This window comes from Tiliqua scincoides, chromosome 13, assembly GCF_035046505.1.
Source record: "Tiliqua scincoides isolate rTilSci1 chromosome 13, rTilSci1.hap2, whole genome shotgun sequence".
In the NCBI taxonomy this organism is placed as follows: Eukaryota; Metazoa; Chordata; class Lepidosauria; order Squamata; family Scincidae; genus Tiliqua; species Tiliqua scincoides.
The window spans coordinates 2,472,531-2,544,619 of record NC_089833.1 but is presented as its reverse complement, the minus strand read 5'-3'; the positions used below and the strand labels follow the sequence as shown (position 1 = coordinate 2,544,619).

Here is a 72,089-nt window from a genome sequence, read left to right as displayed (position 1 = left end):
AGTTTTCTATCAATTGGACTTGACTGAGAGTCAGGAGGGCTGATAAACATCAGTTCTCACATCAATTAAACAGACATACAACGATTAATTAAAGTGTCACCGTTTAATTAAAGTGACATACAACAGGCAAAATGGGGTGTTATCTTCTATAATATAATTTCATGCAGAATGTAATGAAACAAACCATATTGAATTATCTGTATTTATCAAACATTTAACCCAACTGCCTTGTTAAACAAAAAGTGATTTCCAAACTCAAAACTGACCAATGACTTTTCAAATAGCCAATAAGGTGTTGCTATGACACAGCAGAGAACCAAATAAGATGTTAGTATGTCAGCTTTCATTTTCATGTATCAGAGCTAATACTAGAATTCCTATTCAGTTGTGTGTGTGTGTGTCATCAAATTGGCCACTGGTTATTGATTTGTTGGGTGACCTGTACTGTACTATAGACAAATAAATAAATAATGTTAATGGGGAGTGAAACCAACCCTTATGATGCCACTGCATTTAGGCTGTGCTTAGGATATTGTCATTTCTTCTGTATGGTCTGGTACAGAAAGAGTTCCACAATGGGTGTGAAACTGAGCACTGGCACCAGGTGTCGCAAACCCTAGTGACTCCTCTGGATGGGACTCTACATACATAAAGGTTTCAAACTGTAGAGGGAATACGCAGTTCATTCCTTAAGGGCACAATCCTGTCCTGCACTGGAACTGTATTCAGCGCAGGATATGGGCCAGAATCTGCTCATTCTGGCTCACGGGGAAATTCTTCCCCTTACCCAATGGGCCTCCTTGGACATGCCCCACCTCCAGAGGTGGCTCAAGTTCGAGGAGAATGGAGCAGCTTCAATGAATGCTGGATCCCAGCCCCACCTCCTGCTCCCTGCCCACGTCTAGGACTGCCCACCGACTGCCCAGGAATGCCTCCCTCCCACCTCCTCCCCACCCTAGAGCCTTGTGCTGGGCTGACCCAAGGCTCCTTCCAGCTGTCCGCAGGCTGTGCTGGCCTTGCCAACTCTGGCACGTCTGCAATCCTCCTGCAATCCTGCTCAGGATTGCGCTGCACGACTTAGATAATCTTAGGAAGAACTGCATTTACTCTGAAAAGGGTGAGAAAGGTGACAAAGCCATCAAATCGTTCTTTCTTCAGGGGGTGTTTCAGGTGAGAATCTGAGAACCCTTGGCAAAGATTATCTCAACAGGGATACCAAGACCTTCGTGGGTCTGAACTACAATACTGTGATGGTAAGTAGGAACACTGCTCAGGGCCACAGTTGAGTTTTAGAGTGAGCATGCAAATGAGAGTGTTATGACTTCAACTCTCTCAGGGTTGGTTCACCACTAGTCACCCCCCCCCCCATGCAACACCCCAGTTGGTGGGCATGGTGATGGACCATCACTCCACCCACACTGGCTTTTTGGCTGTAAAGTCTATGCAGTCTGGTTACAGTCTGCAGACCAGCTTCCAGGGCACTGGGGGACTCGTGTACACTGTGCTAAGCACTCAAATGGCACTCTCCCATCCTTTACTTGTGATGCCTTTGCCTAAAAATTTGGCCATTACACTTTGGAGCTTCTGTGAAGAATTCTAGGTCCTTTTCTACTTGGCCTAGGCTGACCTTTATTCAGAGGTGAACTGTGAACTCCTGTCCCAACCCTCCTTGCCCTCTCCAAATGTAGCTGTCATTCTTTACTTCATCCCTTGAAACATTTTACCAGACTGCCCATCAACCAGAAACATCAACCAGACTGCCCAGTTGGGTTGTGCCAATGTGTGCCAGCGACTCGGTCACACGCAGATTGATTGATTGCTCCCAACAACACCCAGTTGTAACTGTGGTAACGTTCTTAAACTTGAGAAACATTTATGTTTCGCAACAATGAAAATTCAAAGTAACACCTCTTTGTTGTTTGTGTGAACTGACCTTTTAAGACTCAGCCCAAGCCCTGTGACACTGAAGGAAATTCAGGAAGGATGTCATGGTGGCCCATTTCAGATATCTAAAGGTTGCATAATGCAGGTCATCATCATTTCACTTTGGCTCTCAAAGTTAAATCCAAAAAAAGGGCAATGTTCCAATGCAATGCTAACCAATTTGAAATTTGGATCCAACCTTTTGAAGTGGGAGGACAACTTGATGCGTGGGTTTTTTTTACAGTCTAATCCTTCAAACACCACCATTTGAAATGCTGTAAAAACAATTCTTTCCAAACTGTTATAAAGGAGGATATAAATTAGAACATTTGGAAGATGATACAAGGTAGAACCATTTGTTTGAGAATTTATTGAAGCTCCTCTAGAATAATTTTAGCTGACTTTGGCAAATGAGATGGTTTCCCCAGAAATAAAACGTAGGGACAACTCTTGGCTCTACTCAGTCCTGATTTAACAAATGAAAGGACTCACATCCAAAACCTGTAGGTCCTCCTAACTGTTTGTGCAATTGTGAGGATGCAGCTGGGGATATTACTGGAAATTTCTGTAGGTGACATTTGACGGTGCAGAAGAAAGAAAAAGAGCCATTTGGGGGGAGGGGGGAATTATTGTAAATCTTCTGGTAACATTTCCAGAAGGGATAGCTTACCACGAGCCTTGGCTCTCCAGGGAGCCGTGGAAACCATTCAGGGAGCCAGAGAATCCTGCCAAAATAACTGCTACCCTATACAGTGTGCAATGGAGAGCCACAGCCCAGTAGATCAAGGGAGCCACCAGTCAAAAAAGTTTTGAAGCACTTCTTTATGCCATGCTTCTGTATGCTGGAAATCATAGTGTCCTACTGGACACTATGAATGCCGGGGAAAAAGGTGGCCCTTGCCAACAGGCTGGGAGATTTCTCAAATCTGCCAGAGAAACTGCTGAAATTGGTCCCTCAGAACCTCAGTGAACCCTCAAGAACCCTCAAGTGAAGCAGAGAACTCCAAATCCTTCACCTCCTCTTGCAGAGCAAGAGCAAGAGGAGGTGAAGGATTTGGAGTTCTCTGCTTCACATGATCTCACAACTACTGGTCCAATCCAGTTCCTTCGCTGCATAAAGTGCTTTGCACTATAGCACTATTCCCACACCTGTCAGGGAGAATGAGTGGTGAACAATACATTCCACATGCCACGTACAGATGCTTGTGATGGAGATGAAAATGTGCTTGGGTTCATGGTGGTAATAGGAGAACCAAGGTGGGGTGGGGTGGGGAAGCAGGAAGTGGCCTGCTTGTTCTCATGCTCTGTACAGATTGATGAAACGTGCAAACACAAATAAATAAGATTTGTTAGTAGAAACTCAGTCTCTGTTGGCCTGTGCTGGTGTTCTCAACCATACCTGGGATGGGATGAAACTTGTCAGAGCAAAGATCTTTAGCCAACGCCTGCCAGTGTACTCTAGGTCATTACTGGTGACGCTGGCAAGTGGCAGGTTGGTTTGTCTTGAGCATGTTTCAAAAGAATCACCTGCACATGAGAAGCAATGCCTCCAAAAGGTCATATTGCAACTTCTTGGCAGGAAAGAAGGAACAAATAACAAGTGCTCATTGTGTCCTGTGTAGGAAGCTCTGATAATATTCAAAGGCAATTTTTAAAAACACAGTTGTGATAAAAGATCTGAATTGAAGGTTCAGTTCACTGCCCTGAATTTCACCCAGCCTGCATTTCAGAACCCACAGGTCTATGTTGAACTTGTAGGATATTTAAGTTCTTCAGGGCTACCTACAATCAAAAGCACAGAACGTCTTGGCTTTTAAATGCATGGATGGCAGGGGACATGAATTCAGTACAAAGCAGAGAGAGTAGAGCATTCAGCTATGCCTAATGGTGGGGCTCTGCAATGGGGGTTTTTACTACTCTGCTTTGATAACCTCTGTATATTACCTAGGATTTACTTGTGAGTTTGCTTACTTGTGGTCACCTAAGCAACTTGACTTTCACAGTGGTGGGAGGCATGTAGGTATGACCCCCATTGTCATATCAAAGCTTGCAGAGCCCCACCATTAGGCACAGCTGAATGCTCTGCTCTCTCTGCTTAAATATCCTACAAGTTTTTTAAAACTAGGTGTATATTACCTAGGATTTACTTGTGAGTTTGCTTACTTGTGGTCACCTATGCAACTTGACTTTCACAGTGGTGGGAGGCATGTAGGTATGACCCCCATTGTCATATCAAAGCTTGCAGAGCCCCACCTTGTGAGGCTCTGACCACAAGTAAGCAAACTCACAAGTAAATCCTAGGTAATATACACCTAGTTTTAAAAAACTTGTAGGATATTTAAGCAGAGAGAGCAGAGCATTCAGCTGTGCCTAATGGTGGGGCTCTGCAAGCTTTGATATGACAATGGGGGTCATACCTACATGCCTCCCACCACTGTGAAAGTCAAGTTGCTTAGGTGACCACAAGTAAGCAAACTCACAAGTAAATCCTAGGTAATATACAGAGGTTATCAAAGCAGAGTAGTAAAAACCCCCATTGCAGAGCCCCACCATTAGGCATAGCTGAATGCTCTACTCTCTCTGCTTTGTACTGAATTCATGTCCCCTGCCATCCATGCATTTAAAAGCCAAGACGTTCTGTGCTTTTGATTGTAGGTAGCCCTGAAGAACTTAAATATCCTACAAGTTCAACATAGACCTGTGGGTTCTGAAATGCAGGCTGGGTGAAATTCAGGGCAGTGAACTGAACCTTCAATTCAGATCTTTTATCACAACTGTGTTTTTAAAAATTGCCTTTGAATATTATCAGAGCTTCCTACACAGGACACAATGAGCACTTGTTATTTGTTCCTTCTTTCCTGCCAAGAAGTTGCAATATGACCTTTTGGAGGCATTGCTTCTCATGTGCAGGTGATTCTTTTGAAACATGCTCAAGACAAACCAACCTGCCACTTGCCAGCGTCACCAGTAATGACCTAGAGTACACTGGCAGGCGTTGGCTAAAGATCTTTGCTCTGACAAGTTTCATCCCATCCCAGGTATGGTTGAGAACACCAGCACAGGCCAACAGAGACTGAGTTTCTACTAACAAATCTTATTTATTTGTGTTTGCACGTTTCATCAATCTGTACAGAGCATGAGAACAAGCAGGCCACTTCCTGCTTCCCCACCCCACCCCACCTTGGTTCTCCTATTACCACCATGAACCCAAGCACATTTTCATCTCCATCACAAGCATCTGTACGTGGCATGTGGAATGTATTGTTCACCACTCATTCTCCCTGACAGGTGTGGGAATAGTGCTATAGTGCAAAGCACTTTATGCAGCGAAGGAACTGGATTGGACCAGTAGTTGTGAGATCATGTGAAGCAGAGAACTCCAAATCCTTCACCTCCTCTTGCTCTTGCTCTGCAAGAGGAGGTGAAGGATTTGGAGTTCTCTGCTTCACTTGAGGGTTCTTGAGGGTTCACTGAGGTTCTGAGGGACCAATTTCAGCAGTTTCTCTGGCAGATTTGAGAAATCTCCCAGCCTGTTGGCAAGGGCCACCTTTTTCCCCGGCATTCATAGTGTCCAGTAGGACACTATGATTTCCAGCATACAGAAGCATGGCATAAAGAAGTGCTTCAAAACTTTTTTGACTGGTGGCTCCCTTGATCTACTGGGCTGTGGCTCTCCATTGCACACTGTATAGGGTAGCAGTTATTTTGGCAGGATTCTCTGGCTCCCTGAATGGTTTCCACGGCTCCCTGGAGAGCCAAGGCTCGTGGTAAGCTATCCCTTCTGGAAATGTTACCAGAAGATTTACAATAATTCCCCCCTCCCCCCAAATGGCTCTTTTTCTTTCTTCTGCACCGTCAAATGTCACCTACAGAAATTTCCAGTAATATCCCCAGCTGCATCCTCACAATTGCACAAACAGTTAGGAGGACCTACAGGTTTTGGATGTGAGTCCTTTCATTTGTTAAATCAGGACTGAGTAGAGCCAAGAGTTGTCCCTACGTTTTATTTCTGGGGAAACCATCTCATTTGCCAAAGTCAGCTAAAATTATTCTAGAGGAGCTTCAATAAATTCTCAAACAAATGGTTCTACCTTGTATCATCTTCCAAATGTTCTAATTTATATCCTCCTTTATAACAGTTTGGAAAGAATTGTTTTTACAGCATTTCAAATGGTGGTGTTTGAAGGATTAGACTGTAAAAAAAACCCACGCATCAAGTTGTCCTCCCACTTCAAAAGGTTGGATCCAAATTTCAAATTGGTTAGCATTGCATTGGAACATTGCCCTTTTTTTGGATTTAACTTTGAGAGCCAAAGTGAAATGATGATGACCTGCATTATGCAACCTTTAGATATCTGAAATGGGCCACCATGACATCCTTCCTGAATTTCCTTCAGTGTCACAGGGCTTGGGCTGAGTCTTAAAAGGTCAGTTCACACAAACAACAAAGAGGTGTTACTTTGAATTTTCATTGTTGCGAAACATAAATGTTTCTCAAGTTTAAGAACGTTACCACAGTTACAACTGGGTGTTGTTGGGAGCAATCAATCAATCTGCGTGTGACCGAGTCGCTGGCACACATTGGCACAACCCAACTGGGCAGTCTGGTTGATGTTTCTGGTTGATGGGCAGTCTGGTAAAATGTTTCAAGGGATGAAGTAAAGAATGACAGCTACATTTGGAGAGGGCAAGGAGGGTTGGGACAGGAGTTCACAGTTCACCTCTGAATAAAGGTCAGCCTAGGCCAAGTAGAAAAGGACCTAGAATTCTTCACAGAAGCTCCAAAGTGTAATGGCCAAATTTTTAGGCAAAGGCATCACAAGTAAAGGATGGGAGAGTGCCATTTGAGTGCTTAGCACAGTGTACACGAGTCCCCCAGTGCCCTGGAAGCTGGTCTGCAGACTGTAACCAGACTGCATAGACTTTACAGCCAAAAAGCCAGTGTGGGTGGAGTGATGGTCCATCACCATGCCCACCAACTGGGGTGTTGCATGGGGGGGGGGTGACTAGTGGTGAACCAACCCTGAGAGAGTTGAAGTCATAACACTCTCATTTGCATGCTCACTCTAAAACTCAACTGTGGCCCTGAGCAGTGTTCCTACTTACCATCACAGTATTGTAGTTCAGACCCACGAAGGTCTTGGTATCCCTGTTGAGATAATCTTTGCCAAGGGTTCTCAGATTCTCACCTGAAACACCCCCTGAAGAAAGAACGATTTGATGGCTTTGTCACCTTTCTCACCCTTTTCAGAGTAAATGCAGTTCTTCCTAAGATTATCTAAGTCGTGCAGCGCAATCCTGAGCAGGATTGCAGGAGGATTGCAGACGTGCCAGAGTTGGCAAGGCCAGCACAGCCTGCGGACAGCTGGAAGGAGCCTTGGGTCAGCCCAGCACAAGGCTCTAGGGTGGGGAGGAGGTGGGAGGGAGGCATTCCTGGGCAGTCGGTGGGCAGTCCTAGACGTGGGCAGGGAGCAGGAGGTGGGGCTGGGATCCAGCATTCATTGAAGCTGCTCCATTCTCCTCGAACTTGAGCCACCTCTGGAGGTGGGGCATGTCCAAGGAGGCCCATTGGGTAAGGGGAAGAATTTCCCCGTGAGCCAGAATGAGCAGATTCTGGCCCATATCCTGCGCTGAATACAGTTCCAGTGCAGGACAGGATTGTGCCCTTAAGGAATGAACTGCGTATTCCCTCTACAGTTTGAAACCTTTATGTATGTAGAGTCCCATCCAGAGGAGTCACTAGGGTTTGCGACACCTGGTGCCAGTGCTCAGTTTCACACCCATTGTGGAACTCTTTCTGTACCAGACCATACAGAAGAAATGACAATATCCTAAGCACAGCCTAAATGCAGTGGCATCATAAGGGTTGGTTTCACTCCCCATTAACATTATTTATTTATTTGTCTATAGTACAGTACAGGTCACCCAACAAATCAATAACCAGTGGCCAATTTGATGACACACACACACACAACTGAATAGGAATTCTAGTATTAGCTCTGATACATGAAAATGAAAGCTGACATACTAACATCTTATTTGGTTCTCTGCTGTGTCATAGCAACACCTTATTGGCTATTTGAAAAGTCATTGGTCAGTTTTGAGTTTGGAAATCACTTTTTGTTTAACAAGGCAGTTGGGTTAAATGTTTGATAAATACAGATAATTCAATATGGTTTGTTTCATTACATTCTGCATGAAATTATATTATAGAAGATAACACCCCATTTTGCCTGTTGTATGTCACTTTAATTAAACGGTGACACTTTAATTAATCGTTGTATGTCTGTTTAATTGATGTGAGAACTGATGTTTATCAGCCCTCCTGACTCTCAGTCAAGTCCAATTGATAGAAAACTAACAATTGGTGTCACAAAGGGGTGGTTCCAAAGTTAAGAGATTGTTTGCTGAGGGACTGTAGCCTTTGAAAGTGTCCCACAAATGATATATAAGTAGCTCTTTTCCTTTTTGGTTTAATCTGGAAATTTGACCATTTTGAAGTACAATCTCCAGTTTGGTTAGTTGTGCTCTGTGGTCAATCATTTCTTGTTGAAGAGCTTTAGATTTATTAATTGATTTTTCCCTCTATTACTGGTGGATTCCTAGGACTAAGGTGAAGTTTAATACTTCTGGCTTGTAATATAATTTTTCATGTGCGTGCCAGGGGATGCAGCAAGTGAGAATTATTGTCTATAATAAGACTCAAGTCTATACTATGCCTCAAGTCTATAATAAGTTGTGTTGCATTTGCATTCCTGCACTGGGGGGCACTCACAGCACCATCCTCCCATTCAACAGCTTGGAAGGAGAATACGCATAAACAATCAACTCCTGTTCCCATATACATGTACTGCTGGATAAATTTAAGTCACAGGGCTCAGCAGGAGGTGTGAGAGTGGACAGAGCCACTGTGTGGGACTCCATTCAGCACAATGGTTTGATTCTATTAACGATTCTATGCAATCGTTTCTTGCAAACTTGCTGTGTAATCACTGTAATCCATAGGGAGTTTTCTATAATTGAGGAAACTTGGATCTCATAAGCAATGAGTTCCCTAGGGGTTGGGTGAACTACTGATTTTACAATCATACAACCAATTAACGTGCTGCAGTGGACGAGTTTTATCCCCTGCGAAATTTGCTGTCAGCCATGTTGCTGTCAGTTGGGCCATGTTTGTTCTATAAAGCGAATTTCTCAATTTAAAACATCTGTCTTTGAGCAGTTTGAATGGCCAAGCTTTGCAGTGTAAAGCTGCATTGGCCCATTCAGTTGTGAGCTGCAAGGATTTAATGTTTTCAACGGTCAATTGGTCAATAATGACACATTATTATTACATCAAGTTGATATGGTTCTTGGTGATAGATTCCACTTGGCTTGATAGATTCCAGTTGGCTCTGTTCCCCATTAATAATTCTGTGATTGATTTCACCATATATACTCAGTTTGTTTCATAAGACATAAACACATCATATGTGTTTAACATTCCTACTCCTGTACCTATCCCTCCTAGTAGTCCATCACGCTTGAATCTATATTTGACTCTTGAATCTGCATCATGCTCGAATCTGCTCCAGTTTTGCCAAAATGACTCAGTATATGGGTGACATTCTGGATATGTTTTTGCAATTTTTAGATTGGGCCAATGTACTATAATGGTTATTTCTACAACGTATGGTGATTCAAGGTATGTGATAGGTTTGTAATAAAATGGCGAAACATTCGCCTGTGTGTGGTGAAACACAGGAGTACGACGCCCAAATCTGCATCCCATATTCCACAACCATAATCCTTGGATAAACATCCACTTGCCACTATCTAGGTATTTACGTATTTGAATATAATAATTTGAACCAACTGGTTGTAGGAATTGAAGGTTTTGGGTGTGTGTCCGGTATCTCAACTGCTAATGTTTAGCCCAAATCTCTATGGGTGGCACTCCCATCTTTGTTGCATTAGAGACTAGAATGTGGAGAGACACATTGTGGGAATGTGAATATTACCAGCTAAACCGGCATCTGTGCGTCTAAAACTGGGTTCAATACGGAGAGCAGCAGCTTTTGGACATGCTACATCCGCTGTTACCCAGATGGTGACTGTGTAGTTCCCAGAACATCCCAGAACAACTAGTTTCTCTTCTTATGGCTTTCCAATCATACACATCCAAAAAAAAGTTTGAAATCATGAGAATAATTTTGGGTGCGGTATGCAGGGGTATTCCCTAAAATTGATGAAATATTGCTAGAGCAACAGAATATGGAACATTCTTACCAAATCGCAGAAGCGTATGGATGTTGGATCCATGCAACATTAGAGGGTGTCCCCTCCTGGGTCAAAAACAACAGTTAGTGGGTCAAAAACAACAGATTTATAAGAGGTATAAATCTCCTGGGTCAAAAACAACAGATTTATAATAGTTAACTGGCCAACATCCTTCTTGCAGAATGAAGGGTTTGGATGGGACCTTTTCTTTTACTATGAATGATGCTAATGGGGCAGTAGTTACTGGAGTACCTTTCCACTCCTTCAGCTGAGATACATGGAGGCATTTATAATATGATCTCCCTGCACGGGTGAGCTGAAAATGGTATACGGCTGGGCTAACTTTCTTTGTGATGGGTACTGGTCCCTCCCATTTGTGAGTGAGGGAATGGTCCGATTCAGAAAATTTTCTATGCTTGACTTGTTGTCCCACCTCCCATTTGGCAGGGTTTCGTACCCAGCCTAATTGTCCCGTGCTAATCCAAGTTGAACAGCTACATGTATTTGTAGTTCATCGAGAGATTCTAAAAGGCTCTTCACCCTGAGACTGAGACTACATTTGCTTCCCGCTAGTTAGGAATTTCTGTAATTAACTGTCGTATACTTCGTCACACTCCCAGGGTTTTGGGTGCTCAGAGTTGTTGGTTCTGAACCCTAGTGCCCTCAAAGATCCCTGTTCGGTAGTACTGCCACCAGTAAGAGCCAGTGCCTCAGTCCAGGGACACCGAGACCCTCTAGGCATAACTATATCCCTTGTAGGCACTGAGCACTTTCTTAAAGTCTCAGTCCTCAAGTTACTAGTCCACAATGAGGATTTGGTAGCTTGCTGAACGGCTAGGCAGGATTCTGAACCTTTGTCCCCAACAGACAATGAACCAACATGGTAAAAAGATTTTTACTTTATTAAGTACGTAGGGTTACAAAAAGTTACAAAAGGCAGCAAATGCTATAGGCATAGAAACATATCAGCATAAAACAACAAAGCTAACAGGCTAACTCTATTATTCTCTAACTCTCACCTGGGTCAGCTTCTTTTGTAGATCCTCAGGTCTACATGAGGTCTACATGAGAACCTAAGAGGCCACATGGTCCTGGCGGGGCAGGATGTGCACCCACCTCCTATCTCACCAAGAAACAAAAACCAAAGACCAAAAGACCCTGTCCTCCAGAAGTGGGGATGGATGCTCGCCCTCTCAGCTCTTCCCTCCCCCCTGGAGATCTACAGCTGCATTCCATCCTTGATGGGTGTCTTTCTGGCCGCCTAGATGCTACATTATCACCTTCCATTGAGTTGTAAATTCTTAGCAGCTAGGACTGCAAGCCACTTCTGTGTTACTGTTTTAGCTTGGTTCAGGCTTTACATGTTACTAGGCCTAAACTGTACATATTCATGACACTAACCACCAAGATTCAGGCATTCGCATTTTACGCCTTCATGACTTCAAAACTTCTCTTCTCTTCAGACTTCTCTTGAGTCTGGAGCAACATGCTCATGCTCTTGCTCTTGCAAGAGCTCATGCTCTTGATTGGCAACTGCTACAGAAAAATGGAGTAACACTCTCCCTCCCCCCCCATCTTTTGAATAAGATAATAATCTTTTGAATCTTTTTCTGCCTCAGGGTTTTGGGGATCTCCTAGAATATAGAGACCTGAATTTTTCCTGTTTTGAATAGGAGAGAAGGAACTGCGCCTTGATCTCACCGATTTTGATAATAGCCACATGTTTGTTGTCTTTCAAGATTTTGGGGGATAAATGCAGGCTGGTGCTAGGAAGCTTCCTTGAGGAAGTAGTGTTTCAACATGCTTTTCTGTTGGACTTTTTCATCAGAGGAGTCGTGTGAGGAGGTGCACGTGTCCCCTCAGGGATGAAAACACCTGTGGCTCCTTGGCCTCCTTGGCCAAAAGCATCCATGGGGAGGAGGGGGGGGTTCTTTTCTGCCCCATGGTGGCCCCTTTCCAGGATAGAGCAGTGACAGAAGCACAGAAGGGAGAATCAGGTTGTGTTTCCTGATGTTCTTCAACTGCAACAATGTTGTTGGTTCAATGCCTTTAGCTGCATTGCTGGGAATGGTGGGTCAAAAGCCCTTGTTATGAACAAGGAGCAACTAACTAATATTGACCCAGCCTGAGTAATGGCACCCCTGAGTTGCAGCTTCATCTCTTCCTTGCAGGTGATTCACTTTCCGGTCACAACAACACAAATTTCACCATTGAAGACCAAGATAATGGGCAACTGTGCGGTGCTCTATAAAGGAGGCTGTTGGTACACCAACTGCCATTACTGCAACCTCAATGGGATCTACTGGCTGGGCACGCACAAGTTCTTATGCTGACTGTGAACTGGAGAAGTGGCAGAGGTTACAACTATTCCTACAAGCACTCAGGGAATGGAATTCAGGCCGCGAGCTTAGTGGAACTCAGGCAGGGGCAAGAATTTCAAGAGCTGCTTTTAGCAGTAGTCCTCTGCAAATGGTGACCTGGCTACTGTCAGTTTTGCTTTGGTGCCCTCTGGAGTAGTCTACTACTGCCACGCTCCCTACTTGGAGGGAACTGTCTCCCCCTTGGAAAGGAACTTCAGCTGACATAAACTATAGTAGTTCAGCTGCGGAGGGGTACAAGCCCATTTTTGTCCTGCAATAACTACTTTAAAACATCCACACTGGCTGCTGGTCTGTTTCTGGCTTCTGTTTATGTAGCTGCCCTCAACCTCCAATGCTTTGAAGGCCTAGGTCCTCAGACCATGCTTTGAATCATTTCTGCTGCCCCATCTTCTCCCAGCCAAACAATCAGAGGGAGGTTTTAAACCAGGAAACATCATGAAGAGCAGACAACATAATATGCAGATTTTTGTGGGCTGCTGGAGGCATTACAAGAAGAGCAAGCAACACTAAACACCCCCCCCCCATTTCCCTGGTCTGGGACAATGTACTGCCAGGCAAAGAACTAGGCAGATGAAGGCCGGGAATCCCTGACTTCCTGAATGGAAGATGCAAGGAAGTGGCACCAGGATGCACCAGGTGGGCCACTGTGAGATTCAGGACACTAGACAAGGTGGGCCCTTATATTGAAAATAAGAACCCCCCCCCCACTCCCCACTATGGGGAAGATTTCAGGAGTGGCAGATGAAAAGCAAACTTCTTCCTTCCGCCCCCCCCCACCCCCTAAAAGAGTGCTGAGGGACGGAGCTGTTACACAGCCCAAACCTTGACCCTCCCATGCTTTACAGCACAACAGGGGGGATAGGAAAGCAAGCTTTTGCTTTTCATAGAACCATAGTTGGAAAAGATCCACAAACAGTCCTCCTGTTTGAAGATCTTTCTCTTTTCCTCATCCCCCCCTAACCTCCCTTCATTCTCTGTAATCCTGGGACAGATGCTGCAAGGCTGCTGTTTTGGAGTGTTGTAAGTCCCAACCTGGAGCATCCGCTTAAGGAGGGGGATCGCAGGCAACGATCCTGCTTGTTTTTGGGGCCTGCTTGGATCCTACTTGTTAATAGTCATTGAAAGACATGGCACAGTGACAGGTATGGGAGGGTGTCTGTTTCTTGTATTGCTTGGCATACCAAATGAAAACACACAGATATTTGATTTATTTATAGCCTTTCCCCTGCTGATGCAAATGCCCAGGGTATATGTATAAAAAAAGATAAAAAGTAAACCACTTGTTCTTTTCTTGAGTACAGGCCTATGATATATGATACATAACTGGATAACAGCCCAATCCTATGCAGAGCCAACACCAGTGGTAGAGCTGCACCACCAGTGGGAGGAAGCCAGCGTCGGATGAGCACTGGAGTAAGCAGGCGCTGGTGAGCTGTGGTGTCATTCAGTCACCGGTACAGTGCCAGGAGAAATGTCTTGCTGTATGCCCAAACTAGTCATTTTAAAGAACAGCCTCCTAGGTAGAATGGTGTTAAAAGCAGATCTAAAATTCACAAATAACAGCCGTACCCTGTTGTTCCAAATGATGCAGGACTGTATGTAAAACAATAGAGATTGCATCATCAGTTGACCTGTATGCAAATTGACAAGGATCCAAGGCGGGTGGAAGACCATGTTAATGAATGCTGGCCGCATGGTGTCTCTTCTGATAAACTTTAATGTGCACTGGCCCATCCAGTTTGGACAACCTTTTGCAGACTGTCATTCTTACATGTGTAAGTCATTCTTACATGCAGTAAAGAAGCCAGGCAACAGAAAAAATGTAATTAAGCAAAGCAAATAAATTAGCAGTGTTAAAGTATCTCAAATAAGGAACACTGAACACAGGCAGCAGATGAATCAACCCCTGAATGGTCCCTCCTTCCTCTTTTCAGTCTTTCAAGGTCTCCTGTTAATTTATTTTCCTCTTCCCAACCAACTGCCATTTCTAGTTTAGAGGTATTTGTTTCCAGCGATTAAAATTAGATTATGGCCTGACTGAATTCAATGCAACTGCATGGATACTGCATCCATCAAATTTGGATTTGGCCCTAGTGTTGAAAACTAGTGAAGGTACCCAAGATGTTGCAAGGTACCCAAGATGTTGCAAGGTGATCCCAGATGTGGCAAGAGATCCCAGATGTTCCAAAGTAATCCCAAGATTCCAAAGCAAACTCAGAAGGCAGTGGTGATCAAATCCAGGCCTTTATTGTAAATCCAAAGTGAGAGAAAATCACCGAAGCCCACATGTGAGAGGTGGGATAAAGAAAAAACTGTATCCCATCACACAGTGTGTGTGAGTGTGAGTTTCAGAAGTGGGAGTGGATAAATCACCAAGAGCGCCCTCCTGGACTTGCTTTTATTACAATCTGGGGTTCCCTCCTTGAAACACATCATTGGTGGGTTACAAATCACCCATTTGCAATCTTATACATTATATATTGGCAACCTTCAGTCTTGAAAGAACCTATCGCGCTCTGAAAGGTGGTTCTGGCACAGCGTCTAGTGTGGCTGAAAAGGCCAATCCGGGAGTGACAATCCCTTCCACACCAGGAGCAAGTGCAGTCTGTCCCTGGTCTGTCTCCCTGGCTATGGGCCTTCCTTCTTTGCCTCAGACTGTTGGCCAAGTGTCTCTTCAAACTGGGAAAGGCCATGCTGCACAGGCTGCCTCCAAGTGGGCCGCTCAGAGGCCAGGGTTTCCCACTTGTTGAGGTCCACTCCTAAGGCCTTCAGATCCCTCTTGCAGATGTCCTTGTATTGCAGCTGTGGTCTAACTGTAGGGCGCTTTCCTTGTACGAGTTCTCCATAGAGGAGATCCTTTGGGATCCGGCCATCATCCATTCTCACGACATGACCGAGCCAACGCAGGCATCTCTGTTTCAGCAGTGCATACATGCTAGGAATTCCAGCACGTTCCAGGACTGTGTTGTTTGGAACTTTGTCCTGCCAGGTGATGCCGAGAATGCGTCGGAGGCAGCGCATGTGGAAAGCGTTCAGTTTCCTCTCCTGTTGTGAGCGGAGAGTCCATGACTCGCTGCAGTACAGAAGTGTACTCAGGACACAAGCTCTGTAGACCTGGATCTTGGTATGTTCCGTCAGCTTCTTGTTGGACCAGACTCTCTTTGTGAGTCTGGAAAACGTGGTAGCTGCTTTACCGATGCGTTTGTTTATCGAGAGAAAGAGTGTCGGAGATCGTTGAGCCAAGGTACACAAAGTCATGGACAACCTCCAGTTCATGCGCAGAGATTGTAATGCTGGGAGGTGAGTCCACATCCTGAACCATGACCTGTGTTTTCTTCAGGCTGATCGTCAGTCCAAAATCTTGGCAGGCCTTGCTAAAACGATCCATGAGCTGCTGGAGATCTTTGGCAGAGTGGGCAGTGACAGCTGCATCGTCAGCAAAGAGGAAGTCACGCAGACATTTCAGCTGGACTTTGGACTTTGCTCTCCGTCTGGAGAGGTTGAAGAGCTTTCCGTCAGATCTGGTCCAGAGATAGATGCCTTCTGTTGCAGTTCCAAAGGCCTGCTTCAGCATGACAGCGAAGAAAATCCCAAACAAGGTTGGTGCAAGAACACAGCCCTGCTTCACGCCACTTCGGATGTCAAAGGGGTCTGATGTGGAGCCATCGAAGACAACATGTCTTCGTGTCCTTCATGTCCCTTGTGGAAGGATCTGATGATGCTGAGGAGCCTGGGTGGACATCCGATCTTGGGGAGAATCTTGAAGAGACCGTCCCTGCTGACCAGGTCGAAAGCCTTCGTGAGATCTATGAAGGCTATAAAGAGTGGCTGTCGTTGTTCCCTGCATTTTTCCTGCAGTTGTCTAAGGGAGAATACCATATCAGTGGTAGACCTGTTGGCTCGGAATCTGCACTGCGATTCTGGATAGACGCTCTCTGCAAGTACCTGGAGCCTCTTTAGTGCAACTAGCTTTCCTACAACGCTAAGGAGAGAGATGCCACGGTAGTTGTTGCAGTCACCCCTGTCACCTTTGTTCTTGTACAGCGTGATGATGTTTGCATCCCTCATGTCTTGAGGTACTCCACCTTCTCTCCAGCAGAGACAGAGGATTTCATGCAGCTCAGTGACGATGATCTCTTTGCAGCACTTTAGGACTTCAGCAGGGATGCTGTCTTTTCCTGGTGCCTTGCCAAAGGCAAGGGAGTCCAGGGCCACGTGAAGTTCTTCTAGGGTTGGTTCACTGTCAAGCTCCTCCAACACAGGCAGACACTCAATGTTGTTCAGCGCTTCTTCGGTGACTGGAATATAGCTCAGAGTAGTGCTGCACCCAGCGTTCCATCTGCTGCGCCCGAACCTGGATGACCTCGCCTGTTGCAGACTTCAGAGGGGCAATTTTCTTCTGTGTTGGACCTAGGGCCTGCTTGATACCATCATACATCCCCTTGATGTTGCCCGTGTCAGCTGCTATCTGTATCTCGGAACAGAGCTGGAGCCAGTAGTCATTAGCACATCTCCTGGCAGCCTGCTGGACTTTGCTGCGAGCAGCTCGGAGGACCTGCAGGTTGCACTCACTGGGACAGGCCTTGTATGCTGCTTGAGCTCTCCTCTTTTCCTCAATGACTGGTGTCAACTCCTCAGAGTGGGCTTCATACCAGTCTGCCGTCTTGTTGGTCCTCTTGCCAAATATGGACAAGGCGGTGTTGTAAACGGTATTCTTGAAATGTTCCCATCTGTTGGATGCGTTTGCATCGGCCGGGCCTGGAAGAGATTCCTCAAGTGCTTGTGCAAATTCCTCCACTTTTCTCTGATCCCGGATCTTGCTGGTATCAATGCGAGGTCTTCCTTCCTTTTTCGTGTGGTACAGTTGCTTTGCTTGCAGTTTCACTCTGCTGCACACCAGGGAGTGGTCAGTGTTGCAGGCAGCACCGTGATAACTGCGTGTGATCTTGATGCTGGGAAGGCTGGAGCGTCTGGTGAGAATCAGGTCAAGCTGGTGCCAGTGCTTTGATCTTGGGTGTCTCCAAGAGACTCTATGTTAGGGCTTCGTATTGAAGAATGTGTTGCTGACACAGAGACCGTGATGACAGCAAAACTCTAGCAGGCGTTGGCCATTTTCGTTCATCTTCCCAGTGCCGAACTGACCTAAGCAAGTGGGCCACGAACTGTTATCAGCACCAACTCTAGCATTGAAATCGCCGAGGATGAACAATAGCTCTTTTACAGGGATCTTCTTGATAGTGGTGGCCAGGTCATCGTAGAATTTGTCTTTGGCTTCTGCTGGAGACGACAGAGTCTCCACACTCCATAAGCATAAGTGCATAAGCACTGATGAGTGTGACAGGTCCTGCTGATGACTGGAGCTGCAGGGACAAAATTCTTTCAGTTCCCACAGTAGGTGGGATGATGGATTCCAGCAGAGGATTTCTGACCGCAAAGCCAACACCATGTTCCCTGGTTTCGTTTGGTGGTTTTCCCTGCCAGAAAAATGAGAAATTTCTCTCCTTGACAGATCCAGAATCTGGCAGCCTTGTCTCTTGAAGGGTGACAATGCCCATCTGCAGTCTGCTCAGCTCCATGTCGATGACAGCTGTTTTGCGTGCATCGTCTATTTCTTGCAGGTCATCAGAGAAGCCAGTTGTCATTGTCCTTACGTTCCAGGTGCCCAGTTTTAGGGCAGGAGTTTTCTGTTGCATGGTGCAGAGTTGTCGATCCGCTTGTCGGTTTTCACCCTAAACCCCATGCACCCCATGAGGTTAACGGACCGTGGCGAGGCAACACCTTACTGGCTGGGGACTGCCCAGCTTAAGGCGGGCGGTAGCTGCCCAATGAGATGCAATGATCTCTCCCATTGTCGGAAGCAGCCCCTGGCGTCACGCTCTACGCCAGTCGAGCGAAGACTTATAACCGGTAAACTGCTGCTTCCCATGTTGTGCCGATGCCGTATGGCGAAGTTGGAGTGTCCTCTCCAGTGCGCGAAGCCTGGGTAAAGAAGGTATGGAGGATATGCTGTTACCCATGCAGCAAATCCCCCCTCCCCACGTCGCTGGAAAGGTCCAATGGAAAGGCAGAAGCCAATACGGTTGGTTCCAGCGGCGTCGCAGGAGTTGCCAGAACATGACTGTGTTCAGCCATGAACTGCCTCAGGGACTCTAGCTCCTGATTTTGCCTCGAGGTTGAATCCTGAAGCCTTTTCCATAATTGGATGCAATTGCAATCTTCCATCTGCATCCATCCAACTGCAATCCTCCATCAGCCCCACCCCTGCTCCCTCTCTCTGCAATCCTCCATTAGGCCCACCCCTGCTTCCTCTCTCTGCAATCCTCCATCAGCCCCACCTCTGCTTCCTCTCTCTCTGCAATCCTCCATTAGGCCCTCCCCTGCTTCCTCTCTCTCTGCAATCCTCCATTAGGCCCTCCCCTGCTTCCTCTCTCTCTGCAATCCTCCATTAGGCCCTCCCCTGCTTCCTCTCTCTCTGCAATCCTCCATCAGCCCCACCCCTGCTTCCTCTCTCTGCAATCGTCCATTAGGCCCACCCCTGCTTCCTCTCTCTCTGCAATCCTCCATTAGGCCCTCCCCTGCTTCCTCTCTCTCTGCAATCCTCCATCAGCCCCACCTCTGCTTCCTCTCTCTCTGCAATCCTCCATTAGGCCCTCCCCTGCTTCCTCTCTCTCTGCAATCCTCCATCAGCCCCCACCTCTGCTTCCTCTCTCTCTGCAATCCTCCATTAGGCCCTCCCCTGCTTCCTCTCTCTCTGCAATCCTCCATCAGCCCCACCTCTGCTTCCTCTCTCTGCAATCCTCCATTAGGCCCTCCCCTGCTTCCTCTCTCTCTGCAATCCTCCATCAGCCCCACCCCTGCTTCCTCTCTCTGCAATCGTCCATTAGGCCCACCCCTGCTTCCTCTCTCTCTGCAATCCTCCATCAGCCCCACCCCTGCTTCTTCTCTCTCTGCAATCCTCCATCAGCCCCACCTCTGCTTCCTCTCTCTCTGCAATCCTCCATTAGCCCCACCTCTGAGGCCCAATCTTATACATACATCATATGCAATTCACAGACCCCCAGCAGTCAGCAAATGACACTGCACTTTCAATTTCACTCAAAAGTGACCTCACCTCATAACCATCGTATGACTTACTATTGGCCTTGGCAATACCAAATGAAAACACACAGATATTTGATTTATTTATATCCTGCCTTTCCCCTGCTGATGCAGGTGCCCAGGGTATATGTATAAAAAAAGATAAAAAGTAAACCACTTGTTCTTTTCTTGAGTACAGGCCTATGATATATGATACATAACTGGATAACAGCCCAATCCTTTGCAGAGCCAACACCAGTGGTAGAGCTGCACCACCAGCGGGAGGAAGCCAGCGTAGGATGAGCACTGGTGTAAGCAGGCGCTGGTGAGCTGTGGTGTCATTCAGTCACCGGTACAGTGCCAGGAGGCAGTGAGGCACTGCGGGGGCATGCCATGAGTGTTCCAGAGGGTGTGCCCAGCGTGGGCGTAGGAGAGGCGCCGCCAACACACCACCGCCAAATCCAAAGTCCCAAAACAGTATTGACACTCTGCCTTTTACCCCCAGCTCGCAGCGCCAGCAAAATACTCGCCGCAAGGTTCAAAACAGCAACTCAGTAGTCTTTATTACATTTCCAGTAACAGGTGTCTTAGGACCTTTCTGGGCATCTGTTTGACTTTTCCCAAGGATTCTATTCTTAGCCATCCCTTTCCATATGGGATGTGGTCTCCCATCCATCATTTCAAAAGGAGTCAGTTTAGACTGTGGGGTTTTAACACAGTTTTAACTGTGGGGGGGTTATGCATGTTGAAGAGGGCTATAGGCAACAGAGTGATCCAGGACAACCCGGTTTCCTGCTCCATCTTACTAAGACTTGCTTTCAATGTTTGATTCATCCTCTTCACTTTCCCTGAACTCTGCAGATGAAAGGCTGCATGTAATTTCCACTGCACCCAGTGTTTTAGCCACTGCTTTCACGATTGGTTTACAAATGCAGGTCCATTATCTGAATTAATTTCACTTGGGAGGCCCTAGCATGGTATAATCTCTCTCAGGAGCATCTTTACAACCTCTGTAGCCTTTTCAGTCCTAGTAGACCAGGCTTCAGGCCATCCTTTTAAGGTGTCTACACAAACAAGCATGTACTTATAACCTTGGAGTAGTTCAGTAAAGTCTACTTGCACAATGCCCATTGGATGAAAGCCTACCTTCTATTTCCCAGGGATTTCTGCTCTTACACATCTTGGGTTTGCTTTTGCACAGGTTACACATTTCTCTGTTCATTGGCTAGGGGAGTCAAATTCTTGACATATGTCTTCTGACTAGAGTTTCCAATACTCCTCCCATGTGAGTTCCTTCGTGTATTCTCTCCAATAAGGACTATGCCATTTGTTGGGGAATCAGGAGCCTCTTATCATGCAAAGTGTACCAGTTACCTCGTAACTGAGGATGAGGAAGGAGTGAGAAGCACTATAGTAGAACTGCCATCTGTAAAGAGGATGAGGTCAGCATTTTGGAGGGGTTCATCTGGTCTGAATGCATAGACTCTTCCATCACCTGCAGACAATCATGTTCAATGGGATTTGTGGATGCTGGGTTTAAGGTGGTTGTGGTGCCAATTTCTACCTCAGGATTTTCACACAGAAGGGTTTCGTACCTTCCCAGCTGGGCATTACTCATCCATTGATGGCCTTTAGTGTTTAACCCTCTGGCACCCCTCTTGCTCCCCACAGGCTGCAGGGCCCCTGGGTGAGCATGGACTAGGACACACCTGCTGGACAAGACCCAGACATGCCAAGGATGTCCTGGAGCCAGATCAACTGGCCTGGAAGAAGCAGAGGGGAGGCCAGGTCCACCTGCCATGTTCACCTGGGCTCCAGGCACATCCACCAGCCCAGACCTACCTGCCTGGCTCACCCAGGCCTGAACAGAGTGCAATGCACATACCCCCCCCCCAAGAGTGGAGGAGCCCCTGTCCCAGGGCACAAGCCTAACCAGGGCTAATCAGAAGTAAGTCCTATTTAGTTCAATAGCTCTTACCCCCAGGAAAGTGTGATTAGTTAATTAGTTAGTTACCCCCAGGAAAGTGTGATTAGAAAGTGCAGGTCCAGTTAACAAGAGCATACCCCCCCCCGTTTGCACAAGCTCAACACATGCCCTTTATTTGCACAAGCACAACGCTTGCCCCCATTTGCACACACCCCGTCGTATACTTCACATGCACTCCCAGGGTCTTGGGGTGCCCAGAGTTCTTGGTTCTGAACCCTAAGCCCTCAAAGATCCCTGTGTAAGTTCATGCAGAATGCCACCCACAACAGGTGAAGCAAACCCTAGTGATTTTGTGATTGGTCTTTGTGATTGGGGGTGGCCAACCTGAACACATTCTATGTTCCTGTTGATTTTCTTCTGTATTATTTTAATCTAGCAGTCCCTGAAAATTGCTGCAGCCAGTCAGTTGTATCCAAAGGCAGTACATCCTAAGCACTAGTGAAATTGAGGACACCAGCGACTCATACTTAACCCTGTTGTGGCATTAGATCTAACTGGTATAACTGGTGTTATGACAAACTCCTTTAATAATCGAGTTAATTTCCTCACTGAAAGCGGGTAAGTCTCTAGGTCCTGATGGGATCTCAAATTATCTTTTAATCAACAATGCTTATTAGTGGGAAGATCCATTGGCAAATCTGTTCACCCTTATTGACAAGCATGGGATCATTCCAGACGACCGGCTCACCTACATCCTAGTACCTCTTTTTAAGAAGGGCGACCTGTCATTACCTGGAATTTAGACCAATTTGTTTACTTTCGGCCCTTGGGAAGCTTTATGCTAAGCACCTTTTAATACAGCTTGTCAACTGGGCCTCCTTAAAGAATCTGCCACTGCGCAAACAAATTGGCTTTCGAACTGGTTCCACTACTTACTTACTGGACTACTTACCCTCTCTTTCTTAGCTGGGAAATACTCCATTCATTTCAAGGGAAATTTATATGTGGCATTTATAGACCTAAGAGCCACATTCAATTCAGTTTGCAGAAACGTCTTGTGGGAAAAACTAGCTTCGTGGGATATTCCTCCCCGTCTACTTTTCCTTTTTTTTTTTTTTAGGTCATTTATTTATTTAACTATAATAAACATAAAATAGAAAAAAATACATACATAAACAAAATTCTAATATAGCAGCATGAGAGAAGCCAAAACATTCCCATACTTATAGTCCAAATATTAATCTATACCACTAATACTTCAAAATCAATCTTCAAATCCAAAATACCTCAAATTCCCATCCTCTCTCTGATTCAAAAAATCAATAACTGCACTCCAATTCTTCAAAAAGTTTTCTGTTGAATTCTCCCTAAACAAAATTGTTAATTTATCCATCTCCACATAATCCATGTCTTAAACACCATTCCTCCACCGAAGGTATTTTCATAGTCTTCCAATTTTGAGCATAAAGTATTCTGGCAGCACTTATCATATACAAAAATAAAACTTCATTTTTTCTTTCCACATACTCATCTGTCATACCTAATAAAAATACTTCTGGCTTCAATTGTATATTTGTTTTTAAGATCAACTGTATCTGTGCATGAATTTGTGACCAATATTTTTTAACTTTTGAACACGTCCATCACATGTGGTAAAATGTTCCCTCTTGTTTCTTACAACTATTGGACATAGATTCATACATTTTGGCTAATTTACTTGGTGTCACATACCAACGATAGATCATCTTATATATATATTTTCCTTAATGTTTACATTCAAAGTAAATTTTGTCTGTTTTATCCATAATTTCTCCCATCTGTCCATTGAAAGTTCATAGCCCACATTTTTTGCCCACTGGATCATGCATTCTTTAACCTGATCATCTTCTGTTTCAAACTTCAAAATTTATATATTTATATATAAATTTATATATTTTAGATATTACCTGCTCATCTGATCTTAATTGTTTCTCCAGTATTGTCTCTCCCTCTTCAAAACCATATAATTTTTTATCAATATTAAATCTTTCTAATAATTGTAAATACATAAACCATTGGCAGTCAAAACCCTCTACAATCAATTCATCACTAGACTTCATAATACATTGACCTTGATTACATTTCAATAAGTTCTTATACAATAACCATTTATCTCTTGGTACAGTTCCCAAACCAAAATGTGCTTCTTGTGGTGAAGTTAAGAGTGGAATTTTGTTGTAAAACCTTTTCTTATGGAATCGTTATAAGGAAAGGTTTTACAACAAAATTCCACTCTTAACTTCACCACAAGAAGCACATTTTGGTTTGGGAACTGTGGCTTGGTTTGGGAAGAATCATCTTCCACAGTGCATGTCTAACATAATGATTCTTGAACTTTCAACTTATCATACCAAAGATATCCATGCCAACCAAATCTTAAATCATACCCTTCTAACCAACAATTTTTTGTTTTGCAACAATATCCATTCTTTAAGCCACAGAAAACAACATGATGCATAATAAGTCTTCAGGTCAGGCAATCCTAAACCTCCTCTTTTTTTTGCATCTTGCAAAATTTCACTCTTGGTTTTTTCCCTTGCCATATAAAACCTGTCACATCTCTCTGCCACTCTTTAAAAGGTTTATTAGAAAGTAATATTGGTATATTCTGGAAGAGAAAAAGCATTTTTGGTAGTACATTCATTTTAATTACAGATATTCTTCCCAAAAAGGATAATTTCAACCTTTCCCATCTTGCAAAATCTTTTTTGATTTCATCCCAAACTTTAACATAATTATTTGAAATAACATACAATTCATGTTTGTCAAAATAATACCTAAATACTTAATCTTCTTCTCCACTTTGAACCCAGTCTTATTCATCAACTTCGATTGGTCTTGTTCATTCATATTTTTAGATAAAATTTTATTTTTCTGTTTATTTATCTTAAATCCTGCTAATGATTCAAACTTCTTCAACTTAACCATCAACAACTCTGTCTTTTAAAGATTTTTCTAAGATCAAAACCATATCATTTGCAAATGCTCTTAATTTAAAGCATTCATTTTTAATCTTTGCACCATGTAGTCTTTCATCTTGTCTAATATCTCTACACAACACTTCTAGGGCAAGTATAAATAAAAGTGGTGATAATGGACATCCTTGTCGTGTTCCCTTTTGAATCTCAAACACTGTTGATAGTTCTCCATTTACCACTACCTGCACAGTTTGTGATGTATAAATTGACTTTATCCATTGAATAAAGTTCCCTCCAAAGTTTGTCACAGTTTGGACATGATGGAGCATTGTTGTTCACCGAATTAAATTCTGGAGCATCTTGGATCTTGGGCTTAGGGCTTTGGAAATTGGGACTTGGGACTTGGGCTTTGGGACGAGACTTGGGCTTTGGGACTTCGGCTTTGCAAATTGGGACTTGGGACTTTGGCTTCTGGGACTTTTGACTTGGGACTTGGGCTTTGGAAATTGGGACTTGGGACCTGGGACGTGTTTTGGGACCTGGGGAAAAAGAATCTCTGCATCATCATCAAAGTTGATTGGGAGAGGATGAGGGCAATCGTGGAGAAATGGGGTTCAGACTAGAAAAACAATGACTCCAGGGTCTACCCCAAAATGGGTCAAAAACCCATTTTGGCTAGGCACAGGGTCAAAAACCTTTTTTGGCTAGGCACAGTTTGAATGAGCAGTGCTAGTCACCCTTGGAAACTCTGCAGTATCAACAGTGTTGACTGGGAGAGTATGAGGGCGATAGTGGAGAAATGCGGTTCAGGCCAGAAAAATGATGCCGGTCATCAACAATTTTTGTGGAAAAATAAAATTTTCCCTAAATACAATTTGAACATGCAGGAGCAGTACTGGCCACCCAAGGAACCTCTGTAGCAACAACAGTTAGGGAGAGTATGAGTGAGTGGAAAAATGGGGTTCAGGCCAGAAAAACGATTAGGTTCAGGACAGAAAATAAATGTTTCCCTATGCACAGTTTTGACATGAAGGAGCAGTGCTTGTTACTAAGGGAAACTGGAGCATCAGCAGAGATGATTGGGAGAGGATGGGGGCAATATTAGAAAAATGTTCTGGCCAGAAAAACGATGACTCCGGGGGTCATCGAAAATTTAGGTGAAAATCACTCTCTTCTCTCTCTGCTTCCTCAATTTGTAGGCCAACCATTTCCCTGGTTTATTGGCATGCACAAAATATCTTTGTTTCACAAACTTTAATTTAATTTCCATTTGATTCACCATCATCAAGGATAATTGATGCTGTAAATCTTTTATTTGTTGTACTATTTTTTTTATCTCCTGGGACTTCTATTAACTCATATTCCTTCTTTTTATTTTCCTCCTCAATTTTCTGAAACTTTTTGTCTCTCTTTTTTCCATTCTATACTTTTCTGAATAAAGTATCCTCTCATATAAAGGCTTTACTAGCATCCCAAACTATCCTCATTTCTGTTCCCTTATTTAAATTCAAATTAAAAAATTCCCTTAATTTCTGCTTTGTATCCTTTATTATAACCCTTCTACTTTTCCTAATCCACATACTGCTCTTGCCAGGTCCGTTATGATAGTAACGGCTCGCTACCAGTCACTAAAGGAGTCAGACAAGGTTGCATTCTAGCCCCTTTTTTGTTTAATCTTTTTTTAGCTGATCTGTCAGCAGCTGAGAAGTCCGCCCCTTTTTTAAATAAAATGCCTGTTCCCATTCTTTTATATGCGGATGCTGCTGCTCTCCTTTCGATTACTAGTTCAGGTCTTAGACATCTTATCTCATTTCAATCTTACTGCTTGTGTAACAATGCATCAATGAGGAAAAAACTTAAATCCATCAATGAGGAAAAAACTAAAATCTCGGTATTTTCCAAATCTTGGAGGCCCCTCCAATGGGCAATTAATAACAGGCCTATTGAACAAGTAAAAACCTTTAAATATCTAGGTATTTTCTTACATTACCAGCTTTCCATAGGAACTCCGTGATAGCCTCTTCCTCCCATCTAATTGGCGCGATTTCTAAATTCCGTCATACAGCCAGCAGACAACCAGTATGTTCCAGCTGTGCTTCGTATTTTTAATACTAAAATGGTCATTCACCTGCTTTATGGGGTTCCAATTTGGATTCAGGCCATGTCTAACAAAATCGACCAGTTGGCTGCCTCTTTTTATTGGCGGATCCTTGGGGTCCCCAACAATATTACTGTCCACTCGTCTTTTGAGCTTCGTTCACATCTTCCTTCTACAATGGCCTGGAAATCCACCTTTAAATTTTGGTTACACCTTTTTTTTAAGATTCCGATTCCCTTCTTGTTCATTCTCTTAAAGACCCTTTTCAAGCTTCTTGGTCTGCGTATTGTATTGTATTTCCCTTTAGATTCTCTTTTCAATAGTAATTTTGATCAGGCGTTATCCCTTATGACTTTGATAGACTTTGGGAGTTTGAACATATACGGCTTTCCTCCAACTTAAATCGGGTAGCTCCCCTACTTGTTATGGAATTTTTCCTTCCTTTGCTAATGGCCATTCTTATTTTCAGCTTCCTGTGAACCCCCTCAGGAGGAGGGCTTTCATGTTAGCCTGGCTTAACATCTTCCCCTTCAATGGCCGTTATTCTCAGGTTCCCTTTGATTCCGTCTGATTCCGTCACCCATTTTCTTTGTGTTTGCCTAGCGTTCAGTAAACTCCATTGTTTTATCTTGGGCCCTGTTCTCTCTAGTTATTCCGGTCCCCCCCCCCACCTTCTTGTTGCGTTCCTCCTACATGACTTTTCGCACAAAATTACAACTTTGGTTGCTGAGTTTCTTGCGAAAGTCAATTTACAATAGTTTTACAATAGTTTTAATAGTTTTAGGAATACAATAGTTTTAGGAAGCCTTGATTGCTGTATTTGGGTGAGCATTTTCCTGTGGTTTTTGTGTATTTATCTGTTGTTTTGTATTTGTGCCCTTTATGTTTAAGTATGTCCTAGTAATTTTCATTATTCCTAATTTCATTATGCCTAATTTTCATTATGCCTAATTTCATTAACAACCTCAAAGGTTGTTGAGTTGGTGTGTATACATATTCCAAGAGGTGGTGGAGGCAAAAGCATACTGCATGGTAACACCTCCAAAAACTGCCCCTTGACCATGTTCAGTATTCAGCCAATGCAAGCAAACTGGTTGTGCACATCCAGCCCATGCTTTTGCCAGGGCTTTTCTTCTTGACTTTCCCCAAACCATGAGGTGTGGCTGGAGCTTAATCCCTGCCCTATCATTTCAGAGGAGGCTCTTAGAGGCAGAGAAGCCACACCCTCTCTTCCTCCATGAAAAGCAGGCTGCTAGCCAGAGCCCCTTGAGTACTCCTTGGCAGCCCTGCAGAGGAGGCAGCGGTATGTATACAGTGCTCTCTGCGCTTTCCCATATGCTGGGCTTTTGGCTATAGGTCAGTCAGAAAGTGCTTCATCCCCACTTCTCTCCCTCTTTTAAGCTTTAGCCTGCACATGGAGCCTGCCACTTTGGAACTTAAGTGCATAAATGACACACATTTGACAGCTTCGTCAAATGCATAAATGACACGCATAGATTGTTTGGTGCCTAAACGACACACAAATGACAACTTCGTTGTCTTTTATTGTGATGAAAGACTCTTGTTCAGTTGTCAGAGACAACTATAGAGACATTTCCTGACTTCTTTGTTCCAGGACTTGTTTCTAATTGATTTTATGCTCTTTTCAACATCAGTGAACTTTGAGGAACGTCTTACTGAGTGTCTTTGTTCTCTTTTCTGGAATCAGTCATGTGGAGAGATCGACAGGGAATGATGCGAAGCTTACCTGCAGTAATTCATTTCTTTCTTGTGATTGGTGAGTACAGTTATTTAGCCTTTGGTGCTGCTACTGAAGTTTGCCACGAGGAAAATTCCAACCTGGGCAGATCAAGTGAGGAATGCAGAAGGAACCAAGAGGTTTTATGCTATTTGTCAAGGTGGGGGGGGGGTGTAGCACACCTTAAAATTGCCTCTGAGTTGTACCTGGAGTGTGGAGTGTGGCTGTAATGAGAACCCTGTTTGGGATTTTCAGGAAGAGCAGTGTGGACTGGTGATGGATGAGAGGCCTATCTCAGTTCATTCTGGGCTATTCCTTCCAAGCATCCTCAGAGAGAACCTGAAGCTTGTTTTAATTCATAATTCATAAAAGTATGCAGCAAGTTTTTGTTTTAAGTCCAAATAGATCTTACAACAATAGAATTGTTCTCATTGACTTGATTTCCTAATAAAGTTTTCAGTTATCAAAAGATTTCAGTGACCAAAAGTTATGAAAAAATGGTTATGGCCACTTTTTAAGCAGAATGAGACTAATTTCTCATGGGGTTGCTCAATCAACTACATGCCCACCTTTGCAGATGAATGGCTAGGTGCAATTTATATCACAGAACTGTGTACTTCATGATCTGCATGTGAGCTTCCTATAGGCATTTGTTGCTATGGTTGCCAAGAGGATCCTGGGGTAGATGCATCTCATCTCATCCAGAACAGCCTTTGGAACAGTCAAAATCATCACAAATATTGTTGACAGAGAAGCAATTTTCAACCTTTTATCATCTCACAGTGGCAGATTAGGACCTTAGCTCACAGGGACCAAGAGGAACCAAGAGGTGGACCTTGAACCAGGCAATTCCCTTGAACCAGGCAATTCCCTCTTAATGCTTTTGGGAGATCACTCCCTTGTTGCGGCTAGAACAGTTTTGGCAATATTTCGGGAACTTAATCCTCCCAAATTCATTCGCTGCAGGAGCAATCAGCCCCAAGAACCAGGGGCAGTTCTCTGGCAACATGAGCATGAGTCACATGCAGATAATGCCCAAGGACACCTCTGTGATCAAACCTGTCTCTTTGCCTAATGCTGCTGGCTCTCACTCACGCTTGTTTCCAAGCAAACCAAATTCTCTTGGAGATTGGCAGAGTGCCAGTAAATTATGGAAAACCGAGGGACAGGTTCTGTGTAAAAATATCCTTAAGTAAACTTTTATGTATGGATCTAAATCAGATTGATACAATAAGTGCCCAATGGCTCCTTCTGTCCTTTGACACTTCTACAATCCCCTGACTCAGATGAGAAGGTTTCTCAGCACATTAAAAATAACAGCAAAGAGAGACTTCTCTGATTTCTCTGACTCTAGTGAAGAACTGCTGCCCTCCTCCACACATAGCTCGAAGCCTCTGACCACTGCATCATCCTCCATCCCTGCACAAAGTGATTCTTGGCTGCCTGCCCAGACAGCTGTTAAGACTGCAGCAACTTCCCCCTGTAATAAGCAAACAAACTCTCCGAGTCCAAATATAATAAAGAACATTATTGAAAGGGACTCAGCTACCTTGCAAAGCCTAACCTTCTGCCTAGAAACTGCCTTAACTAAGCAGAATCGCTCTTCCAACCTGTGAAATCCAGGGACTGACAAAGACATACGTGGAAAGCTTTCTCCGGCCACTCTGGCAGAGTCCTATCTGATGTATACGTTTGCCACATGGCAGGAACAAATGAGGGAGACTGAAACTAAGTTGGTAAGCTATCCTTTGGATGATGCTGAAACAGCTGATGCCATTGTGGGCACAATGCCTGGAAATCTTAGGAAAGACCTTTCAATACAGCTTGATGCCACTGATAATATGGAAGTTGCTGAAGAATCCAATCTCTAGGAAATTGGCAGAGGTCTATTCCTCCTCTCTTTCATCCATAGAGCCGATTGCTAAAAGAGTTTCAACCGCCTCTGCAGGTTTGAACCAACAACCCCCTGCAACAGTAAATGAGCAACAGGTTAGGACGAATCATTATGGGCTTCAATAAGGTGCCCTGAGAGGGTCATTAACTACAGAGCCACAGGATGAGATGCCCGACATAGATATGGAATGTGCCTGGAAACATCCTTCAAAGAACTCTGTGCTCAGCTCTGAAAAGTTTGAAGTTTCAGTACCTTTATTGGCATACAGTTACAATACATACAGACTTACATATACAAAGAAAAAAAAACACAAACAAACAAAACTTGAAAGAGCTGACTAGAGAACCATAGCATACCCAACTAAAATTGACAATTATAAAACATGGACTTCAGGGAGTAGGGACACGCTTCAAGTTGGACGCCACTATTTGTGAAATAAATGTAGCTATCTGGAAAATGATGTTAGGATCAGTGGAGGCTAATAAAGATTGCAATATAACAGAGACCTCAAAAGAGGAGTTAAGATAAGATTGGAGAACTAAGCATTTTCCCCTAGCCACACTATGGAGCCGGCAATGAAAAAGGAGGTGATATAACGTTTCTGCAACTCGCTGGGGGCAAGGACAGATTCTTTCCTGAAGAGGAATACCTTGAAATCTACCCCAAAGAACAGCGGTTGGAATAGAGTTGCAACGGGCCATAGAAAAAACCCTTCTAATTTTTGGGCATTCCAAAATGTAAAAATAATTGGGAATTTCCCCCACTTTGACCGGTAGGTGATAATATGCTGGTGAACAGGTTTTATTAACAGCAAGTAGGATATTAGAAGTATAGGTATCCAAAAGTCTCCCTTTAATGCGCCTAAATGCCTCATCTTGGGACAAATGGCCAAGGAGGTCAGGCTCAACTCCCAGTTGCTTTATTTTTGTGCTCCAAGGTTTATCTGAGAAATATGGGTCATCAAGGAGGTGATTAGGAGAGTGCTCAGATCAGTATTATAGAAAATTTTTAGCCAAAATTTGGTTGTTCTAATCCATGCCAATGTTTCGAGATGAATTTGGCCTGATTCAATACAGAGCACCTCATAGAACACACACTGGGGCAGGCCTAGTATACTTCTTAAAAAGGCTGATTGAATCTGCTCCAGTGAGTTATTAAACGCCTTAATCCAAATCGGCAGTCTGAAAAGTATAATCTTCTGGTGATGTTCCTCAGTACTGGTGATGTTCCTCAGTGTCCGCCTAATGACCATTCACAAACTATGATGTCACCTCAAAAAATTGGCTCTCCCAGCAGTAACACAAGCTTCCAGTCAATAGATCTACTGCTGCATCTGGACATTGATGAGGACACACTGACCATGGAGGCATTAGATTTCTTCCCCGACGGGAACAACTAAGGATGGTCAGGAAATAGGAGATGGTATGGCAAGAACTAATGGACATTGTATTGACCCTCTGCTGCTCTGCATCATCTAAGACAGGGGTGCTCAATAGGTAGATCGCGATCTACCGGTAGACTACTAGTCAGTTTCGTCAGTTTTGTTGCTGCATGCCTGAAGAGCAGCTAAAGTGTCAGTTTCAGTGTCAGTTTAGTGTCAGCTAAATATGTCAGTTTCGCCACCCACTTTAGCTCCTGCTCTTCCAGCATGCAGTGCCACAAAACTGTCTAGTCAGTTTCATCAGTTTCATGGTGCTGCATGCTGGAAGAGCAGGAGCTAAAGTGGGCGGCGGCAGGAGGGGGAGCTGGGCTGCACTGGACTGAGGCGCTTCCTGGGGCTTCGTAGCGGAAGGGGGGAGGGGCGGGTGTTTGAGATGGAGTAGCTCTGATGGCAGTTGCTGCGGGAGGCCCTGAGTGACCCTCCCCTTCCCTTCCAGTCAGGTTCGGCCCAACCCAGCCCAGCCATGCCCGACCCAGCCGCCCCTGTAGGAACCCATAGGTAACTGCTGCGGCCGCTGCCGCTCTCAATCGGGGCTGATAGGTGAGACGACCCCCTGGCCCCCCCGCCGCTGCAGGAGGAGGGTCGGTGGGAGCAGTGTCTCCCCCGTCTGCCGCCTGCACCCGCAGCCCCTCTCCATGGAAACGGGGAAGCCCCCCGCCCCTTCCAAGGAGGACCTGCGATGCCTCCCTCTCCCTGCTGGTCTCAGGACACAGCCACAAAGAGTTTGGGGGGGGGGCGGGGAGTGGGGAGCTCCTCCCCCCCGTAGTGCAGCAAGGCTGGGCATGTGCCTCTTGGGGGGACCTGTGGCTGCCCCCAGTATGTGGGGTGGGGAGAGAGGAGAGGCCTCCCATGTGCTTCCTGAAGCATCTGGTAGGCCACTGTGGGGCACAGGAAGCTGGACTTGGTGGGCCTCCTCTGACCTGGTCCAGCAGGGGCTCCATACATCAAAGGGGGTGTCTGTCAGATGCTTCCTTCCCCCCTGGTAGATCTCCGGGCCTTGCTGGGTTTCAAAGTAGCTCTCGAGCCAAAAAAGTGTTAGCACCCCTGATCTGTGCTAGTTTACCTCCTTCACGAGACCATACAACCTCTTCCAGATGTGGCTCTGCCTCACAGGCAATCCCTCCAGTTTGTCCTCCTGTCAAGGGTTTATCACCTGTCAATGTGGCTCAGATCTCTGAGCCTATGGAACTGCCTTTGAATAATCTGGACACCATCTACAGAGTCCATTGTGAGTGGCTCCAATCATAATATTGGAGAAAGCAGCGGCAGAGACTTGTAATTGACTTCCACAAACTAAACAAGAGACAGTATTTGCTAATCTAGAGGAAGCTACAGCACAATTACCACAGCTCTCATCAGAGGATATTCAATCTAGCTAATTGGAGCAGATTCCTTCTACACCTGACTGCACTCATCTTCTCCCAGTAACCGAAATAGCCCCAGAATCTGCTGAACAACCAAGACTGGATGCCAAGACTGGATGCCAAGAGGAAATAGGGACAAGATATAAGAAATCAGAGGGATCCAGATACTCAAATCCTTCAACTTGAACTTCAACTTCATCAGATTGACTTTCACCTACCCGCTCCCAGAGTATTCCATGGGGCCAGCTGAAAATCCTATCTTGGAATATTGCTGGTTGATTAGCAACGACTCATGGAAAAGAGCTAGATACTGTTTTAAGAGACCAAGATATGGCTTAGATGCATTGGGGAATAATGGAGAATTCACTTACATCTCACCTAGAGGTGCAAGTGTTATTGATTATATCTTGGTTCCTCCTCAACTCCTTCCCCCAGATAGCAAACATTTGTGTTGGATACCCTCATTCTAGTGACAATCTTTTGTGTGGTTTAGACTATCTCCCAAATCATTATCATAAACTAACACCCAGGAGGCAGAAGGTTACCCAAATATAACAAAAAGAATTAAATGGGACCCTAAGGACTCATTTTGTGCATTGATCCACTGGAACAACCAGGGATTGTCTACCTTTTCAAGGGTTAATATCTACTCTTTTGAACATATTAGGTAAGATCCCCTCATCCCAAAGAGTTGAGGGTGGGTGAGATGACTAAGATTGATCAGATCTGCTTACCTCTGAAAACTATTGTTCACAGCACTTATAAAAAGTTTAGAGACACTAACAGTAAAACACTTTTACACCTATATTTCAAGCTGACTGCCCACCTGAAGGAAGCTGTCAGAATTTCGATCCATGGTATTGTAGAAGCAAGATGGTCACTGCTAATCAATGCTGTTAGATCAAAAAATGAGTTTTTGGCAAATTATATCAAGTTGTTTTCATCAAGAGTCAATTGGTACTACCACAATCCCTGCTAAACTGTGGGAATCCTTGCAGTTAAATAATTCATGTGTGTATGTATATGTGCACATATACATATATTTGTGTACTGCTTAGGTTTCTATTCTCCCTATTATTTCTATACAGAGTCTTCACCCATCAAATGTTTATGCCTAATAAAGGTTTTTGTTGACTGTTGACTGATCGTTGGCAATTTAGGCAAAGTAGAATCATCCATACACATTATGTTGCACTGTCACAGATATCAAGCGCTAAGACAGCAATTTCTCTCTCGTTCAATGCTATAACAGGGCATTCTGAGAATGCTATAATTCAATTCCTTCTAGCAGGTTGACGTAGAGCATACAACCCGTTCAGTCGCACAGTTCCTAAATTTGAATCGAGCCAAGCTTTCTGTACCAAGCAATCACTGAGTAGATTGCATCTTGGCAATATTTGTAAAGTAACTGATTGTTTAGAGAAAGTAGTCCCTTTGTTTTGGGGTCTACTTTGCTTTGGGTCTACTTTCTCTATTTACCACTTTCTCTAAAGTTCAGATTCACCCAGAAAATCTTGAAGGTAGCCGAAGGATCATTGCAAAGGCAGTTGCTATGCCACATCCTGGATGCCAGACTTGGATCCCCCAGATCTGGGCATGTAATTTTTTTCATTGCGGATCTCCTTTAGGGTGAAATGAAGCACAAAGTAGGTCTCGGGGTACCTGAGTCACTGAAAGGAAGAGTGAATCACATGCTAAAAGGATCATTTTTAATATTTTATGCATTCTTACATTACTCAGATTAGAAAAAATTAGTTGATTGAAAAGTTTCCTATGAATGTTTTTTCATCCCCATTTAATGCCTCCATCACTTTCTAGCCAGGCACTACTGCACTACATAAACACAGCAGTCTACTGATTGAAGGCTAGGAGAACTCCCAAGGCAGAAGTCATGCATACGGTGGTCCAGTTCTGAACCCCTTTGATGGTCATTTCTAAAATGAAAGCTCCAAAGCACGAGACTTTTCCACCTATTTGTGTATTTTCTGGTACCTGGGTAAACTATGAATTGCAGGCTCTTCAGAGCCCAAGGCAAGCAGAAAAGAATTAAGCAAGTTCTATGCTGCTCTATCAGGAAAAAAGGTTGGCTTTTTTCACTCTGCTTGGTTTGACCTGCAGAGGTAATAATAAGCTTTTTCTCCCCTAATATAAAAATGACCCCCCCCCCCCCAAAAAAAACTATGATGTTTTTAAATACGAAATATTTGTCTTTCAGGCTGGACAATGGCCAATTCACAGATGATGCTTCCGGTAAGAATGACTTCTAGGTCTATGTCACATGCACACACCAGTTGGACACAAGAAAACCAAACTTTCTTCTACAAACAATGTGGGATTCCAGATTGTGTAGGGTGATCCACTGTAGAAAATATACTCTGGTCCTGGTTCTGTAGAACTTTTGTTCACCCTGCCCATATTCATAATGCTGTCAATGTGCATAATGCCCATATTCATATGGTGCTGTCAATGTGCATGACACTTACCCTGAGTGAAAAGACAGGTCTCTGCCCTGGGGTCCTTACAATCTAGATGCAGGAGCAAAGAAGGCATTGGAGCTGAGGAGAAAGGAATGGGAGTGTGGTAAATAGGCAAATCATATGTGATAGTTTCATTTACATCTACAGGTCAATTCTATGTGTTTCTACTCAGGTGCATGCATAAGATTGCAGCCTAACTTACAGTAGGGAGAGGACTAGCAGCCCAATCCTGAGCTGCCTGGGGTGTGGGGCTGCGGTGGTGCTGAAAATGGCTGCCACTGCATCCTGAGCACTTTGGGCAGCTGCTGGCAGCTCCTCAGGAGAGGAGAACTTTCGTTCTCTTCCCCCCAGGTAAATGGAGAGTTCTGCAATGGGGCTACTTGATTTACTGCCAACCAAAAGGTTGGTGATGAATCAAGTGCCTCCGTGTCAGTTGGTGAGCAACGCTCCACTGGTCCCGCCTCCCCCCTCCCCCAGCACACCTTCTCCCAGCTCCCTCCCGGCCTCCTGCCTCCCCATAGCGCCTCCTCCCCATCCTCTGCCTGCCCTCTGATCGCCTGCCCCTCTCCGGAATGCCTCCTCCCCGCCCCACTTACCTCTCTGCTGCTCGATGGTTCACGCAACTGCTGAGTGGCTGAGGTTGGGTGGCTGAGGTTGGCCTGTATGCACTGGCAGTGAGCTAGTGTGCCAAGCTTAGGATTGGGCTCTAAGATCAGGTGTTTTATAAGTAGGTGACTCATGAACTAAAATTCTTTTAATCAATCGTGTATCCTGGTTATTTTCACCTCATTTAACATCTTTTAAAAATTGTCTTTAGACTCTCTCTGACCCACTTGCATGCAAGGAAGGCGTAGATATTCTGGGCGACTCGGTCTGCAACATCAGTTCCAATGCCATTGCCACTTCTGGCAAGAATTTGCTGAAGCAATTAAGTCAGTGTCGGTCCTTCACTCCAGATCAAGTCAGAGCCATTCGAGCCCTTCTCAGCAGTGGAGACTCCCCCTTTGGGTAGGAGCACCATTTAATTTAGCCCTTTTAGGGCGCAATCCAGCCTTTGACTTGGGCCAGCCATAAGGCATGTTTGCGCCTCCTTGGGAGGAAGCCAGGCAAGTCTTCGCGCTGACTTCCTCCGCAAGACTTGTGTTGGCCCAGCTGGGTCAACGCAAGCCTCTGAGGTAGGTGGGGGCAGGGCAGAGGTGGGAGGGAGGTGTTCTTGGGAGGGGGAAGGGCGGGCAACGCAAGTCCAGAGAGGTCCATAGGGGAAAGGGTGCCTTTCCCAGGGGTAAGGGGAAAAGTTTCCTTGGTTTCTGCTGAGTAACTTTTGGCCCCTATCCTGCACTGCACAAGCCTCCTGGCTTGCCTGTTCCAATGAAGGGTAGAATTGCGCCCTTAGTGTATGGAGGGAAGGCCAGTTGCATTTCCGCTGAAACAGATCTGTGGTTGGATTTGCAAATGCAAACCAGTCTTCCAACCTGGATTTTGAAGACTGGATTACCTTTTTGAAACTGTTGTTTCACCCTGAAAAGTGTTCAGGTTCAGTTCTTTTTCCCCCTATCATGTGGGAAAAGAGTTAAGCTTCACAAGCTCTGGCCCAGTCGCCTCGCCCTCTCGCTGCCTCTGGAGACAGTGAGAGGGCGGCCTAGAGAGTTGGCCAGCTCTGGCCCAGGCGCTTCCCTCTTGCTGTTTCTGGAGAGGCCTCCAGCGACAGCGCATCCTAGATGGACGCTCTGGGCTTCCCGGGCCCCGATGGAGGCTTCCGCACAGCTTCTAAGCGGCACGGAGGTCTCCTTTGGAGTGGTCTGGAGCTGCTGGAAGTAGCACCCCAGACAGGTGGGCAGCCCCAAACCGCTCCCATGGAGACTTCTGTGCCGCTTACAAGTAGCACAGAAGGCTCTGTTGGGGCCTCGGCTGCCTCCTTCATTCCCCCTTTTTTCCAAACATCACCGCAATTACTTCGGGGTCATGGGGGGGGGCCGAAAAGGGGTGGGGGGGCAAGGGGTGTTTGGGGAACAGAAAACTGGGGGTTGCCCCAGGCGCTGGGAACCCCAGGTACGCCACTGTCCCTGCGGCATTTGGTGGGCCACTGGAAGCTGGACCTCTGGCTCTGGCTTGGTCCAGCGGGGCTGAACCTTCTTCATGGAATCTTTGCTTCCTGTTCAGAGTTCCATTTGCTGTCTCTTTGACATGTAACTCTCTGAAGGGTTTCCATTCTTTCTATTTCCTTTCATTCCTTGTGTTTCCTCCCAGGCCTCCTTCTGAGTGGTCATCCTCTACCCTGGATGAGTTGAGATGTTTGTTTCATCTTTTAGATCACAGCATCCTGGCACAAATTCCCAGGGTAAGTCTGAGGCATACTGAGACTCTGAAGCTCAACATTCACACCTGGAGTGGAGGCAAGAGCTAAAAGCAGGAAATTCCCATCCTATTAGGATGGGTCTATGCAGAAAGGGCTGCCCTTTGAAGTGAAGGCCAAGAATGCAAAAAGTCTGTGCTGGGACATTTTTGTGTAATACTGCGATTGTCAAACAATGCAGTGACATTGCCTGGCCTAGCTGCCTTGGAAAGGAGACTGGACAGATTCCTGGAGGAAAATTTCATCACAGGTTACAAGCCAGGAGGCTAAGAAGGAGGTATATGCAACCTCCTGGTTTTAGAAGTAGGTTGTCTCTGAATCCCAGTTGCAAGGGAGTGGCAACAGGATGCAGCTATCTTCTTATGTGCTACCTGAGGTATCTGGTGGGACATAAGAAGACCCTACTGGACGAGGTAAGCTCCTCTTTCTGTTATGGGGAAATGGGACTGGGAAACGGGGGTAGGAAAGATGGGGAGAGGAGCTGCCAAGGCCAAAGATTTGGGGAAGGTGGAAAGTGCTTGAGGGGGCTCAAAGGTGCCCACTGTGCCATGGGAGTCTACCATGCTGCCGCCCACTTATCCAACCTCCTACTTTGCTCACATTCCTTTCTTTTCCTCTGGCAGGCTGTTTTATTACCTTGGGTGAAAGTTTTATCCCAACCATCAAGAGAACAGCTGGCAACTGTTGTGCGAAACCTCAGGTCCCCCCGGAGAAGACGTGCTGCAGGTACAAGAGGGTACAAGAGGGTACAAGAGGTGCTGCAGGTACAAGAGGGTGTGGCTTTGAAAGCCAGAGCGATTCCGCAATTGGGTTCCTGCACACAGAGAGCAGGTCACCTGGTAAAACTGTGATAAGGCTGGCCCCAAAGGGTAGAGAATGGGCTGCTTCCCCCATTAACAGAAACTAGAGAACCAGCAAATGCGAAGGAGGGCCCCAGGATGTCTTGAGTGCTCCCTGAGGCATCTGGTGGGCCACTGTGAGATGGAGGAGGCCAGACTAGAGTGGCCTTTGGCCTAAGCCAGTGGGGCTCTTCTGTGGTGCTCATGTTTTTTTAACAGCCGACAACCATGGTAATTGCTGTCGCCCCCTCCCCACAGTGGAGATGGTGGAAAACTGCCACTCTGAAGAGAGGGCAATGGACATTACTGCTTGTGCTGGCAGAGGATGCTTTGCAACCAACTGCCATTAATCAGCCCCCACTGGCACAACATGTATTAATGGTGACCTGGTCAGCATAGGAGTGAGGCACTAATATCAGGAAAGGGTTCCTAGCCCACCTTTCTCTGTTGAAGTGACAAACTGGTATTCTAAGTGCAGAGATGGCATTTTTCCATCATCACACATTCATTGGCCACATCGCTTCCATAAGGCTTTCTGGAGCATGACCCAGAAGCTGCTTCTCAGTCACGTGCAATATTCCCCTGCAGTTTCCTGGTTGCAACCTGCCCATGACCCACCAATAATCAAGTTGCAACCCACCAGTGGGTTGTGACTCACAGTATGAGAAACACTGTCCTAGGAAATCCGATATTCTCTGATCCAGACACACTCAACTTTAGTTTCTTGTCTCTGCAGAATGCCCACCTGGTAAAACTGTAACACAGGAGGTGGTCAGCGATGACTTAATGCCTCTTGATTATAGTCCTGAGGAATTGCGTGCATGTTTGAAAGGCCCAATCCTGGCAAATAATCTTGACATCCTGATGGACTATGCTTTCACTTATGAGCAACTGCATGTGATAAAGGATAACCTAGATGAGGTAATTTTTTATTTTATTTTCCTAGACTGACAAGTAGGACATGGAAATCTGGGCACAACAATTGAAAATAGACCAAACCCATTTAAACTCTCCCACTTACCCTTCCCTTGGCTTTTATTTACCCTGTTTTCATGTCATTTTGAATTATTCACAGAGAACTTTAGACTCTAAAATGGGGGTGGACAAACCCTCACCCACGGCCATTTGCAGCCCTCAGGAATCCAGCTCACAGAAGCCCTCAGTCTCCAGTTAGTCTCTGGCCTATCAGAGCCCAGCTGGCCCACAAATTATGTCTTCATGTGTTTCTGGCTTGGGTCTGTATGTTTTCACTGTGCAATAATTTTGTGGCAAACAGTTCATAGTTCTCATATGATACATGCCTGTTTTCCAATTTCATATGTATTATAAAAATTTCATGCGTATTATAAAATAAGCTCAGCAAGCATTCATTTGTATGTTCCATCGCTAATGTATTCAATTATGTAAATTCATTCAAATTTGAAATGTTAATTCTTTTTCCGCAGCCCCCAACACAATATCAGAGAGATGATGTGGCCCTCCTACCAAAAAGTTTGCCCACCCCTGCTCTAACATGATGCTCTTTATATTTTACAAAAAACACTATGATATATCAATACTTATATAAAAAATTACTTCTAATATTTAGAATCTCCTTCCTTTAAAAATATACTTCAATTCTTTTTTTGAACTAAGGAGGTTAAGAATGTAGAAAATGCTACTTTGCTTTGGGAAGCACCCGCTGGGGAGCAGAGGCACTCTGAGGGTTGAGGGAAGGATCTGGAGCAGACAAGGAGAGGCAGAAAAGAAGGCAGGCAGGATTCAAATGTGGATGCAGAGGGGAAGCCGGAAGCTGAAATAGCTCCTCCACCAAGCTTTTTATTCACTCTCAAACTCAAGAAACATTACAATACTAAGGGTTACTGAAGGTTACTGATAACACTAGCTACAACTAGCTGACTTTAGCTAACCACAACACATTCCTAGATCTGACTGCTTTCTTATCTCTAATGCTGTTTATAGCACTGGGCTTGGACACTCAGCATAGTTCCAAGGCTAGCAGAGTGTGCTCTCCTGTTGTTGCCAAATATGCCAAAGCATTTCAAAGCCCAGCGCTTCAGCTCTAATTACTACCTAAGAATAACTTAAAACTAACATCCCAATCCTATCCAGCACTGGCACTGTGGGACTGTGTGGCTCACACTGTATCTAGTACTGCTTAGGAGCAGGCTGCAGGTGGAAGGGCTTGTGCCAGCCTAAGTCCCACTTAGGACTGTGCTGTAAGTAACAGAATGATTGTTCCCTTACCCAAACAATCATTCTGTTACTTACAGCACAATCCTAAGTGGAATTTAGGCTGGCATAAGCCTTGCACCAGCCTAGGAGGGTTGCAAATATGTCATAAAGCACATTTTGCACCTCCTCTAGAGCAAGCACGGAGGTGCGCTGGCACAAGGAGGCTGCATCCAGCCTCCATGGCAGCTTGCAGGGCGAGCCTTGCATCGGCCGACGTGGGTCCACACAAGGCTCTGGGGTGAGTGGGGAAGAGGAAGGGAGGAGGCCAGAGGGAGGTGTTCCAGGGTGGGGGAAGGGCAGGCAGTAGGTGGCCCAGGGGTGGGGCTGGGCTGCAGCTGTTATGCTGGATCCCAACCCCCATTCCCAAGCAGTGCAGAGTGGCTTCAAGCCACTCCACTCTCCTCTGACTTGCACCACCTCAGGAGACGCATAGGGACTGCAGTGGCTTACCTGAGAATAAAAGGGGAAGAGCTTCCCCTTTGGCTGAGCCCCTGTGGAGCCCTGGCTTGCCTGTTCCAGTTTAAGATAGGATTGCAGCTTTAGGGGGGAAGCCCAAAAGTGTCCCAAAAGTGAGTCTACCAGAACCTATGCAAGTGGAATTGAGCCTGAGAAGGGATGTGGAATCCTGGTAGTGCTGCCAATCACAGCGTCACAAACCAAACCAAACCTGTCCCATCCCTCACCGTCCCACCTCTCTCACTAGTTTATCTATTCTGGTGGGAAAAGTTATGGAGCAGGCAGGAAGGTGCAGTGGCACTCTGTCAAAGTGCCTTTTACAACTGGCACTAACTGCTTTATGACAGTCAGCAACAGCTGCCACAAGCAGGCAGCGTGCATAGAACTATTTATTTGGAAAAGAAGCTGGCTGAAGGGCTTGAAATTCAGGGGTTGAACTTCATTCACTATTCACTTTTATTTGGCAATTCTTACAGATGTTTCCCAATGGATATCCTAGTTCGATAGCACAACATCTTGGAAGCCTCATGGATATAATGACTCCTGATGATTTCAAAACATGGAACATCACTTCAGCAGAGACTCTCACTTCTTTGTTGGCTAATGAACCTGATGATAAGCTGGTAATTAAGGGCATGATGTGATGCTTTCTCTTCCAGCACAAGCCAATATAACTTTATTTTCCTGTGTGCTTTCCAAGTCAGAAAATTAAGAACATAAGAAGAGCCCCGCTGGATAAGGTCCAGCTTCCTGTATCTCACAGTGGCCCACTAAATGCCTCAGGGAGCACACAAGACAACAGGCAATTATTTAAAATATCCTCCCAAGTGAAATATAGTTTCACTGGGGACTTCCTGTTCTCCCTAAAGAAGCTTATCCACACAGATGTTGCCTGCTCACTTGTTCTGCTGTTTGATGTTGCTTGCTAGGGACACCACTTCTTGTGTTGCTGGGTTTTGGCCAGTTGGAAACTTAGTCTCCCACAAACGAGGATTACCAGGTCACACAGAGCACTCCTCCACTGTGATGTGAAGACTTTCTCAAGGTCTCCTTTCTGTCCTGCTACAAGGAGGTCATAAGGAAGCCCTCACAGGAGTATGCTCCTTCTCATGGGGTCCTTCCACATGGTGTTAACCTTGATCAGTAATGGCAGGTGCCATATTCCATTAAAGAAGTGCCTCTGGTTTTGGTAAGTTTTAAAGCAAGACCGTTGGAGGTTGCCATTCTCAGTTTCTTTCTCCCAATCAGGGCAGGGAGGGCAGGGAGGAGGCATGCTGGAGTGGGAAGGGAGAGAGTGGAACAAAGTTGGCAACCTTCAGTCTCAAAAGACTATGGTATCGTGCTCTGAACGGTGGTTCTGGAACAGTGTCTAGTGTGGCTGAAAAGGCCAATTCAGGAGTGATAATCCCTTCCACAGATTCAAGGCCTTCACTTTGGGTTCACCACCCAACACAGAAGCACTTGATTCACTGCCAAACTTGATTTGTGGGGCTACTCCGTTTGCCTGGGGGAAGGGGACAAAAGTCCCCTTCTCCTGAGAAGCTGCCGGTCGCTGCTTAGGGCACATAGGATGCGGCGGTAGCCATTTTTGGCACCAGCACAAGCTTGCTCCTGGGCAGCTCAGAATTGGGCTGCTATACAAATTCTTTGCTAGTTCCATTGGCCAAACTCACTAGCCTTCCTCCTCCACCTACAGAAAGCAATAGAATTCTTCCAAGGACTTTCAGGCTCTGGTAGCATGAGGTTGCTTTATAACTGTGGTGTGGTTACTGAGAATGTGCCTTTTCTTTGGAACAGACATGATGGAAATGGCACTCTCTGGGAAGGTTAGGTTCATTCACTCTTAAAGCAGGTACTATTACGTTAATTGCAGGTTGATGCTTTTTGGGTTTGAACTAAAATGATTTTTTAATAATTATTTTTTTGTTTTAGGCTGCTGCAATTATTCAGCAATATACTGATTCTGGAGGTGAAATAAATACTCAAACTCTAAAAGCAATTGGTTCAAGATACATCTGTCTTCTGAATGAGGATCAGCTCAACAAGATAGATGAAACTGCTTTCAAGTGAGTTAATTATTTAATCTGTAACTCTTGGCAAGAAAAGAGAGCAGCAAATATGGACTTGGTGCCTTCAAGGAAACCTCAGGGATGGGCAAACTTTTTGGTAGGAGGGCCACATCATCTCTCTGACACTTTTGGGAGCTGGGGGAAAAAGAATTTTCAATTTTGAATAAATGTACATAAATGAATACATTAGAGACGGAATTTATATGAACGAAGTTGATTGAGTTTATTTATAATACGCATGAATACAGGTATGTATGAGAAGTATGAACTGTTTGCCACACTCCTCTTGCACAGTGAAAACATACAAACCAAGCCAGAAACACATGGCGACAGAAGTTGCGGGCCAGTGTGGGCTCTGAGGGCCAGAGGCTAATTGGAGACTGAGGACTCCCCTGCAGGTCGGATTGGGGGTCACTGAGGGTTGCAAACGGCCACAGGCCATACCTGCTGTAAAAGATGGTGAGCACATAACAATAATATCAACCCGTAGCTCCTATCTAGCACTACTGAAGTGTCATATTGCAGTACGTACAATAACCCTGTAAGACAGGCCAAGCCTATTATCCCCATATATCCCCCTGATTACTGAGGCTGAGAGAACAGTTGCTAAAAATGTCTAATGCAGCCATTTTCAACCACTGTGCTGTGGCAGGTGTTGCTGCAGGAGTTTGAGAGAGAGTCATTTATTAGTAGGGCCATTGGAAAAAGTGAGCCCCCCCCCCATCAACAGCATGGTGTCAATTGTGAAAAGACTGATGGTGTGCCTCGACAATTTTAATACCCTGTCAATGTGCCTTGAGAAGTAAAAAGGTTGAAAATCACTGGTCTAATGAATGGCTGGCATAGGCAGGATTTCAACCAGGCCTTCACACACCTGCCAAAACACTATAATTAGCTGAGATAAAATAGACAAATACCTCTCCAAACCTGCTTTTTCCCCTGTCAGTTGCATTTATGAATGCTGTTGAATGTATGTGCTTTAAAACTACCAATACACATATGATGGCACTTGGCAAGTTCACAGTTGTAGGTTGTCCTAAAAAGGAACCTACAACTTGAAGTAGTAAATCTTCAAAGTATTCCATCTCAAATACAATGAAACATTTTATTTTCATTTATGGATGTCATAATTTAATGGAATATGAAATTGCTGTAAAATTTCATTTTGTGGGCACTGCCGGGGGAGGGGCAGCCACCTCCAGGGTGACCAGTATTGGGCATTGCTGAAGTCTGTCAAGGGATCCAGTCGGCTCAGAGAGAGGCAGAGGGAGGGGGGCTGTCACCCATTGGTCCTCTTCCCTGCCAGCAGCTGTGTTCAGGATCACTGGCTGGCCAGCGTCCTACCTGCAAGTCAGCCTTGTAAGAGAAAGTTAAAAACTTTTCCTAAGGGTTCTTTTTCAGCTAAGTGAATCATCAGGCTAGGCTGCATTCATTAAAAAAATTCTTATTTTATTAAAACAGCTGTTTTGTCACAGCTACTCAAAAATTCTGAATCATCTACACTGGTCTCATGGGGCTCAGAGTTACCTCTGAGTAGACAGACAGAACTGTGCTTTGAGCCAAGAATGGAAAGAAAACAGGTTGCGCACAAATAATTGTGGACAAAATAATTCAAACTTGTTATACTTCGTTCACTCCCATTTTACAGAATCTACTTCTCTGTATCTCTCAGATACAGAGAGATCTGCTTCGCTGCCAGAGGTAAGGTTCTACATTTGGACCAATCAGAACCCAAAACAATACACTCATTCTTTGAGTAAAGGAGGGGTAGATATACATGTTTAACAGAGTAATCCTTGCATATTTAAGAACAGAGCATCCCCTTACAGATCATAGCATTTTTCTTTCACTTGCATTCCTGAGGAAGAGGCTGTATTCTTGAGCCTGCACGGAATTTCTTATCTCTTTTGAATGCATTAGGAATGTGAGAAAATGAGGTTTTCCATTTCCCAGTGGGTTGCTTTCAACTTCAGTTCCACAAACTAAACCAACAGCCCATAAATGTACAATTGATAACATACAATGCAACTCAATAACTAACTAAAAAATGATTAAAAATTATGACAGGACCACATCAGAAATGGACTCTGCATTTCCTGAACAGCCTCCTCTAGACTGTCATCATTGGCAAGCCTGTGGTTATATAGGGCATCTTCACCCCTTGCTCCACCCCTTCCTCCCAGCCAGACTGCATAAGCCAGGCCTGACAGCTCCCAGGCCAATCCTGAAATCACTCACCACTTCTGCCTCTCTGGAGACTGCTGAAGGTGGCTCTACTCCCCTTGCCCCAAATGTCAATCGTTCAACAAGGCTTCTCTCTAAATCACAGTAGGACCAGCCTACTGTGGACCAACCTACATGATTGAGGAGGAAGGGGTGGGGATCCTGCATCTCTTGCCTCCGTGGGCCAGCCCTGTTGGCAAGGGCCATGTATTACTGCTACTGCCCCAGCGGAAAACCCTGCTTGGGGTTAGGGATAGTCTTAATAATTTCTTATTGTTTAGCAAAGATCAGTGACCAATGAAAGCGAATCTGTGAACAATCTTATCTCTTGTTTGAGATATCTCTTTTTCTTTTTGGCAGGGAGGTCAACAATCTGGATCTTTCCAAATGCGCACAAACCACCAAGAATATCCTATACCCGCAAGCCAAGCGGGCTCTCTCTGACCGACACAACGAGTTTCCCTATTATTATGACATGATCAAACCTTACCTAGGTAAGCAGAAGCATCATATGGGGAAAATGACAGCGTGCATGTGGCAAGAGTACCAGTCAATAGCAATCTGCACAAAGTGGTCACAAAGGCACACAATATCATTCTGCTAGCTTGGGAACTTCTATTTATTTCATGTGTTCTGCAGTACTCAAACTGCACCTGCTATTACTGGGAAATTGAACTCTTTCCAGCTAGTTGGGCCATATTGTCAGGGATGGCCCATATTGTCAGGGAGCACTGTTTGGCATGGATGATGACTTTAAGTCACAAGTTCCCCCTCTCAGCCACATGTCCAGTGGTGTAGCTAAGGGGGTGCGGAGGATAGCAACTGTACCAGATAGCAAGCTTTAGGGAAGCAACAAACTGAGCCAAAGCACTAGTGGCCAAAATTTAAAAAAATTTGGAATGTACAAATAATACTTTCATATTATATATCACTGGAAAGGTAATTTAATACAGAATGCAATGAAACAAACCACATTGAAATATCTGTATTCAATCAAAAGTCATCTTTTGTTTAACTATCAAAAGTTAATTCTGGTCAATTAACAAGAAAATGAAAACACAACTGCCTTATGGAACAAAAATTAGATTTGCTTATCTCAAAACTTACCTATGAAATTTATTGTTCTGAGAGCCAATGAGATGTTGTATGAAACAGCATGGAACTAATAAGGTGTAAGATAAGTCAGCTCTCATTTTTAAGTATCATAATACAGTTACGGCTGCTAACTAAGTAGAGGTACTTTTTCAAGTGGTGCGCAGCTTATATTTAGCAGGGAGAGAATAACTGTCCCTCATCACCCCATTGGGTCTCTAACCAATAAGGGGCACACTTTTTATTTGATTTTGTTGCGGCGGGGGGGGGGGGCTATAAAATCTTCTTTGACCCAAGGTAGCAGATAGATGACTTAGCTATGTCACTGGCTAGGGGGAAGCAGCAGGGAAAGTGGGTGGTGAGCGGGGGGGGGGGGAGAAGGTCGGTTTTCCCCAATTTTCACTTTTTAACCTTTGACTTCCGGTTATGACCACTTCTGGGGCATCATTTTGAGCTTGGCACTGGGGTATGCCATCATTAGCTAGGCCACTGCACATGCCAGTCTTCAGGGGCTCCGTTGGGAGATGAAAGTGACTAGCCTTGCATAAGGAACCTTGAAAGTTTCAGCCTTTCTTCCTCTGTTCAACAGCAAATCTTCATGGTTTGCCTTGAGAGATTCCCCACGCCATTCATATTGCCCAGCTTGTTGCATTGAGTCTGGTCAATTTGGCTACTAGGCAAGTAGCTCTTTTCAGTTCGAATTCCCTGCATCTGTGGGCTGAAGCTCAGACCTGGCTTAGTCTTTTTTTTAAGAGGTGGTGGGCAGTCGTGGACCTCCACAGCCCCGTGCCCGGGGCATAGCTCCGGGACAGCGCCTCCCCGCAAGCTGTTGCTGCCCCCCCTTGGGCAGAAATCCCCCCCACTTACCAGAAGCTCATGGAGTCTCACACGACCTCCTCCTACGTTGGGGAAACCTCTGTGAGGTTCCCTGGTGCTATAATGTGTGCTTCCAGCAAATCAGAAACAGTTTCTGCCCCCATTGGGAGCCTCAGAGAGGCTTCCGTGTGGCCCTAGAAGCTGGGCCTCTGGGCATTTGCCCCAGGTCAGCCTATGGCAAGCACGCAACAGGTGGGCTTACAATAAGAGAGTGCTCCCCCAGTTACCTACAAGTGCTCCTGCAAGGTTACCTCTAATCACCAGCACTACCTGTAGACTGTGTATCATTTTATTTCCTTGCAGTGACTGCCCCACAAACCTATTGCATTCTCATAAGCTTCTCCAAGTGGGGACCATTTCCATGAGCTGTAGTACTGCTCAGTTTTATACTTTATTTGGAGCACTGGATATTTCAAATACTTGCTGAGCATTTGGATGCAGTTGGGTAGCATGTTCCAGGCAGCAACAATAGGCTACACCCCCCAGTGACCACCAGCCTTCCACCCCAAAAGGTGACGGTTCCTGAATAGCAATCCCTTCGTTTCCATTCCTACCCTCTCAAAATGGTGCTGTTGTCTTTTGCTGACCACCAAGAGAGGGAAGAGGGAAGGAAACACCTTACTGTTCAACCCAACCTATCAGGCTGAGGCTGTGTGAGGTCCATGGAGCCTTTTCATCAAGAATGTATCCTTTGAACAATGCACACCCCTGACTGTGATTTCCTGTCTGCCTTCTAGCTCTCAGTCTCTGAGATAAGCAGCTACTCAGCCCATATCCTGCATTTTAAAATCATATTATCAGCTGACTCTTACAATACGTCCTCTATACTACTGTACTCAGCAGCCCCGAGAAAACAAGTCTCAAGAGTTGGAACTTTAGGAATGAACTGCAAATTCCCTCAATAGACTGAAATCCTTATGTGTGTGGACACATAAGGATTTCAGTCTATTGAGGGAATTTGCAGTTCATTCCTAAAGCTATAGTGAATCTGAAGAAGAATTTCACTTACTATTGCAACAAAGACATTCAATCATTCTTTCTCCAGGAGGTGCTCCTGGTGAGGATCTGAGAGCTCTTGGCAAAGATAATCTCAACATGAGTATCAAGACCTTCATGAATCTGAGATATGATGCTGTGATGGTAAGCGGGACCAGGGCTGCAACTTACTTTTAGAAAGAGCAGCCAAGTGAAACAAGTGTTGGAATAATGACTTCATTTCAGATATCTCAGAGTTTGAACATAAAATCCATTGTTTGGTTTTCAGTTTCAGAATTTAAGAAATTAGAGCCTCAAATTTTAAAATGCCAGGTTTCAAAAATTCTCCATTCAACATTTCATTGCAAAGTTCTAGCAATTCAGAATTTTGGCATTAAAAGGTGCCTCAGGTAGCTTTCCAAGAAGTTTGGTAGAGCTGCTTTCAAAATGACACTAGAGAAATTCCTTCCGTGGAGTCAGGAAGAGATCAAGGTTATCCACTACCCACCAGTGCCCCAAACCACCAGTGCTGTGCATGCCAAAAAAACTGCATGGAAGGCCGTGATCCAGACCCTCTTACCTCCTCACATTGTTCCTTCCCACTTACAGTAATCCCATTCATCAAGACAAGAAGTGCACACACAAGGAATGAGTGAGGTTGGGGGGGGGTAGGGTAGTGGATCACTGGTTTTTAATTCCAATTACTGAGCAAGAAGCAGTTCAGAGCTGCTTTGTTGATGGGAGGTCAGCTGGCAGCCAGACTCCATATGAATACCACGCTAGGTCTGTCTGAAGCTGAGGTCTCCAATGAACTGGAATATAGTTCACAAAAGACTGTGACTGTATTTAAAGTGCAACAAGACTATTCGCTGTTCTTCTGCAACATACTAGCAGACTCTGGAAGAACAGTTAGTTTCAAGGAATTTAAATGCTGACTGTGGTTTTTGCCCATTACCTGATCTCTTTATCTTATTCTACAGGAACTAACAATCCATGATGTAAAAGCCTTGCTGGGAAAAAATCTGGGAGAACTGACGAAAGAGCAAGATAATTTTCCTATAAAAGATTGGATCTGCAAGCAGAATCAGTCAGACCTAGACAAACTAGGCATTGGACTCCATTGTGGACAACCATAGGAATAGCTTTACACCCAGATTTAACCATTAAAATGCTGTGACATTTGCTCTCCAGTGGGTTTAAATTTTAGAGGCACAGCAAGAATATGGATGACAGTGTAAGCTGGGTCTCTAGCAAGAAGTAGCTTGTAAATATGAAAAACTCTACTTCTTTTAAATATACACATTCTAAGCATTCATCCATTATAATTTCATTCTTCTATGGCAGCCATTCTTAACAGGAGCCATTTGACCCTCTAGGAAGCCCTGATGTTTGAAAGGGACCACAAAGTGAAAACTGTGAACAAATAATTGTTTGATAATTTGAAATAACAAATTTGATGGGGGGGATGGGACACCCTGGAATCTGAGACGAGTGCCTTAAGGGGCCAAAGCCACAAAAAGATTAAGAATATTCTAAGGAGCTACAGTCAGCACACATATATATTTTCACATTTTATCTGTACAAGAAACCTGGGAGGTTGATGATGCTGCAAGACCCATATCTATCCATCCATCTGTCTTTTGAAGTATCTACATACTATCTTTCAACACATTTTGAATTAAATTCTGAAGTAAAAACACACAACAGTCACAATCCAGCATAATTCAGGAAGTCGGGAGAACAGTAATGATTGAGCCTGGGGCCAAGGAGTAATGGTTCAGATCAGGGGTGGGCAAACATTTTGGCAGGAGGGCCACGTCATCTCTCTGTCTCTGTGACAGAGAGCCCCCAATCTCCAATGAACCTTTGGCCTGAGAGACTGTTGGACCCTGCGATGGCCTGTGACAGCTGGTCACGACCAACAGACGCAAGCTGCAGACTGAATTAGAGCAGGCCTTTTATAGTCTTCATGAGTGTCCTGCTTTTCCCTGGGAAAAGCCCATTACCCAATCATTCCAGGATCTGAATGCCAGCACTCTGCAGCCATTTATAGGACACCAGCTTTTTTGCCCTGCCCCATCAACATGTGAGAAAAGGAGGAGAGAATCCTGGCACCATATCAGATGCTTAGTTCAGAGGGGCTATTGCTGTAGGAACTGTGAGCTTGGCCAGTGGCTTACCTGGGGGTCCCAGCACCTGGGGCCACCCCCCCGTCCCGAACCAGAAGTAATGGCGGTGATGTCATCGTCACCACAATTACTTCCATGCGGCTACCTCCTCTGTTCCCCCTTTGAAAAAAAGGGGGTATGGAGGAGATGAACAAGGCCTCAACGGAGCCTTCCACGCCACTTGGAAGCGGCGTGGAGGTCTTGTTTGGGGCAGCTGTAAGAGGTGCCCAAGTCAGACGAGTGCTGCTTCCAGGAGGTGGGCAGTGCTCCCCTGCTAGGTGCCACTTCAAACAGCCCCAGGCGGCTCCAATAGAGACCTCCATGCCACTTAAGAGCGGCGTGAAAGGTTCCATCAGGGCCCAGAAAGTGGCACACATCTCCGAAATTTGGAGGAGGTGAGGGCCGCTTCCTCTCTACCTCTGAGGGATGCCCTCAGACGAGGAGGAGGGGCGCACAGGATTGCTGCTGGAGAGGCAGCAAGAAGCTGCCTCTCTGGTAGCAATAGAACTCTTTTCCTCTCCTTTATAGGAGGAGAGGGATCTTAAAGAGGCAGGAGTTGCAACTTCCAGTGTGTTGATGCTCTAGGGTGCCTGTTTCATGGCCTCCGAAGATGAGATGGCACCCTAGAGAGGCAGCGTGCTGGTTGTTGCTATGCTGCCATTCTAGGGGCCCCTCTCCCCTCCTCTGGCAGGGAGGAAATGGGCATCAGCATGCCAGGAGTCACAACTTCCGATGTATGCTTTACATATAGGCTAATGGGTTCTGAGCTGTCTGTGACAGATCAGGGGAGAGATCTTGGGGTCCTCGTGGACAGCTCGATGAAAGTGTTGATCCAATGCACAGCAGCAGTAAAGGCTAATTCCATGCTTGGAATCATTAGGAAAGGCACTGAGAATAAGACAGCTAATATAGTAATGCCGTTGTACAAATAAATGGTAAGGCCACACCTGGAGTATTGCGTCCAGTTCTGGTCGCCACATCTCCAAAAGGATATAGTGGAGATGGAAATGGTGCAAAAGACAGCACCAAAATAATTTTGTGCTGGGACACCTCCCTTACGAGGAAAGGCTACAACATTTGGGCCGCTTGAGTCTAGAAAAGAAGCACCTGAAGGGGGACATTATTGAGACATACAAAATTATGCAGGGGATGGACAGAGTGGACAGAGAGACACTCTTTTCCATCTCACATAATACCAGAACCAGGGGACATACAATAAAGTTGAGTGTTGGGAGAGTTAGGACTGAAGGAAGAAAATATTTCTTTACCCAGTGCCTTGTCCCAAATATTCCAATATTCCAAATATTCTAATGCCCACTTTTTGGCTAATTAACACACCCTCTAGCAGTAGCAACCCCTCTAGTTCCCGTAGCAGTCCACTGCAGCAGAGTCCCTTTCTCTGTGTCCTCCAGCAGGGTCCTGGCAGTCCTCTCCTCCCGTAGGTTCTGTAGGTCCCATAGGTCCTGTAGGTCTGTATGCCTTGTCCCATAGTTCTGGGGTGGGTAACTCTTGTAGCTTTACTTCTTCTGAAGCTGCCTTTTATCCTTGGATGGCCCATTTATCCAAAATGCAGCTCAGCTGTTAGCTCATTCAAAGTCCAATTAAAGTCAAATGAAGCTCAGGTGTCCATCCAGGTCTCCATTGGCCTTGATTGGTTACAGCTGTGGAGCCAGCCCTGCACTTCCCAGAGCTGTCAACCAGCTGTCAAAAAATGGGATCCCAAAATATGGGATCACATTATCCATTTGATGATCTTCTGATCTTCCATTACACCCAGCATGTTATTAGTTTGTGGAACTCTTTGCCACAGGAAGTAGTGATGGCATCCTGCCTGCATGCCATTAAAAGAGGGGATTGGACAAATTTCTGGAGTTCATTACGGGTTACGTCATAGTAGGTTATGTGCAAGCTCTTGGTTTCAGAGGCAACAGACACAGTTTGCATCCAGGTACCCTTCCCTGCATCTGGCAATCAGAGGCTGCCTGCCTCTGATTGCCAGATGCAGGGGAGGGTACCTGGACGCAAATTGTGTCTGTTGCCTTGTGTGCTCCCTGGGGCATTTGGTGGGCCACTGTGAAGCTGGACTAGATGGGCCTATGGCCTGATCCAGCAGGGCTCTTGTTATGTTCTTATATTATGAGACATGTTGACCTGCTCGGACTGCATCCAACAGTAGTCATGCAGGGATAGCCCTCACTCATAATAACTCATAATAGTGTCCCAGATTCCATGAGGGCTACATGCTGAATCGGTGTCTTGGGGCTAAGAGAGGATGTGGGAATGCATTGGGAGCACGTCCACCTGCTGGCAGAGTTTAAAACCCTTGCTACCAACTACAAGCAAGACAGGCTTGGCTTCAAGGCTGAGTGCTTCTTAGTAAGGAAAGGAGCTGATCGTGTAGCCCAGGGAAACTTCCAGTAACTATTCCAGTTGACCTGGAAGAGGAGGAGGAATCCAGTGACTTGTCAACCCCTCCCCAGCAGCATTTCCAACCAAGAAGGTGGAAGCATCTGGAGGAGTCCGTTGGGGGAGACTATTGCTGGAAGGGTTGGGAGCTCCTCTTTTGCAACAGGTTCTGAGACTTGCCATCTTTGGAGATGGGGGTCAGTCTTCCAGGGCAGAACTCCTGGCCAGGTGTGAACATCATTCTAGGGCAGTGTTTCTCAAACTGTGGGTCAGGACCCAGTAGGTGGGTCACGAGCCAATTTCAGGTGGGTCCCAATTCATTTTAATACCATGTTATGAAATGCTACCATGGTATATGACTGCATTTGGGGAAATGTTACAGCTCTATATTTTTAACAGGTTACTATGTATATGCTTTTAACGATAGTCAATGGGACTACTCCTGTGAGTAGGATTGCAGCCTAGGTTTGTTAGAAACTTCCTGCTTGATGATGTCACTTTTAGTCATGACATTACTTCCGGTGTGTTCCAAGAGACTCTTAGAATTAAAAAGTGTTTATTCTAGAATTAACACTTTCTAGAATTCTATTAACAATTCATTAACAATTCTAGAATTCTAGTGTTTAATTCTAGAATTAAAAAGTGGGTCCCAATGTTAAATGTGTGAGAACCACTGTGTGAGAACCACTGCTCTAGGGACATCAATAAGTCCTGCAATCAGACCAGCAGCCATATGCCCCACTGTTGTAATGGGCATGAAGGACAAAGATATGAAGGCATGAAGGACAAAAAAATGTGCAAATCTTGTTCAAACAGTATTTTCATGAAAGAGCCCAATTCTGGGGGTTGCATTTGGACAGCTAGCCTTATGTTTGACATCCCTGACTTAGCCAGTATCCCCATACCCTTAGATGGAGAGTTGAAAAGGAATAATGGCTTTCATTCCTGTGCAGAGAAAGGCTTCTGCTTCCAGACAAACTGTATATGCTCAAAGGTCTTGTTAGGTCAGTTAAGGGACAACTGGTCCATACAAACCAAATGAACTTGGTTGTATTTACAATGAAGTTGGTCAGGGAGCCAAAGTTGAAGACACTTCTTTGGTGTTCCTTACAAATTCTGTTCACTTCCAAATCAGGAAGCTCTCAGATGTGGCCTGATTTATAAGTTCACATCTACTGACCACGCAAGGAGTGGTTGGTCATGGAATTTTCCAAAACAGTAAGGTTTCTCCTAAACCAACTGGGGGGGGAGGGGGCTTGTGGTGGAGGAGTGCTTGGATGAACCAAGTTTTGCCATTTCCGTAAAGGTACATGGAACCTGCTGCTTCCTTGTCTTCAGCCCAAGCAAAGTACCATGAGACTGGTCTAGGGTCCTGCTCACAAGCACTATGTAAATAAGAACACACACACACACACACACACACACACACACACACACACACACACACACACACACACACACACATGTTCATATAAGAACATATTATATATATATATATATATATATTTATATAGTTATATAGTTATATAATATGTTATGTATTATATTGGCCTGAAGGTAGCCCTGAAGAATTTCACTGTCCTACAAGTCAGCTATAGGCCCTCTCCACAGGCAGGACCTAGGAGAGGGGAGTAAAGGGGGTAATCAGGGGGGGTACAACCCTGATCAAAACCCGGATTTGTACCCAGCCCAGGATCAAAAAGGGGGCCCAGGAGCCAAAGGAGGGGCCCCAGAAATTTCCTGGGATCTTACATTTTCCTATCTACTCAGACTTGTTGCCTGCACAGGATGCTGGGGACACTACCATGAGTGTGTGGCTGCAAGGTACTGGCAAGCCATATATGATGGACCGAGGAATGCATACATGACACTACTTAACACAGTGTCAAATCTGGGAGGAAACAGGACCTCTTTTGGCTTGTGGATCTGCTTACCATGAAGAGTGTATAGGAACTGTGGGGCTACAGCTGCTGCAGAAGTCAGTTTTGGTGCACACAGGACATTTTCCATTCTAGTAAGAGCCTAAATATGATGATGCTAATTTTCTCATGATTTTCTGTATTTAAAAGATTTTAGAGACTTAGGAACATGGTTTGGTTTTCCATACTACTGTGTCTAGCTGCTGATGGGTGGGTAAACCTGGGCTCGAAAGACTTTTCCAGCAGTCTCCGCCACCCTGTTTCATTCCTCCCTGCTCCCATTCTGCTTGCCCGTCACCACCCTCCCCCCATTCTTTCACCCCTTGGAAAGGGATCCAAAAGAAACTTTGAACCCCCCCCCGCCCCCCGATAAAATTTCTCTCAGAGGCCCTGGCCATAGGACAACACTTGGCCCTGGCCCTGGCTATTTCACTATTGGGTGTGAAATGCAGGTTGGGCATTCAGTGCAGTGAACTGAACTGCATGCAATCCTTTTATCACAATTGTGCTTTTTATTGCCTTGGGGTATCAGAGCTTTATCAGAGCTTATCAGAGCTTCCTACAATGAAGCGCTGATCAGAGCTTCTTACACAGGACACAATGAGGACGTTATTTGTTCCTTCTCTCCTGCCAAGAAGCTGAAATATGACCTTTTAGAGACATTGCTTCTCATGTGCAGGTGATTCTTTTGAAACATGCTCAAGACAAACCAACCTGCCACTTGCCAGTGTCAACGGTAATAACCTGGAGTACACCGGCAGGCGTGGCTAAAGATCTTTGCTCTGACAAGTTTCATCAATCTGTACAGAGCATGAGCAGGCCACTTCCTGCTTCCCCACCACACCTTGGCTTTCCTCTTACCACCATGAATATTTTCATCTCCACCATAACTGTATGGTTCACCATTCTTCCTCCCTGGTGGGCTTGTCTCCCCACTCCATGCGGCATTACAGATAATCTCTCAGGGCTCTTTCCTCCAACATTACCCAGTGGTGCCAGCACCTCCACTGGTTCTCTTTCTCCTGCCATGCCTGCAGGAGAAACAGTCTGGCACAGTCTAGCAGAGGGAAACAGAGCAGAAGGAAGTTGTGAGGAGCAGAACTTGAGGTTAATTCAACTCCAGTGCCTCAATATTAATGCAGCCAAATGCGGAGGCAGTAATGACTCTGCTAACTCTATGAACTGTCATATTTCTGCTTTGTGTCATAGTCAAGTGAACAGAAAAGAGGGAGGTGATTCTGTTGTATTTTATACCAAGATTAAGAGGAGAATTAAAGAGGGACTTTAGAGGCACTCTTGCTTGCGGTTTTGCCTCTGCAGATTTGCTGTGTCCTGACCTGTTTTGCTCTGGGGTGTTTGCTCATCAAACATGTTTGATGTTTTTGAACATCAAAAAAAACGTGGTGACAACCCACTTCCAGGTTGCAATTGCGAAACCACAAGTTGGTCCTGGTCTCATTTTATTAATGCTTTGAGAAATGAGGAGCCTTGCAGAAGGACTACTCTCTTTACCCAGTAGAATGGGACGAAAGTTTCCTTCTCCTGAAGCGCCACCAGTGGCTGTCCAAAGCACGCAGTCATTTTTGGCGCTGCTGCAGCTGTGTGTCTGGGCAGCTCAGAATTGGGCTAACAATCATTCTGCAGTATGGCATTGTTTCATTTATTATGTTACAGAAATTTAGATATTCCTAATACAACAGGACCCCCACTGTTAGGGTGGTTTTCTCCCGTTTGACTATCTCTGGTAATCAGTAGCAGTCCTATGCATCCAACTGTCATTCATTTTTCTGATTGTGAACATGCATGTAAACAATCCCTCCTATCAAGGTGTTTTTTGCAATTTTCTGATATAGTTTTGCGGTTGTTTCAATAAAAGGTATAATTTAGAAACATAGGCTGCGTTTTAAGCTCTCTCTGAAGTATCCTGAAGTGGACACACAAGAATCTTGCCCCTCCTGATCAGCTCTCCACTAATACCTCTGCCAAACTTTCCTTCACACAGCCTTCAAGCAGCCTCTCAACAGTTCACTTGCTAAATCACATACCTATCTTAAAATGCAAAATATAAATATTTATAGTTACTGAACAGAAAATAAAGCACTTTGTTACAGATCATTGCTTCCATGGAATCCTGTGCAGTGGAAATGTGAGACTGTGCCACACCCTGTGGCAGCAAAAGAGAACCGGTAGAATAAGCAGCTTTGAATGTTGTGGCCTGGAGTGGCATTAGAACCTAAAGGGGGTCCATCTACTCCAGTGTCCCCTTATCACACTGCCCACCAGCTCCCATTGGGAACCCACAAGTAGAAGATGAAGGCCTACCCCTCTCCTAATATTGCTCCCTGTCGTAAACAAAGGGGATGTTTGGGGTGCTCAGGGTTCTTGGTTTTCAAACCCTAAAGCCCTCAAGTACATGCCAGTGTCAGTCCAGGGACCCTATAAGCTTAACTCTATCCCTTGCTTGCACTGAGCTCTTTCTCCAATTAAAGCCTCAGTCCTCAAGTTACTAGACCTCATTGAGCACTTGGTAGCTTGCTGAATGGCTAGGCAGGATTCTGAACCTTCGTCCCCAACAGACAGTAAAAGGTATTTCAGTTTATTAAGAAGGTTACACACTCTACAATAAGGCAGCAAATGCTAGAGGCATCAACATTTAGAAAACATATCAGCAATAAAATAATAAAGCTAGCTGGCTATCTCTATTAATCTCTATTAATCCCTATCCCAGCTCACCTGGGTCAGTTACTCTTGCAGATCTATTAGTTCCAGGACTACCTATGAGGCCAAGTGCCCATGATTGACAATGGAGCTCACAGGCATGCAAGGTGCTACACCCAAAACTCTGTTCAAGAAGGAAACACCCACCCCTTGGGCACTCATTATAGTACTGTGTGAATGTGTGAATGGATTTTGGAGGCTGCTGGAGACACTGGAGATTGCTGCCATGCCCAAGACCTGCTGAGGTCCCAAGGTGCTGCTGGCAGGAGAGGGGTGGAAGGACGACCTCTGCGGATTGAACACGGGAGTGCAAGGCAGAACTAGGGTCATTTTGGGAGGAAAGAATGGGAGCTAATTAACTGAAAGTGGGCATAATTCTCTAGGCGGAACTTGGAATCTGGCAAAACACGCATGGAAGTCCTTGGCATGTTTTAAGGTGCAACTAACAGTGGTTTTATTTTGCAACACTGAAAACACACTGAAGAATAAAAACACCAAACAATAAAAAACACTGAACAATAAACAGCAATAAATAAAACCTCAAATTGATCAGCAAATGGATCACCATTTCCAAATCAAAACACAGAATCCACAGTCAAAAAGCCATTCTAAACAAAAAAGGACCAGAAGACCTCCAAGGAGGCAGCATTTCTCAATTCCATAGTCAAGGTGCCATCTCCAAGAAAGCTTTATTCCTCACTGCCATCCCCTTCAGCTTCATCAAAGGCAACAAAGCTAGAAGAGCCCTCTCAAATTACCTCCATGAATGGATTCTATGGAAGAAGGCAGTCTCTCAAATACCCAGGCCCTGAGCCATAAAGTGCATCAAATGTCAAAACCAGCAACTTGAATTGTGCCCAAAAACAAACCAGTGTAGCTGATGGAGTAGCAGCTCCATTGAGTCAAACTGATGAGCCCACAAACCACACTGGCAGCCACATTCTGCACTAACTACAGTTTCTGAATAGTATTCAAGGGCAGCTCCATGTACAGCACATTACAATAATCTAATCTTGATGTCATTAAAGGTCAACATGGCCAGGTATGGTTGCGGCAGTTAAATCAGGTAAAGCTGACCTACGGATCCCCTAGCCACAGCTATCACCTGGGAGTTCAGAAGTCTTATTGCTTTTTATTTCTGAGTCTCTTGTGTGATTTTGTTTTGTTTTGTATTGTGCAAGCTGCTTTATTCATTGAAGAAGGTACATTTTGTAAATAACTAAAATGTTCCAATTGTACAACAAATTGAAAAATTGAAATTAAATGCTAGAATATTATTACTTTACCTTTTTCTCACTTAGAGAGATATAGGGAGATGCCATAAAAGTGAAGAAGCTGGAGCTAAACTCTGTTGCAGCTAATCAGTTGTATTCAAAGGCAGGACCACCACTAAAAAAAACTACTTGTGACTCAGTTAAAGTCCTGTTCAGGCATTAGATCTTGTGTGTGCACAGTTCCACCCCACCCAAGTCCTGCCCCAGCCATGATTAGTATTCGCTTGATGGGAGAGGTCCTGGGAGGTCCTGGGAGAGGTCCTTTCTGTGGTTGTCCTCCTGGACCTAGTAAGTGCTGATCTCAAGATCACCAAGGTTTTATTTTGTGATGTTCTCCAAACCACAAGGCGTGGCCATGCTCAACATATGTCATATCATTTTAAATGCTCTTGGAGGCAAAGGAGCCACACCTTCTCTTCCTCAGTGAAAAGCAGTCAGCTAGGTAGAGCCTTTCAACCACACACAGGAGAAGGAGGCAGTGGTATGTACAGTGTTCTTTTCCATATGCTGGGCTTTTCCTGATTTTTGCTATGGGTGAGTCAGAAAGTGTTTTTGTTAATAATGCCCTAATGGTTTTGGACAAGGAATTAAGATTTTTTGAAAGTTATCAAAGACAGCTACAGATAGGATGTAACTTCATTTTAAAAGATCCACTTCATTATTTTCATGCTTTGATTTGAATTCATGCTCTTTTAAGAATCAGTGAACTTTAGAAAAAAATCACGCTGATAAACTTTTTTTCTCTTTTCTGGAGTGCGTGGATTCAATCATGTGGAGAGATCGACAGAGAATGATGCCAGGCTCACCTACTATCCTTATCTGTTTTCTTATGATTGGTGAGTACAGTTATTCATGAAAGCCATCGGCCTCTGGCATACCATGGCATAGCAGCCTGGGCATACCATGGAAGGGATGCTGAGAAGAGTCAAGAGGCTTTCTGCCATTTCTCAAGGGAATCCCCCAGATCCTAAAATTGTTACTGAAACTGGGGGTAGGCTTTTGGACTAGGGATTTTGAGGGGAAGTGTTTTGTGGACTGGTGACGGGTGAGAGCCCTAATCTCAGTTCACTCCTAGCTCATCACTTCCAAGGTTTCTCAAAGAGGAGGTTCAAGTTTTTACGCAGAAATGTTTTGTTTTCTGACGTCAAATGAGTGTACAACACACACTCATATGAATGTCGGTTTTCCATGACCAAAAGCATTTATGAGAGAATGCCTTGATAATGCTGATTAACTTTTTAAAGAGAATCGGGTAATTCTGCATAGGGTTGGTCAATAAATCTCCCTGCCCAGAGGTAGCATATCTGCATGTATCCAAGATATTGTCTAAGTATCAATAACTGGCTTAGAAAAACACAGCATCCTAAACCACAAGAACCCTCAAGAATCACAAGATGTCATACTTAGCCTGGCTCCCCACCAGAAAGATTTCAGCAGATGTGAAGATTTAAGCAGACAATGCTGAGACTCACTCAGAAAGGCCTGTAAAGCTCTCATTACAAGGCCAGTTTCTGTGCCATATCCTAGATGCCAGATACCCATGCAATATTTTTATTTGGGTTCAATTTCTGGGCAAAACGAAGGGCCGAGCAGGTCTTGGGGTACTGTAGTAATTGAAAGAGAGGGAGAGCACATTGAATCATATCCTAAAAGTACCTATTTTAAAAGTCTGTTTTATGCACTCCATCATTAGCATACAAGTTCAATAAAGAGAGATGATAAACTCATCCTGACACCTGCCAAGCATGAATGAGCAGCGCTTAATCTTAACTGTGTCCATTGATTTATGTATATTCCACCCGCCCTGCAAAGGAGCTCAGGAATAAATGGCTCTTTCTTTATCCTCACAACAAGCCTGTGAGGCTAGGCTGGGGTTAAGGTCCGGTGAGGTACAGGGCTGGGTGAATGACTGAAGTCAGATCCTGACACTTTAACAACTTCACTATGCAAACAGAATAGGCAAAACTCCCATGGCTGAATTAATGCATTTGGGTTAAAATTCCATGCGCCATATGTCATGGGGTCCTATTCTTAACCCCTCTGCTGGTACTTCATTTCTAAAATGAAAGCTCTAAACCACCTGGCTTTTCAAGCCTGTCTGTATATTTTCTGGTACCTGACCAAACTATGGAATGCAGTATTTTCAGAGCCCCAGGTATTGCAAGAAAGAAAAGACTTAAGCAAATTATTTGCTGCTCTAAAAGGAAAATGGGTTGGCAGATGCTTCATTCGACTTTCAGAAGTAATAATAAGCTTTTTCTCCCCTATAAAAAATGACACCCCCCCCAATGCTATGATATTTTTAAATGGGAAATATTTGTCTTTCAGGCTGGACAATGGCCAATTCTCAGATGATGTCTCCGGTAAGGACAACTTTTGCATTTTTGTGTTTGCAAAAACTCACAGTTTTTGGTACAAGGAGACCAAACATTCTACTCTAAGCAAGCAGAATCCCAAATTGTGGGTCCTCCACAGCAGAAAATCTACTCTGTGGTCCCATTTCAGTAGAACTGTTGTCCTCTCTTCCAGATATGCAGAATGTGTGAAGCAAAGGATTGAGCTCACTGTCTGTGTCCCTGAACCACTGTATTGGAAGGTTCAAAAGGGGATCCAACATGCAGGGAGCATTCAGGATCATGTAGGATTCTCCACTCTCTGGGAAAAACTACATGGAGGAGGATGCAGAGCCTATAGCTGGATCTGCTACAGATTTCAATTCAGAACTGTGTGGCTGGTGCTGAGGCCAGTGGGAGAATGAGTGCATGAGTGAGAATGACTGATTTGAGCTACACTGAATTCCTCTTGGGAGATTAAAACCAAATTTAGCACTCTTTTCTGTTTGAATGTATTAATTGTTTATTTTTAATATTTTTATACCGTCCTTCTAAGGCGAACACAAATAGTCACATGATTGATTGATTTCAATTAGGTGATAAAAATTCTTTTAATCAATATTTTAAAAATGTCCTTAGACTATCTCTGGTCCACCTGCAAGCAAGGAAAATGCAGATATTCTGGGCAACTCAGTCTGCAACCTCAGCCCTAAGGACATTGAAACATCTGGCAAGGATTTGCTGAAGCAGTTAAGTCAGTGTCGGTCCTTCACTCCAGATCAAGTCAGAACCATTCTAGCCATCCTCAGCAGTGGAGACTCCCCTTTTGGGTAGGAGCACCATTTAATTTAGCCCTTTTAGTGTTTTCCATGGAGAGATGATGGGAAGGCCAGTTGGATTTCTGCTGAAACAGATTTGTTGTTGGATTTGCAAATGCAAAGCAGACTCCCAACCTGGATTTGTGGGTCACCTGGTGGAAATGCTGTGTTTCATCCTGAAAGGATGTGTTCCTTCAGGTTAGGTTCCATTTTCATATTCTATGGGGAAAGAGACCAGCTGCACAACTTTTAGAACAACTTCATGCAGACCAAGCTCAGGGTATTTGGCCATAGGATCACCTCCTACATTATGTTTTATCAGGAGGTTGTTGAGAATCCTTTCAGCTCAATCTGATGAACGTCCAATTGCAATTAAGGCTGCAAATATTATACACACTTTCCTAGGTGTAAGTCTCATTGAACACTGTGGGATTTACTTCTTGAGTAGACATGAATAGGATGGTGCTGTAAGGGCTCCTATTCAACTTTTCTGTGCTGATGCAATGATGCCAACAAGTCATGTGCTGCATCCTAGGATGGTGAGGCCTCTTCAAGGTACATTTCTTTCCTTACCTCAGGGCTGTCATTGCACAAGCACCTCATTGCACAAGCACTGTCACTCTCATTTTAGTCAATGGGGCTTATTCCCTGGTATGTGTGGATAGGATTGCAGTGGGTGGATTGCAGAGGGGTGAAACCTTTCAAGAGGTGTTTTTCCCAACTCAGGAATCCACAGAAGTGGCTAAGGTCATAAACCATCAAATATCCTCAATTCTAAAGTGGAACTGAGAACTGGCAAGATTCATCTCAGGTTGAAGGTCTAAACTTCAACAACCTCAGTTCCGATCTGGAGTGTTACATTCCAGGCTTAATTAAGGACTCTGTGTGTGTGTGTGTGGTGGTGGTGGTTGATTACATGCTTCATGATCAGAATGTGGCTTCCTGGTTTGCGTCATCAAAAGTGTGACCTAAAGTTCTTCTAAGCAGGCGCATAACTGGTCTGATTTTTTTCTTCAAGGGCAGGTGCTCAGTACCAAGTACACAGTGTGCAAAAGTTCTATCCCGCACACCTTACATCAAAAAGAACTGCACAAAAATACTTGACCACATAACAAGAATGCGACATCATTTCTTGACACAGTCTTCCTCACACTGCCTCATAGCTCTCTGCTCACTGTCTGAAAAAGAAATGCATCTTGTGTAAATGTCATGGAGATGCTTAACAGAGGCCTTCTTCTTGGAACCTTTACTTCCTGTTTGGAGTTCCATTTGCTGTCTCCTTGATATGTGACTCTCTGAGAGGGTTTCCATTCTTTCTATTTCCTTCCAGGCCTCCTTCAGAGTGGTCCTCCTCTACCCTGGACGAACTGAGTGGTTTGTTCCATCTTTTTGATCATGGCATCCTGAAACAAATTCCCAGGGTAAGTCTGATGGAAGTCCTGAGGCAAACTGAGAAACTGAAGTTCAATGTCTACCCCTGGGAGATGCAAGAGCGGAAGGCTGGAAATTCCCATTCTGTTGGGATGGGTCTCTGCAGAACTGGCACCCAGTCCATGTGCCCTTGAAGTGAAGGCAGGCAACCAAGAGTCTGTGCTGGACGTTTTTGGTGCAATAATGTTGTTGTTGTTCGATTATTACCATCCTGACTGGGAAAAGAGGGTGGGACACGGCTATGGCTCCTTTTCTGCTGTCCTACAAAGGTATGTGTCTGGGTGTGTGTCTGTGTGTGCGTGTGTGCATGCGTGGGGGGAAGTGTCACTGCCAAAGAGAAGGTGTGAAGTGCTCTCACTCACCACTGCCACCAGCAGTAAATTCAAGAGGCATTCAGGGACCTACTGTGCCATGACAGACCAGAGCAGGCTTAGCCCCCAGTCCCCTGCAGCCCCCAGCCCTCTTCACCACACTGCAGCCTACTCAAAATTGACTGCTTTGTTTAAAGAGTTGAAGATAGGATTTATCCAACCTCACGACTTGTACTCATTCATTTATTTTCTTCTGGCAGAGTGTTTTATTACCATGGATGAAAAATTTCTCATATAATTCCCACTTGCCAAGAGAACAGCTGGCAACAGTTGTGGAAGAAGTCAACTCCTCCAGGAGAAGACGTGCTGCAGGTACAAGAGAATGTGGTTTTGAAAACTGGAGCTATTCTATGATAGAGTTATAGCAAATTAACCCTAAAGCAGATGAGGTGATAAAGCGGACAGCTGCGGGTGGGAGACCCAATGGGCACAGAATGGAATTGTTCCCAATTCATACAGATCTGGGGAAAAATTCCTAGCGTCCTTTTCTCCCTTCCAGTGACATTCTGAGATTCTTGCAGGGGCTGCATTTATACCTCAAGATGTATTCAGTCCCTTGACATCCCCTTCCCCATCCTGCACTGATTTTGCAGCTACAGATTCCATGGGTCACGTTTACCATAAGATCTGCTCTTTGAAAAGCCCAGCTGGTTGGTCTCTAAGAAACTGAAAGAGACCTTGATATGGTTCCTTTTCTCCCTTCCAGTGACATTCTGAGATTCTTGCAGGGGCTGCATTTTATCCTCAAGGTGTATTCAGTCCCTTGACATCCCCTTCCCCATCCTGCACTGATTTTGCAGCTACAGATTCCTTGGGTCACGTTTACCATAAGATCTGCTCTTTGGTTGGTCTCTGAACATAAAGTGCAGGCTGTGGAAATCGGAGATGAGGAGTTGCAAGGAAAAAGAGTGCAAGGAATAAGTTTCGTGTTATCCCAAAGATTTAAAATGGGAAATAAATTATGCAGTCTTTTTTGTAACTTGCATAATTAATAAAGGTTTTTTGCTCTTGAGCACACACTACATGGCTCCTATGAAATTTGATACTCTCTGATCCTGACACTCTCAACTTTGTCTTTGTCTTGTCTTTGCAGGATGCCCAGCAGGAAAAATTATAACTCAGGAGGTGGTCAGTGATATGACGATGCCTCTTGATTATACTCCAGAGGAACTTCGAGCATGTTTGAAAGGCCCAATCCTGGAGAACAATCTTGGTATCCTTACCAGCTATGCTTTCACTTATGAGCAACAGCGTGAAATAAAGGATAACCTAGATGAGGTAATATTTTTCTTTTCTTCTCAGAGTTTGGCAAGAGGAACATCAAAAGTGGACCGAATCACAGATTGAAAATAGACCAAACCATTTTAATACTCCCTCTTCCCTTACCATTGTTTCCATTTACCTTGTTTTCATGTGGATTTCAATCATTCACAGAGTACATGCTGCTCTTTGCCTTTTGTAGGTGCATTGAGGGTGGATAAATAGTGGGGGAGTGTTAGCTTGCCTGGTTCTGGTCACCTTCCCATGTCACCAGCTGGTTGGTTCCCCTATGCAGGGGGCTTGGCCTGTCCTGAGTATATTTGGGGTGCCGATTCCAAAAATGGCATCTGTTTTGCCCCGTCATGTCTACTTTTGGAGACACGGCATAGCCTCTTTGGTGAATTTCAAGAAGCTACACCAAGGCTTCTTTATGAGGAAGCTGCTTGAACCATTCACTAATGAGGCTATACTATATCTCCAAAACTAGATGTGATGGAGCAAACAGATGCCATTTTTGGAATCAGCAACCCAAATTAATATCAAACCACCATAAAGTTTGGGAAAAACTTTTCTGACCCTCAGTTTTGTAGGACTGTATAAGCTCTCCACTGTTGGACTGGCCACTCCCTCCCATTTAGTCTTGCAGCGCAGGCGTATCATGCCCTCTCAGCCATTGGTAGGCTGCAGTTATGTTTCTCTGCTGATGCTGGGGAGGGCACAGCCTCTAAGATGTGTGGTGCAACTGCACCAGAATTCGGAAGGCTTTCTTCCCACCCTTATAATAACATAAGAACAGCCCCACTGGATCAGGCCATATGCCCATCTAGTCCAGCTTCCTGTATCTCACAGCGGCCCACCAAATTCCCCAGGGAGCACACAAGCTAACAAGAGACCTCATCCTGGTGCCCTCCCTTGCATCTGGCATTCTGACTTAAACCATTCCTAAAATCAGGAGGTTGCGCATACACATCATGGCTTGTACCCCGTAATGGATTTTTCCTCCAGAAACTTGTCCAATCCCCTTTTAAAGGCACCACCACATCCTGTGGCAAGGAGTTCCACAGACCGACCACGCGCTGAGTAAAGAAATATTTTCTTTTGTCTGTCCTAACCCGCCCAACACTCAATTTTAGTGGATGTCCCCTGGTTCTGGTATTATGCAAGAGTGTAAAGAGCATCTCCCTATCCACTCTGTCCATCCCCTGCATAATTTTGTATGTCTCAATCATGTCCCCCCTCAAGCATCTCTTTTCTAGGCTGAAGAGGCCCAAACGCCGTAGCCTTTCCTCGTAAGGAAGGTGCCCCAGCCCAGTAATCATCTTAGTCGCTCTCTTTTGCACCTTTTCCATTTCCACTATGTCTTTTTTGAGATGCGGCAACCAGATCTAGACACAATACTCCAGGTGTGGCCTTACCATAGATTTGTACAACGGCATTATAATATTAGCCGTTTTGTTCTCAATACCCTTCCTAATGATCCCAAGCATAGAATTGGCCTTCTTCACTGCCGCCGCACATTGGGTCGACACTTTCATCGACCTGTCCACCACCACCCCAAGATCTCTCTCCTGATCTGTCACAGACAGCTCAGAACCCATCAGCCTATATCTAAAGTTTTGATTTTTTGCCCCAATGTGCATGACTTTACACTTACTGACATTGAAGCGCATCTGCCATTTTGCTGCCCATTCTGCCAGTCTGGAGAGATCCTTCTGGAGCTCCTCACAATCACTTCTGGTCTTTACCACTTGGAAAAGTTTGGTGTCGTCTGCAAACTTAGCCACTTCACTGCTCAACCCTGTCTCTAGGTCATTTATGAAGAGGTTGAAAAGCACTGGTCCCAGGACAGATCCTTGGGGCACACCGCTTTTCACCCCTCTCCCTCAGCTATTGGCCTTGCACTTAGCCCCCTTTTGCAGCTTCCTATGGCCTCAACCGCATAGTCTTTAGAGGACTATGCAATGTCCAATGCCTAACACATTTGTTTGAACTGTATTCAAAAACACAAACACATTCAAATATCACTATTTGCATATATTTTAGACAAAAAGGGAAATGAGATGACCATTTGGTGGGATGGAGCAGCAAACTTGGATAAACTTTTGTTTAAGGCAGTGTTTCTCAAACTGTATGTCAGGACCCGAGATGGGTCATGAGCCAATTTCAGGTGGGTCCCCATTCATTTCAATGTTACTTTTAATTTATTAGACTTGACTTAATTTATTAGACTTCCCCATGGTACTGCACTTGGGGAAATGTGACAAAACTGTACTTTTAACAGGCTACTCTGTATATGCTTTAAACAATGATAGTCAGTAAGGCTTACTCTGGGTAAGTATGGATAGAATTGCAGACTTTGGGATGTTTGGGGAATTTTTTTTAACAGATCAGCAACTACTTGCTGATTACTTCTTTATTTAAAAAAATGGAAACTTTCAATTAATTGATTGATTGATTTGAATTTGTTATATGGTGTTAAAAAGTTATCTTCTTCTTGATGATGTCATTTCTGGTCATGACATCATTTTTGGTGGGTTCCAGGATATTGTCATTCTAAAAAGTGGGTCCCAGTGCTAAAACATTTGAGAATCGCTGGTATAAGGGTACAGTTTTTGGTTGTAGTCCTGAATCTTCTCGCTGTGGAAAAGAGATTGGCTGCTCTGGAAATTCAAGGGCTGAATTGCTCTTGAAATCATGTTCACTAAAACTCACTTTTGTTTGGAATATTTACAGATGTTTCCTGATGGATATCCTGCGTCAATAGTCCGCGACCTTGGAAGTCTTGTGAATTTAGTGACTCTTGATGATGTTCAAAAATGGAAGTTCACTTCAGCAGAGACACTTGCTTCTTTGATGGACAACCTGACTGATGAAAAGCTGGTAATTAAGGGCGTTAGAAGTATTTGCTCATTCATACTATCCCCCCTTTTTGGTATCACAATACATTTTAATTTTCTTCCTTCTCAAACCAGAACATTGTTTTATAATATGGCCATTTCCTATTGAAAAAAGAGTCCTACAAATGCAGGCCTTAGTGCAGCTGGGGGCATTTCATTGTCTGAGTGGTGGGTTTGTGAGGAGCTGAAAATATGGGATTTCTTAAAAGACATAGATGAAAAAAATATGTTTAAAAATAGAAAGCTGTAACTATTTCTTTTCAATCATAACATAGTAACAGTATGTTATTAGGCCTAGCTACCAGTTCCATTAGTAACATTTATTAACTCATGTTGAACTTTTCATATTAAAGTACAGTACATGGCTGTACAAACACAGAAAAAAAGACTACATAATTGTGTCAGTGCCATCAAAATTTCCTTGTTTCAAGATGGTTGGATAGTCCTGATACTAGGTGAGATTAGTATTGCTTGGCAGTAAGTAGTCTTGATAAGATAAGTAGTGTTGCCTGACAGTATTAAGTGCTTTAATTTTAATAAATGCTTAATAAATGCTTTCACTTTTATGAGACCGTCCATTAAAGAGGTGCCTCTTGTTTGGTAAATTTCAGAGCCACAGTGTGAAGTCACTCAGAGGTTGCAATTATCTTGTCTTCCAATTCTTGCTGGCTAAAAGATAGTCATAATTTTGCTACCTAGCATAATTTTGCTACTATTCATGCTGCAATCATTTTGCATTTTTTTAAAGAAAGAAGGATAGATGTGACTTGCAACTTCTTGCTGAACAGCAGCAAGAGGTAAAATGTGGAGATAAAAGAAGGACGTTCAGCGAACAAGTGGGTCAGCAGTCCCGCTTCAGTCACAATCCAATGTTCAGTTGTTCCTCTTAAGTCTCAGGATCAGTGAAGAAGATGCACAGGACATGCCAAGAAAGTTTCAGGAAGCTCCCCAGGTGGTAACATGTTCACTTACGAGAGTTTGCTTAACAACAGGGATCAGAGAACATATCTCTATAGTTAAGCAACACACACCTGTATAAGTGAGCCACAGAATAACAGTTGGAAAGGACCTTCAAGATCCTCCAATCCAGGCATTACACAACTACAACATCCCCAGCAGATGGTTATCTAGCCTCTGCTTTAGTCTTCAAATCTGTGACTCTTTTTTCATCTTTGTGCTTCACTGCAAGAGCACTTGCACAGTTGTCAAATGAGCTGCTGCTCGGTGAGGAGAAGAAACAGAATCTCCCTCCTCTCTTGCGCAGCAAGATTTCTATCTTTACAATCTTTATGGGGCTTGTGAATTCCATAAAGTGTTTGGATCATTCCAGAGGTCCTTTGAATAAAAGTGGGTGGGCACCATCTAGAAATGTCACAGAGCATTTGCAAGTCTTGTTCCACAGGCCAACATCTATTGGAAAAGTCAACATTTTGTCATGCATCATCCTGAGTTCCATTGGCCATTTCCACTGATGATGATTGATGATTGATGATGATGGCCATGGCCATCATCCATTTGTCATGCATCAAATTCATCCTGAGTTCCATTGGCCACAGATCTCTAGAGCCTTCCTCCTAACTACACAAAACTGTACAACATCTCTAAAGATTGCTCAGGCTTTGGCAGGTCTCCAGAGAGGGTGGAACATAATGGTGGTATGACCTCTGAGAAGGCCTCTGTACATACATCCACTTTAGGATATGGCAAAATGGCACTTTGTGTTGCAGTTATTCATTCTCTCTTAAAGCATTTACTTCTAAAGATGTATTTAGAGGCTGATGCTTTTTGCGTTGAAATATTTTTTAGGCACCTGCAATTATTAAGCAATATCTCAATTCTGGAGGCACTCTGAATACTCAAGCGCTAAATGCAATTGGATCAAAATACATGTGCCTTCTGAATGAGGATCAGCTCAACAAGATAAATGAAGCTGCTATCAAGTGAGTTAAATCTTTTATCACCTTTTGTCCTTGAATTGAGAATAAGACTGCCAGTATTATTATGCTGTTGTACATAATACAACAGTGGTAAGTGTGTCCAGTTCTAGTCACCACTTCTCGAAAAGGGTATACTGCAGTGGTTCCCAACCTGGGGTACATGTTTCCTCAAGGTACTTGCCAGGGCCTTTTGGGGTACTTGAAAAAGAACTGAATGGTAGAAAAAGGCAGGTCTATATTATGGGGCTTATGGGGCTGCTATTACAATGCCTTGAAGGTCTAATATGACAGGTACAATTTATGGAAATGGGCTGCCAAGGGGTTACGCAGGTAAAAAAATGTTGGGAATATATAGTGGAAGAGGTGCAGAAGAGAGCAGCCACAATGATTAGTGGACTAGAACACTTCCCTTATGAGGAAAGGCTACAGTGTTGGGGGTTCTTCGAAAAGGTGCTAATTGAGATAAAACTATGCAGGGGATGGCTAGAATGAATAGAGGTTGTTCTTTTCCCTCTCACACAACACCTGAACCAGGGGACAGCCATTAAAATTGACTGGTGGGAGAGATAGGACAAATGGAAATATTTGTTTAACCACCATGTAATTAATCTCTGGAACTCCTTGCCACAGGATGAGGTGATGGCACCTGCCCTAGATGCCTTTAAAAAGGGACTGGACAATTTTATGGAGGAAAAGTCCATCACAGGTTACAAGCCGTGATGACCCTTTGCCTCCTCTTTCAATGCCAGATGCAAGAGAGTGGCAACAGGATACAAGACTCTAGCAACCAAACAGGGCAACAGTGAAATGCTTTACCAGCAGGGGGAACATTGAACCTCTGGTAGGTGGTGAGGTAGAGATTACATTTACTTATGCATGGAGTTCTTAGGGCAGAATACCTGCAGATAAGAATTCAGAGAAGGTAAGTGTTAACCAAATATCTTGTCATATCTTGTCTGTGAAAGATAAGAGGTTATGCGAGCAAAGTGCTCTCTTGGTGCATCAAGTGCCCTTTCACCATGGCTCCTGTCACCAAAGTTCTCCTCTGAGGGGCTCTGAGAGTCCATGCTGCACACTCTGCAAGCTGAGCTTTAGGCTCCCTGGCAAGGGCTTATCTACTAGGGTTGGAGAGATTTTATGGGAGACTGGAGAGAAAGGACACGTCCAAAGCTCATGCACAATGATTTACTGAAACAGAATTTGTTTTCTCCGAAAGGCTGGTGAAGGGCAGCAGCTCATAATGTTTTGAAACTGCTCAGATGCAAAAATGAGAAGCATTAAGCAGCTCAGAAAGACCTGAGCAATGTTTTCCTTTGATCAAGCAACCTCTGGTCAGGGACAACCTTAATAATTACCAATAGCATTGTTTAGCAAAGATCAGTGACCAGACAAAGCTGTGAGACCAGAGTTCAAGGGCTGCAGGTGAGGCTGGGAAAGTAGGTGGACCTTCTTATCTCTTGTTTACTATTTGTTTTTTTTGGCAGAGGGGTCAAGTCTCTGAACCTTGCCAGTTGCAACCAAACGACCAAGAATATTCTGTATTCTAAAGCCAAGAAGGCATTCTCTGACCAAGAAAACAATTTTCCCCATTATTATAACCTGATAACACCATACCTAGGTAAGCAGAAGAGCCATATGGGGAAAATGATCTGTGACTGAAGCTGCACTAGTGACATGAGCACCGGTCGGATAACAATGTCAAGTGACACAACCTCATTCTGCTGGCAAGCCAGTGGCTCCACTCCAGGGAGAGTCTAGCAAACACCCCAGGGTGTTGCACATTTTGGGAACCTCTATCATACTGGCTGAAATGGGAGCTGAAAGTGACTAGCCATGAAGAAAAGTATGAAAAAGCCTTATCAGTTTCACCACATTCCTCACCCCTTCCTCTGTCCCCAGCAAA

The 72,089-nt window shown here is 44.6% G+C and overlaps 1 protein-coding gene across 1 annotated transcript; it reads left to right on the top strand.

Annotated features, from left to right (window-relative positions):
• Window positions 1–35,282: 35,282 nt before the first annotated feature.
• On the top strand, window positions 35,283–49,790 carry MSLN (mesothelin). Its single transcript, XM_066640802.1, has 10 exons — window positions 35,283–35,309; window positions 36,354–36,544; window positions 37,784–37,874; window positions 38,513–38,615; window positions 39,465–39,649; window positions 41,896–42,042; window positions 43,352–43,485; window positions 46,072–46,205; window positions 48,725–48,819; window positions 49,635–49,790. The coding sequence occupies exons 1-10, from the start codon at window positions 35,283–35,285 to the stop codon at window positions 49,788–49,790; spliced, it is 1,263 nt and encodes a 420-aa protein (XP_066496899.1).
• The last annotated feature ends 22,299 nt before the right edge of the window (window positions 49,791–72,089 follow it).

What these genes read in the sequence shown, in the direction of transcription:
- MSLN (XM_066640802.1), top strand. Translation starts at nt 35,283, where the DNA reads ATGGCCAATTCACAGATGATGCTTCCG. An exon ending in AGTGGAGACTCCCCCTTTGG is followed by an intron (nt 36,545 to 37,783) that starts GTAGGAGCACCA and finishes GTTTCCTCCCAG; the next exon opens with GCCTCCTTCTGAGTGGTCAT. An exon ending in ATGAACCTGATGATAAGCTG is followed by an intron (nt 42,043 to 43,351) that starts GTAATTAAGGGC and finishes TTTTTGTTTTAG; the next exon opens with GCTGCTGCAATTATTCAGCA.